A 72,089-nucleotide genomic window follows, 5' to 3' on the forward strand; every position below is an offset into this window, starting at 1 on the left:
TTTCTGTGTTTCATAGTCACTAAGAAGGTCAGAGGGATACAGTAAACCTGAAGTGAAGCATCGGAATCTAACTAGTGTCACAGGAATGGTTCAAAGCATAGACAGTAAGAAAGGTCAGTCTTCTTGTACTTCAGTCGGCATTGTGCCTTTTGTATTTAATTACGATGCAAATTCTGTGTTTCATCGTCAATAAGCAGAACCTAGGGATACAGTAAACCTGAAATGAAGCATCGGAATCTATAACAAGTGTCACAGGAATGGTTCAAAACATAGACAGTAGGAAGATTCATTCTACATGTACTTCAGTCGGCATCGTTCCTTTTGTATTTATTTCCGATGCAATTTCTGTGTTTCATCGTCAATACGAAGGTCAGAGGGATACAGTAAACCTGAAGTGAAGCATCGGAATCTATAACTAGTGTCACAGGAATGGTTCAAAACATAGTCAGTAAGAAGAGTCAGTCTTCTTGTACTTAAGTCGGCATTGTGCCTTTTACATTTAATTCCGATGCAGTTTCTGTGTTTCATCGTCAATAAGATGGTCCAAGAGATACAGTAAACCTGAAATGAAGCATCGGAATCTATAACTAAGGTCACAGGAATGTTTCAAATCATAGACAGTAGGATTAGTCAGTCTACATGTACTTAAGTCAGCATTGTGCCCTTTGTATTTAATTCCGATACAATTTCTGTGTTTCATAGACACTAAGAAGGTCCAAGGGATACAGTAAACCTGAATTGCAGCATCGGAATCTGTAACTAGTGTCACAGGAATGGTTAAAAGCATAGACAGTAAGAAGAGTCAGTCTTCTTGTCCTTAAGTCTGCATTGTGCCCTTTTCAATTTAATTCCGATGCAATTACTGTGTTTCATCGTCAATACGAAGGTCAGAGGGATACAGTAAACCTGAAGTGAAGCATCGGAATCTCTAACTAGTGTCACAGGAATGGTTCAATACATAGTCAGTAAGAAGAGTCAGTCTTCTTGTACTTAAGTTTGCATATTGCCTTTTGTATTTAATTCCGATACAATTTCTGTGTTTCGTAGTCAATAAGAAGGTCCAAGGGATACAGTAAACCTAGAGTGAGGCATCGGAATCTATAACTAGTGTCACAGGAATGGTTCAAAGCATTGACAGTAAAAAAGTCAGTCTTCTTGTACTTAAGTCGGCATTGTGACTTTTGTATTTAATTCCGATGCAATTTCTGTGTTTCATCGTCAAAAAGAAGGTCAGATGGATTCAGTAAACCTGAAGTGAGGCATCGGAATCTATAACAAGTGTCACAGGAATGGTTCAAAACATAGACAGTAGGAAGATTCATTCTACATGTACATAAGTCGTCATCGTGCTTTTGTATTTTTTTCCGATGCAATTTCTGTGTTTCATCGTCAATAAGAAGGTCAGAGGTATACAGTAAACCTGAAGTAAAGCATCGGAATCTATAACTAGTGTCACAGGAATGGTTCAAAACATAGTCAGTAAGAAGAGTCAGTCTTCTTGTACTTAAGTCGGCATTGTGCCTTTTACATTTAATTCCGATGCAGTTTCTGTGTTTCATCGTCAATAAGAAGGTCTAAGAGATACAGTAAACCTGAAATGAAGCATCGGAATCTATAACTAAGGTCACAGGAATGTTTCAAAACATAGACAGTAGGAAGAGACAGTCTACATGTACTTAAGTCAGCATTGTGCCTTTTGTATTTAATTCCGATACAATTTCTGTGTTTCATAGTCACTAAGAAGGTCCAAGGGATACAGTAATCCTGAAGTGCAGCATCGGAATATATAACTAGTGTCACAGGACTGGTTCAAAGCATAGACAGTATTAAGAGTCAGTCTACATGTACGTAAGTAGGCATTGTGCCTTTTGTATTTAATTCCGATGCAATTTCTGTGCTTCATCGTCAATAAGAAGGTCAGAGGGATACAGTAAACCTGAAGTGAAGCATCTGAATATATAACTAGTGTCACAGGAATGCTTCAAAACATAGTCAGTAAGAAGAGTCAGTCTTCTTGTACTTAAGTCGGCATTGTGCCTTTTCTATTTAATTCCGATGCAATTTCTGTGTTTCATCGTCAATAACAAGGTCAGAGGTAAACAGTAAACCTGTAGTTAAGCATCGGAATCTCTAACTAGCGTCACAGGAGTGGTTCAAAGCATAGATAGTAAGAAGAGTCTGTCTTCTTGTACTTAAGTCGGCATTGTGCCTTTTCTATTCATTTCCGATGCAATTTCTGTGTTTCATCGTCAATAAGAAGGTCAGAGGGATACAGTAAACCTGAAGTGAAGCATCGGAATCTATAACTAGTGTCACAGGAATGGTTCAAAACATAGTCAGTAAGAAGAGACAGTCTTCTTGTACTTAAGTCGGCATTGTTACTTTTCTATTTAATTCCGATGCAATACCTGTGTTTCATCGTGAATAAGAAGGTCAGAGGAATACAGTAAACCTGAAGTGAAGCATCGGAATCTGTAACTAGTGTCACAGGAATGCTTCAAAACATAGTCAGTAAGAAGAGTCAGTCTTCTTGTACTTAAGTCGGCATTGTGCCTTTTGTATTTAAATCCGATGCAATTTCTGTGTTTCATCGTCAATAAGAAGGTCCACGGGATACAGTAAATTTGAGGTGTAGCATTGGAATCTATAACAATTGTCACAGGAATGGTTCAAAACATTGACAGTAAAAAGAGTTTGTCTTCTTGTACTTAAGTCGGCATTGTGCCTTTTGTATTTAATTCCGATGCAATTTCTGTGTTTCATCGACAAAAAGAAGGTCAGATGGATTCAGTAAACCTGAAGTGAGGCATCGGAATCTATAACTAGTCTCACAGGAATGGTTCAAAACATAGACAGTAGGAAGAGTCAGTCTTCTTGTACTTAAGTCGGCATTGTGCCTTTTGTATTTAACTCCGATGCACTATCTGTGTTTCATCGGCAATAAGATGAAAATAGGGATACAGTAAACCTGAAATGAAGCATCGGAATCTATAACAAGTGTCACAGGAATGGTTCAAAACATAGACAGTAGGAAGATTCATTCTACATGTACTTCAGTCGGCATCGTGCCTTTTGTATTTATTTCCGATGCAATTTCTGTGTTTCATCGTCAATAAGAAGGTCAGAGGGATACAGTAAACGTGAAGTGAAGCATCGGAATCTGTAACTAGTGTCACAGGAATGGTTCAAAGAGTCAGTATGAAGAGTCAGTCTTCTTTTACTTCAGTCGGCATTGTGCCCTTTTCAATTTAATTCCGATGCAATTTCTGTGTTTCATCGTCAATAAGAAGGTCAGACGGATACAGTAAAACTGAAGTGTAGCATCGGGATCAATAACTAGTATCACAGGAATGGTTCAAAACTTAGACAGTTGGAAGAGTCAGTCTTCTTGTACTTAAGTCGGCATTCTGCCTTTTGTATTTAATTCCGACGCAATTTCTGTGTTTCATCGTCAATAAGAAGGTCCAAGGGGTACAGTAAACCTGAAATGAAGCATCGGAATCTATAACTAGTGTCACAGGAATGTTTCAAAGTATAGACAGTAGGAAGAGTCAGTCTACATGTACTTAAGTCGGCATTGTGCCTTTTGTATTTAATTCCGATGCAATTTCTGTGTTTCAACGTCACTAAGAAGGTCAGAGGGATACAGTAACCCTGAAGTGAAGCATCGGAATCTATAACTCGTGTCACAGGAAATGTTCAAAACCTTGTCAGTGAGAAGAGTCAGTCTTCTTGTACTTATGTCGGCATTGTGCCTTTTGTATTTAATTCCGATGCAATTTCTGTGTTTCAACGTCACTAAGAAGGTCCAAGGGAAACAGTAAACCTGAAGTCAAGCATCGGAATCTATAACTAGTGTCACAGGAATGGTTCAAAACATAGACAGTAAGAAGAGTCAGTCTTCTTGTACTTAAGTCGGCATTATGCCCTTTTCAATTTATTTCCGATGCAATTACTGTGTTTCATCGTCAATAAGAAAGTCAGAGGGATACAGTAAACCTGAAGTGAAAAATCGGAATCTGTAACAAACGTCACAGGAATGGTTCAAAACTTAGATAGTATGAAAAGTCAGTCTTCTGGTACTTAAGTCGGCATTGTGCCCTTTTCAATTTAATTCCGAAGCAATTACTGTGTTTCATCGTCAATACGAACGTCAGAGGGATACAGTAAGACTGAAGTGATGCATCGGAATCTATAACTAGTGTCACAAGAATGGTTCAAAACATAGTCAGTAATAAGAGTCAGTCTTCTTGTACTTAAGTCGGCATTGTGCCTTTTGTATTTAATTCCGATACAATTTCTGTGTTTCATAGTCAATACGAAGGTCCAAGGGATACAGTAAACCTAGAGTGAAGCATCGGAATCTATAACTAGTGTCACCGGAATAGTTCAAAACATAGACAGTAAGAATAGTCAGTCTTCTTGTACTTAAGTCGGCATTGTGCCCTTTCAATTAAATTCCGATGCAATTACTGTGTTTCATCGTCAATAAGAAGGTCAGAGGGATACAGTAAATCTGAAGTGAAGCTTCGGAATCTGTAACTAGCGTCACAGGAATGGTTCAAAACATAGACAGTAAGAAGAGTCTGTCATCTTGTACTTAAGTCGGCAATGTCCCATTTGTATTTCATTCCGATGCAATTTCTGTGTTTTATCGTCTATAAGAAGGACAGAGGGATACAGTAAACCTGAAGTGAAGCATCCGAATCTATAACTAGTGTCACAGGAATTTTTCAAAACAGTCAGTAAGAAGAGTCAGTCATCTTTTACTTAAGTCAGCATTGTGCCTTTTGTATTTAATTCCGATGCAATATCTGTGTTTCGTCGTCAATAAGAAGGTCCAAGGGATACAGTAAACCTGAAGTGAAGCACCGGAATCTATAACTAGTCTCACAGTAATAGATCAAACTTAGACAAAAAGAAGAGTCAGTCTTCCTGTACTTAAGTCGGCATTGTGCCTTTTGTATTTAATTCCGGTTCAATTTCTATGTTTCATAGTCACTAAGAAAGTCAGAGGGATACAGTAAACCTGAAGTGAAACATCGGAATCCAACTTGTGTCACAGGAATGGTTCAAAGCATAGACAGTAAGAAAGGTCAGTCTTCTTGTACTTAAGTCGGCATTGTGCCTTTTGTGTTTAATTACGATGCAAGTTCTGTGTTTCATCGTCAATAAGAAGGTCAGAGGGATACAGTAAACCTTAAGTGAAGCTTCGGAATCTATAACTAGGCTCACAGTAATGGTTCAAAACATAGACAGCAGGAAGAGTCTGTCTTCTTTTACTTAAGTCGGCATTGTGCCTTTTGTATTTAATTCCGATACAATTTCTGTGTTTCATAGTCACTAATAAGGTCCAAGGGATACAGTAAACCTGAAGTGCAGCATCGGAATCTGTACCTAGTGTCACAGGAATGGTTCAAAACATAGACAGTAAGAAGAGTCAGTCTTCTTGTATTTAAGTCGGCATTGTGCCTTTTGTATTTAATTACGATGCAAATTCTGTGTTTCATCGTCAATAAGACGGTCAGAGGGATACAGTAAACCTGAAGTAAAGCATCGGAATCTCTAACTAGTGTCACAGGAATGGTTCAAAACATAGTCAGTAAGAAGAGTCAGTCTTTTTGTACTTAAGTCGGCATTGTGCCCTTTTCAATTTAATTCCGATGCAATTACTGTGTTTCATCGTCAACAAGAAGGTCAGAGGGATACAGTAAACCAGAAGTGAAGCATCGGAATCTGTAACTAGCGTCACAGGAATGGTTCAAACATAGAAAGTAAGAAGGGTCAGTCTTCTTGTATTTAAGTCGGCATTGTGATTTTTCTATTTAATTCGATGCAATTACTGTGTTTCATCGTCAGTAAGAAGGTCAGAGGGATACAGTAAACCTGAAGTGAAGCATCGGAATCAATAACTAGTGTCACAGGAATGGTTCAAATCATAGACAGTAAGAAAGGTCAGTCTTCTTGTACTTAAGTCGGCATTGTGCCTTTTGTATTTAATTACGATGCAAATTCTCTGATTCATCGTCAATAAGAAGGTCAGAGGGATACAGTAAACCTGAAGTGAAGCATCGGAATCTATAACTAGTCTTACAGGAATGGTTCAAAACATAGACAGCAATAAGAGTCAGTCTCCTTGTACTTAAGACGGCATTGTGCCTTTTGTATATAACTCCGATGCACTATCTGTGTTTCATCGGCAATAAGAAGAACCAATGGATACAGTAAACCTGAAATGAAGCATCGGAATCTATAACAAGTGTCACAGGAATGGTTCAAAGCATTGACAGTAGGAAGATTCATTCTACATGTACTTAAGTCGGCATCGTGCCTCTTGTATTTATTTCCGATGCTATTTCTGTGTTTCATCGTCAATACGAAGGTCAGAGGGATACAGTAAACCTGAAGTGAAGCATCGGAATCTATAACTAGTGTCACAGGATTGGTTCAAACATAGTCAGTAAAAAGAGTCAGCCTTCTTGTACTTAAGTCAGCATTGTGCCTTTTATATTTAATTCCGATGCAGTTTCTGTGTTTTATCGTCATTAAGAATTTCCAAGAGATACAGTAAACTTGAAATGAAGCATCGGAATCTGTAACTAAGGTCACAGGAATGTTTCAAATCATAGACAGTAGGATGAGTCAGTCTACATGTACTTAAGTCAGCATTATGCCCTTTGTATTTTATTCCGATACAATTTCTGTGTTTCATAGTCACTAAGTAGGTCCAAGGGATACAGTAAACCTGAAGTGCAGCATCGGAATCTGTAACTAGTGTCACAGGAATGGTTAAAACATAGACAGTAAGAAGAGTCAGTCTTCTTGTACTTAAGTCGGCATTGTGCCCTATTCAATTTAATTCCGATGCAATTACTGTGTTTCATCGTCAATAAGAAGGTCAGAGGGATACAGTAAACCTGAAGTGAAGCATCGGAATCTCTAACTAGTGTCACAGGAATGGTTCAAAACATAGTCAGTAAGAAGAGTCAGTCTTCTTGTACTTAAGTCGGCATATTGCCTTTTGTATTTAATTCCGATACAATTTCTGTGTTTCATAGTCAATAAGAAGGTCCAAGGGATACAGTAAACCTAGAGTGAGGCATCGGAATCTATAACTAGTGTCACAGGAATGGTTTAAAACATATACAGTAGGAAGAGTCAGTCTTCTTGTCCTTAAGTCGGCATTGTGCCCTTATCAATTACATTCCGATGCAATTGCTGTGTTTCATCGTCAATAAGAAGGTCAGAGGGATACAGTATACCTGAAGTGAAGCATCGGAATCTCTAACTAGTGTCACAGGAATGGTTCAAAGCATAGTCTGTAAGATGAGTCAGTCTTCTTGTATTTAAGTCGGCATTGTGCCTTTTCTATTTAATTCCGATGCAATTACTGTGTTTCATCGTCAGTAAGAAGGTCAGAGGGATACAGTAAACCAGAAGTGAAGCATCGGGATCTGTGACTAGCGTCACAGGAATGGTTCAAAACATAGACAGAAAGAAGTGTCAGTCTTCTTTTACTTAAGTCGGCTTTGTGACTTTTCTATTTAATTCCGATGCAATTACTGTGTTTCATCGTCAGTAAGAAGGTCAGAGGGATACAGTAAACCTGAAGTGAAGCATCGGAATCTATAACTAGTGTCACAGGAATGGTTCAAAGCATAGACAGTAAGAAAGGTCAGTCTTCTTGTACTTAAGTCGGCATTGTGCCTTTTGTATTTAATTCCGATGCAAAATCTGTGTTTCATCGTCAATAAGAAGGTCAGAGGGATACAGTAAACCTAAAGTGAAGCATCGTAATCTAAAACTAGTGTCACAGGAATGGCTCAAAACATAGTCAGTAGGAAGCGTCAGTCTTCTTGTACTTAAGTCGGCATCGTGCATTTTCTATTTAATTCCGATGCAATTTTTGTGTTTCATCGTCAATAAGAAAGTCAGAGGGAAAAAAGTAAACCTGAAGTGAAGCATCGGAATCTGTAACTAGAATCACAGTAATGTTTCAAAACATAATCAGTAAGAAGAGTCAGTCTTCTTGTACTTAAGTCGGTATTGTGCCTTTTCTATTTAATTCCGATGCAATTTCTGTATTTCATCGTTAATAAGAAGGTCCAAGGGATACAGTAAACCTGAAGTGAAGCATCGGAATCTATAACTAGTGTCATAGGAATGGTTCAAAACATAGACAGTAAGAAGAGTCAGTCTTATTGTACTTAAGTCGGCATTGTGCCATTTGTATTTAATTTCGATGCAATTTCTGTGTTTCATCGTCAGTAAGAATGTCCAAGGGATACAGTAAACCTGAAGTGAAGCATCGGAATCTATAACTAGTGTCACAGGAATGGTTCAAAACAGTCAATATGAAGAGTCAGTCTTCTTTTACTTAAGTCGGCATTGTGCCATTTGTATTTCATTCCGATGCAATTTCTGTGTTTCATCGTCAATAAGAAGGTCAGAGGGATACAGTAAAACTGAAGTGTAGCATCGGAATCAATAACTAGTATCACAGGAATGGTTCAAAACTTAGACAGTTGGAAGAGTCAGCCTTCTTGTACTTAAGTCGGCATTGTGCCTTTTGTATTTAATTCCGATGAATTTTCTGTGTTTCATGCTCAATAAGAAGGTCCAAGGGGTACAGTAAAAGTGAAGTGAAGCATCGGAATCTATAACTAGTGTCACAGGATTAGTTCAAAGCATAGAGAGTAAGAAAGGTCAGTCTTTTTGTACTTATGTCGGCATTGAGCCTTTTGTATTTCATTCCGATGCAATTTCTGTGTTTCATCGTCAATAAGAAGGTCAGAGGGATACAGTAAACCTGAAGTGAAGCATCGGAATCTCTAACTAGTGTCACAGGAATGGTTCAAAACATAGTCAGTAAGAAGAGTCAGTCTTCTTGTACTTAAGTCGGCATATTGCCTTTTGTATTTAATTCCGATACAATTTCTGTGTTTCATAGTCAATAAGAAGGTCCAAGGCATACACTAAACCTAGAGTGAGGCATCGGAATCTATAACTAGTGTCACAGGAATGGTTTAAAACATAGACAGTAGGAAGAGTCAGTCTTCTTGTCCTTAAGTCGGCATTGTGCCCTTATCAATTAAATTCCGATGCAATTGCTGTGTTTCATCGTCAATAAGAAGGTCAGAGGGATACAGTATACCTGAAGTGAAGCATCGGAATCTCTAACTAGTGTCACAGGAATGGTTCAAAGCATAGTCTGTAAGATGAGTCAGTCTTCTTGTATTTAAGTCGGCATTGTGCCTTTTCTATTTAATTCCGATGCAATTACTGTGTTTCATCGTCAGTAAGAAGGTCAGAGGGATACAGTAAACCTGAAGTGAAGCATCGGGATCTGTGACTAGCGTCACAGGAATGGTTCAAAACATAGACAGTAAGAAGTGTCAGTCTTCTTTTACTTAAGTCGGCATTGTGACTTTTCTATTTAATTCCGATGCAATTACTGTGTTTCATCGTCAGTAAGAAGGTCAGAGGGATACAGTAAACCTGAAGTGAAGCATCGGAATCTGTAACAAACGTCACAGGAATGGTTCAAAACTTAGATAGTATGAAGAGTCAGTCTTGTGGTAATTAAGTCGGCATTGTGCCCTTTTCAATTTAATTCCGAAGCAATTTCTGTGTTTCATCGTCAATAAGAAGGTCAGAGGGATACAGTAAACCTGAAGTGATGCATCGGAATCTGTAACTAGAGTCACAGGAATGGTTCAAAACATAGTCAGTAAGAAGAGTCAGTCTTCTTGTACTTACGTCGGCATTGTGCCCTTTGTATTTCATTCCGAAGCCATATCTGTGTTCCATCGTCAATAAGAAGGTCCACGGGATACAGTAAACCTGAAGTGAAGCATCGGAATCTGTAACTAGCGTCACAGGAATGGTTCAAAATATAGACAGTAAGAAGAGTCAGTCTTCTTGTACTTAAGTCGGCATTGTGCCCTTTTCAATTTAATTCCGATGCAATGACTGTGTTTCATCGTCAATAAGAAGGTCAGAGGGATACAGTAAACCTGAAGTAAAGCATCGGAATCTCTAACTAGTGTCACAGGAATGGTTCAAAGCATAGTCAGTAAGAAGAGTCAGTCTACTTGTACTTAAGTCGGCATTGTGCCTTTGTATTTAATTGCGATACTATTTCTGTGTTTCATAGTCACTAAGAAGGTCCAAGGGATACAGTAAACCCAGAGTGAAGCATCGGAATCTATAACTAGTGTCACAGGATTGGTTCAATACATAGACAGTAAGAAGAGTCAGTCTTCTTGTACTTAAGTCGGCATTGTGCCCTTTTCAATTTAATTCCGATGCAATTACTGTGTTTCATCGTCAATAAGAAGGTCAGAGTTATGCAGTAAACCTGAAGTGAAGCATCGGAATCTGTAACTAGCGTCACAGAAATCGTTCAAAACATAGACAGTAAGAAGAGTCAGTGTTCTTGTATTTAAGTCGGCATTGTTCCTTTTCTATTTAATTCGATGCAATTACTGTGTTTCATCGTCAGTAAGAAGGTCAGAGGGATACAGTAAACCTGAAGTGAAGCATCGGAATCAATAACTAGTGTCACAGGAATGGTTCAAAGCATAGACAGTAAGAAAGGTCAGTCTTCTTGTACTTAAGTCGGGATTGTGCCTTTTGTATTTAATTACGATGCAAATTCTGTGTTTCATCGTCAATAAGAAGGTCAGAGGGATACAGTAAACCTGAAGTGAAGCATCGGAATCTATAACTAGTAGTACAGGAATGGTTCAAACATAGTCAGTAAAAAGAGTCAGTCTTCTTGTACTTAAGTCAGCATTGTGCCTTTTATATTTAATTCCGATGCAGTTTCTGTGTTCTATCGTCATTAAGAATTTCCAAGAGATACAGTAAACTTGAAATGAAGTATCGGAATCTGTAACTAAGGTCACAGGAATGTTTCAAATCATAGACAGTAGGATGAGTCAGTCAACATGTACTTAAGTCAGCATTATGCCCTTTGTATTTTATTCCGATACAATTTCTGTGTTTCATAGTCACTAAGTAGGTCCAAGGGATACAGTAAACCTGAAGTGCAGCATCGGAATCTGTAACTAGTGTCACAGGAATGGTTAAAAACATAGACAGTAAGAAGAGTCAGTCTTCTTGTACTTAAGTCGGCATTGTGCCCTATTCAATTTAATTCCGATGCAATTACTGTGTTTCATCGTCAATAAGAAGGTCAGAGGGATACAGTAAACCTGAAGTGAAGCATCGGAATCTGTAACTAGTGTCACAGGAATGGTTCAAAACATAGTCAGTAAGAAGAGTCAGTCTTCTTGTACTTAAGTCGGCATATTGCCTTTTGTATTTAATTCCGATACAATTTCTGTGTTTCATAGTCAATAAGAAGGTCCAAGGGATACAGTAAACCTAGAGTGAGGCATCGGAATCAATAACTGGTGTCACAGGAATGGTTTAAAACATAGACAGTAGGAAGAGTCAGTCTTCTTGTCCTTAAGTCGGCATTGTGCCCTTATCAATTAAATTCCGATGCAATTGCTGTGTTTCATCGTCAATAAGAAGGTCCGAGGGTTACAGTATACCTGAAGTGAAGCATCGGAATCTCTAACTAGTGTCACAGGAATGGTTCAAAGCATAGTCTGTAAGATGAGTCAGTCTTCTTGTATTTAAGTCGGCATTGTGCCTTTTCTATTTAATTCCGATGCAATTACTGTGTTTCATCGTCAGTAAGAAGGTCAGAGGGATACAGTAAACCTGAAGTGAAGCATCGGGATCTGTGACTAGCGTCACAGGAATGGTTCAAAACATAGACAGTAAGAAGTGTCAGTCTTCTTTTACTTAAGTCGGCATTGTGACTTTTCTATTTAATTCCGATGCAATTACTGTGTTTCATCGTCAGTAAGAAGGTCAGAGGGATACAGTGAACCTGAAGTGAAGCATCGGAATCTATAACTAGTGTCACAGGAATGGTTCAAAGCATAGACAGTAAGAAAGGTCAGTCTTCTTGTACTTAAGTCGGCATTGTGCCTTTTGTATTTAATTCCGATGCAAAATCTGTGTTTCATCGTCAATAAGAAGGTCAGAGGGATACAGTAAACCTAAAGTGAAGCATCGTAATCTAAAACTAGTGTCACAGGAATGGCTCAAAACATAGTCAGTAGGAAGCGTCAGTGTTCTTGTACTTAAGTCGGCGTCATGCATTTTCTATTTAATTCCGATGCAATTTCTGTGTTTCATCGTCAATAAGAAAGTCAGAGGGAAAAAAGTAAACCTGAAGTGAAGCATCGGAATCTGTAACTAGAATCACAGTAATGTTTCAAAACATAATCAGTAAGAAGAGTCAGTCTTCTTGTACTTAAGTCGGTATTGTGCCTTTTCTATTTAATTCCGATGCAATTTCTGTATTTCATCGTTAATAAGAAGGTCCAAGGGATACAGTAAACCTGAAGTGAAGCATCGGATTCTATAACTAGTGTCATCGGAATGGTTCAAAACATAGTCAGTAAGAAGAGTCAGTCTTATTGTACTTAAGTCGGCATTGTGCCATTTGTATTTAATTTCGATGCAATTTCTGTGTTTCATCGTCAGTAAGAATGTCCAAGGGATACAGTAAACCTGAAGTGAAGCATCGGAATCTATAACTAGTGTCACAGGAATGGTTCAAAACAGTCAGTATGAAGAGTCAGTCTTCTTTTACTTAAGTCGGCATTGTGCCATTTGTATTTCATTCCGATGCAATTTCTGTGTTTCATCGTCAATAAGAAGGTCAGAGGGATACAGTAAAACTGAAGTGTAGCATCGGAATCAATAACTAGTATCACAGGAATGGTTCAAAACTTAGACAGTTGGAAGAGTCAGCCTTCTTGTACTTAAGTCGGCATTGTGCCTTTTGTATTAAATTCCGATGAATTTTCTGTGTTTCATGCTCAATAAGAAGGTCGAAGGGGTACAGTAAAAGTGAAGTGAAGCATCGGAATCTATAACTAGTGTCACAGGATTAGTTCAAAGCATAGAGAGTAAGAAAGGTCAGTCTTCTTGTACTTATGTCGGCATTGAGCCTTTTGTAATTCATTCCGATGCAATTTCTGTGTTTCATCGTCAATAAGAAGGTCAGAGGGATACAGTAAACCAGAAGTGAAGCATCGGAATCTATAACTAGTGTCATAGGAATGGTTCAAAACATAGACAGTAAGAAGAGTCAGTCTTATTGTATTTAAGTCGGCATTATGCCCTTTTCAATTTATTTCCGATGCAATTACTGTGTTTCATCGTCAATAAGAAGGTCAGAATGATACAGTAAACCTGAAGTTAAGCATCGGAATCTGTAACAAACGTCACAGGAATGGTTCAAAACTTAGATAGTATGAAGAGTCAGTCTTGTGGTATTTAAGTCGGCATTGTGCCCTTTTCAATTTAATTCCGAAGCAATTACTGTGTTTCATCGTCAATAAGAAGGTCAGAGGGATACAGTAAACCTGAAGTGATGCATCGGAATCTCTAACTAGTGTCACAGGAATGGTTCAAATCATAGTCAGAAAGAAGAGTCAGTCTTCTTGGACTTGAGTCGGCATTGTGCCTTTTGTATTTAATTCCGATACAATTTCTGTGTTTCATAGTCAATAGGAAGGTCCAAGGGATACAGAAAACCTAGAGTGAAGCATCGGAATCTATAACTAGTGTGACAGGAATGGTTCAAAACATAGACAGTAAGAAGAGTCAGTCTTCTTGTACTTAAGTCGGCATTGTGCCTTTTCAATTAAATTCCGATGCAATTACTGTGTTTCATCGTCAATAAGAAGGTCAGAAGGATACAGTAAAATTGAAGTGAAGCATCGGAATCTGTAACTAGTGTCACAGGAATGGTTCAAAACACAGTCAGTAAGAAGAGTCAGTCTTCTTGTACTTACGTCGGCATTGTGCCTTTTGTATTTCATTCCGAAGCCATATCTGTGTTTCATCGTCAATAAGAAGGTCCACGGGATACAGTAAACCTGAAGTGAAGCATCGGAATCTGTAACTAGCGTCACAGGAATGGTTCAAAATATAGACAGTAAGAAGAGTCAGTCTTCTTGTACTTAAGTCGGCATTGTGCCCTTTTCAATTTAATTCCGATGCAATGACTGTGTTTCATCGTCAATAAGAAGGTCAGAGGGATACAGTAAACCTGAAGTAAAGCATCGGAATCTCTAACTAGTGTCACAGGAATGGTTCAAAGCATAGTCAGTAAGAAGAGTCAGTCTACTTGTACTTAAGTCGGCATTGTGCCTTTGTATTTAATTGCGATACTATTTCTGTGTTTCATAGTCACTAAGAAGGTCCAAGGGATACAGTAAACCCAGAGTGAAGCATCGGAATCTATAACTAGTGTCACAGGATTGGTTCAATACATAGACAGTAAGAAGAGTCAGTCTTCTTGTACTTAAGTCGGCATTGTGCCCTTTTCAATTTAATTCCGATGCAATTACTGTGTTTCATCGTCAATAAGAAGGTCAGAGGGATGCAGTAAACCTGAAGTGAAGCATCGGAATCTGTAACTAGCGTCACAGAAATCGTTCAAAACATAGACAGTAAGAAGAGTCAGTCTTCTTGTATTTAAGTCGGCATTGTGCCTTTTCTATTTAATTCGATGCAATTACTGTGTTTCATCGTCAGCAAGAAGGTCAGAGGGATACAGTAAACCTGAAGTGAAGCATCGGAATCAATAACTAGTGTCACAGGAATGGTTCAAAGCATAGACAGTAAGAAAGGTCAGTCTTCTTGTACTTAAGTCGGGATTGTGCCTTTTGTATTTAATTATGATGCAAATTCTGTGTTTCATCGTCAATAAGAAGGTCAGAGGGATACAGTAAACCTGAAGTGAAGCATCGGAATCTATAACTAGTCTCACAGGAATGGTTCAAAGCATAGACAGCAGGAAGAGTCAGTCTCCTTGTACTTAAGTCGGCATTGTGCCTTTTGTATTTAACTCCGATGTACTATCTGTGTTTCATCGGCAATAAGAAGAACCAAAGGATACAGTAAACCTGAAATGAAGCATCGGAATCTGTAACTAAGGTCACAGGAATGTTTCAAATCATAGACAGTAGGATGAGTCAGTCTACATGTACTTATGTCAGCATTGTGCCCTTTGTATTTAATTCCGATACAATTTCTGTGTTTCATAGTCACTAAGAAGGTCCAAGGGATACAGCAAACCTGAAGTGCAGCATCGGAATCTGTAACTAGTGTCACAGGAATGGTTAAAATCATAGACAGTAAGAAAAGTCAGTCTTCTTGTACTTAAGTCGGCATTGTGCCCTTTTCAATTTAATTCCGATGCAATTACTGTGTTTCATAGTCAATAAGAAGGTCAGAGGGATACAGTAAACCTGAATAGAAGCATCGGAATCTCTAACTAGTGTCACAGGAATGGTTCAAAACATAGTCACTAAGATGAGTCAGTCTTCTTGTACTTAAGTCGGCATATTGCCTTTTGTATTTAATTCCGATACAATTTCTGTGTTTCATAGTCAATAAGAAGGTCCAAGGGATACAGTAAACCTGAAGTGACGCATCGGAATCTGTAACTAGCGTCACAGGAATGGTTCAAAACATAGACAGTAAGAAGAGTCAGTCTTCTTGTACTTAAGTCGGCATTGTGCCTTTTCTATTTAATTCCGATGCAATTACTGTGTTTCATCGTCAGTAAGAAGGTCAGAGGGATACAGTAAACATGAAGTGAAGCAGCGGAATCTATAACTAGTGTCACAGGAATGGTTCAAAGCATAGTCAGTAAGAAGAGTCAGTCTTCTTGTACTTACGTCGGCATTGTGCCTTTTGTATTTAATTCCGAAGCCATATCTGTGTTTCATCGTCAATAAGAAGGTACACGGGATACAGTAAACCTGATGTGAAGCATCGGAATCTGTAACTAGCGTCACAGGAATGGTTCAAAGTATAGACAGTAAGAAGATTCAGTCTTCTTGTACTTAAGTCGGCATTGTGCCCTTTTCAATTTAATTCCGATGCAATTACTGTGTTTCATCGTCAATAAGAAGGTCAGAGGGATACAGTAAACCTGAAGTAAAGCATCGGAATCTCTAACTAGTGTCACAGGAATGGTTCAAAACATAGTCCGTAAGAAGAGTCAGTCTACTTGTACTTAAGTCGGCATTGTGCTTTTGTATTTAATTGCGATACTATCTCTGTGTTTCATAGTCACTAAGAAGGTCCAAGGGATACAGTAAACCCAGAGTGAAGCATCGGAATCTATAACTAGTGTCACAGGATTGCTTCAAAACATAGACAGTAAGAAGAGTCAGTCTTCTTGTACTTAAGTCGGCATTGTGCATTTTTCAATTTAATTCCGATGCAATTACTGTGTTTCATCGTCAATAAGAAGGTCAGAGGGATGCAGTAAACCTGAAGTGAAGCATCGGAATCTGTAACTAGCGTCACAGAAATCGTTCAAAACATAGACAGTAAGAAGAGTCAGTCTTCTTGTATTTAAGTCGGCATTGTGCCTTTTCTATTTAATTCGATGCAATTACTGTGTTTCATCGTCAGTAAGGAGGTCAGAGGGATACAGTAAACCTGAAGTGAAGCATCGGAATCTATAACTAGTCTCACAGGAATGGTTCAAAGCATATAGAGTAAGAAAGGTCAGTCTTCTTGTACTTATGTCGGCATTGAGAATTTTGTATTTCATTCCGATGCAATTTCTGTGTTTCATCGACAATAAGAAGGTCAGAGGGATACAGTAAACCTGAAGTGAAGCAGCGGAATCTATAACTAGTGTCACAGGAATGGTTCAAAGCATAGACAGTGAGAAAGGTCAGTCTTCTTGTACTTAAGTCGGCATTGTGCCTTTTGTATCTAATTCCGATGCAATTTCTGTGTTTCATTGTCAATAAGAAGGTCAGAGGGATACAGTAAACCTAAAGTGAAGAATCGGAATCTATAACTAGTGTCACAGGAATGTTTCAAAACATAGACAGTAAGGAGGGCCAGTCTTCTTGTACTTAAGTCGGCATTGTGCCCTATCTATTTAATTCCGATGCAGTTTCTGAGTTTCATCGTCAATAAGAAGGTCAGAGGGACACAGTAAACCTGAAGTGAAGCATCGGAATCTATAACTAGTGTCAAAGGAATGGTTCAAAACAGTCAATAAGAAGAGTCTGTCTTCTTGTACATAAGTCGGCAGTGTGCATTTTGTATTTAATTCCGATGCAATTTCTGTGTTTCATTGTCAATAAGAAGGTCCAAGGGATACAGTAAATCTGAGGTGAAGCATCGGAATCTTTAACTTGTGTCACAGGAATGGTTCAAATTATTGACAGTAAGAAGAGTCAGTCTTCTTTTACTTAAGTCGGCATTGTGCCTTTTGTATCTAATTCCGATGCAATTTCTGTGTTTCATCGTCAATAAGAAGGTCAGAGGGATACAGTAAACCAGAAGTGAAGCAGCGGAATCTATAACTAGTGTCACAGGAATGGTTCAAAACATAGAAAGTAGGAAGAGTCAGTCTTCTTGTACTTAAGTCAGCATTGTGCCTTCTCTATTTAATTCCGATGCACTTTCTGTGTTTCATCGTCATTAAGAAGGTCCAAGGGATACAGTAAACCTGAAATGAAGCATCGGAATCTATAACTAGTGTCACAGGAATGTTTCAAAGTATAGACAGTAGTAAGAGTCAGTCTACATGTACTTAAGTCGGCATTGTGCCTTTTGTATTTAATTCCGATGCAATTTCTGTGTTTCATCGTCACTAAGAAGGTCAAAGGGATACTGTTAACCTGAAGTGAAGAATCGGAATCTATAACTCGTGTCACAGGAATGGTTCAAAACATTGTCAGTAATAAGAGTCAGTCTTCTTGTACTTAAGTCGGCATTGTGCCTCTTGTATTTAATTCCGATGCAATTTCTGTGTTTCATCGTCAATAAGAAGGTCCAAGGGATACAGTAAACCTAAAGTGAAGCATCGGAATCTATAACTAGTGTCACAGGAATGGTTCAAAACATAGACAGTAAGAAGAGTCAGTCTTCTTGTACTTAAGTCGACATTATGCCCTTTTCAATTTATTTCCGATGCAATTACTGTGTTTCATCGTCAATAAGAGGGTCAGAGGGATACAGTAAACCTGAAATGAAGCATCGGAATCTGTAACAAACGTCACAGGAATGGTTCAAAACTTAGATAGTATGAAGAGTCAGTCTTCTGGTACTTAAGTCGGCATTGTGCCCTTTTCGATTTAATTCCGAAGCAATTACTGTGTTTCAACGTCAATGAGAAAGTCAGAGGGATACAGTAAACCTGGAGTGAAGCATCGGAATCTCTAACTAGTGTCACAGGAATGGTTCAAAACATAGTCAGTAAGAAGAGTCAGTCTTCGTGTACTTAAGTCGGCATTGTGCCTTTTGTATTTAATTCCGATACAATTTCTGTGTTTCATAGGCAATAAGCAGGTCCAAGGGATACAGTAAACCTAGAGTGAAGCATCGGAATCTATAACTAGTGTCACAGGAATGGTTCAAAACATAGTCAGTAAGAATAGTCAGTCTTCTTGTACTTACGTCGTCATTGGGCCTTTTGTATTTAATTCCGAAGCAATATCTGTGTTTCGTCGTCAATAAGAAGGTCAGAGGGATACAGTAAACCTGAAGTGATGCATCGGAATCTGTAACTAGCGTCACAGGAATGGTTCAAATCATAGACAGTAAGAGGAGTCAGTCATCTAGTACTTAAGTCGGCATTGTGCCATTTGTATTTAATTCCGATGCAATTTCTGTGTTTCATAGTCAATAAGAAGGTCCACGGGATACAGTAAACCTGAAGTGAAGCATCGGAATCTATAATTAGTGTCACAGGAATGGTTCAAAGCATAGACAGTAAGAAAGGTCAGTCTCTCTTGTACTTAAGTCAGCATTGTGCCTTTTCTATTTAATTCCGATGCACTTTCTGTGTTTCATCGTCAATAAGAAGGTCTAAGGGATACAGTAAAAATGAAATGAAGCATCGGAATCTATAACTAGTGTCACAGGAATGGTTCAAAACATAGACAGTAAAAAGAGTCAGTCTTCTTGTACTTAAGTCGGCATTATGCCCTTTTTAATTTAATTCCGATGCAACTACTGTGTTTCATCGTCAATAAGAAGGTCAGAGGGATACAGTAAACCTGAAATGAAGTATCGGAATCTGTAACAAACGTCACAGGAATGGTTCAAAACTTAGATAGTATGAAGAGTCAGTCTTCTGGTACTTAAGTCGGCATTGTGCCCTTTTCAATTTAATTCCGAAGCAATTACTGTGTTTCATCGCCAATAAGAAGGTCAGAGGGTTACAGCGAATTTAAAGTGAAGCATCGGAATCTCTAACTAGTGTCACAGGAATGGTTCAAAACATAGTCAGTAAGAAGAGTCAGTCTTCTTGTACTTACGTCGGCATTGTGCCTTTTGTATTTATTTCCGAAGCAATATCTGTGTTTCATCGTCAATAAGAAGGTCCACGGGATACAGTAAACCTGAAGTGAAGCATTGGAATCTGTAACTAGCGTCACAGGAATGGTTCAAAACATAAACAGTAAGAAGAGTCAGTCATCTTGTACTTAAGTCGGCATTGTGCCATTTGTATTTAATTCCGATGCAATTTCTGTGTTTCATCGTCAATAAGAAGGACAGAGGGATACAGTAAACCTGAAGTGAAGCATCCGAATCTATAACTAGTGTCACAGGAATGGTTCAAAACAGTCAGTAAGAAGAGTCAGTCTTCTTTTACTTAAGTCGGCATTGTGCCTTTTGTATTTCATTCCGATGCAATTTCTGTGTTTCATCGTCAATAAGTAGGTCAGAGGGATACAGTAAAACTGAAGTGTAGCATCGGAATCAATAACTAGTATCACAGGAATGGTTCAAAACTTAGACAGTTAAATGAGTCAGTCTTCTTGTACTTAAGTCGGATTGTGCCTTTTGTATTTACATTCCGATGCAATTTCTGTGTTTCATCGTCAATAAGAAAGTCCAAGGGATACAGTAAACCTGAAGTGAAGCATCGGAATCTATAACTAGTGTCACAGGAATGGTTCAAAGCATAGACAGTAAGAAAGGTCAGTCTTCTTGTACTTAAGTTGGCATTGTGCCTTTTGTATTTATTTCCGATGCAATTTCTGTGTTTCATCGTCATTAAGAAGGTCAGAGGGATACAGTGAACTTGAAGTGAAGCATCGGAATCTATAACTAGTGTCACAGGAATGTTTCAAAATATAGACAGTAGGAAGAGTCAGTCTACATGTACTTAAGTCGGCATTTTGCCTTTTGTATTTAATTCCGATGCAATTTCTGTGTTTCATCGTCAATAAGAAGGTCAGAGGGATACAGTAAACCTGCAGTGAAGCATCGGAGTCTCTAACTAGTGTCACAGGAATGGTTCAAAGCATAGTCAGTAAGAAGACTCAGTCTTCTTGTATTTAAGTCGGCTTTGTGCCTTTTGTATTTATTACCGATACAATATCTGTGTTTCATCGTCAATAAGAAGGTCCAAGGGATACAGTCACCCTGAAGTGAAGCATCGGAATCTGTAACTAACGGCACAGGAATGGTTCAAAATATAGATAGTAAGAAGTGTCAGTCTTCTGGTACTTAAATCGGCATTGTGCCTTTTCTATTAAATTCCGATGCAATTTCTGTGTTTCATCGTCAAAAAGAAGGACAAAGGGATACAGTAAACCTGGAGGGAAGCATCGGAATCTATAACTAGTGTCACAGGAATGGTTAAAACATAGACAGTAAGAAGAGTCAGTCTTCTTATACTTAAGTCGGCATTGTGCTTTTTCTAATTAATTCCGATGCGATTACTTTGTTTCATCGTCAATATGATGGTCAGAGGGATATAGTAAACCTGAAGTGAAGCATCGGAATCTATAACTAATGTCACAGGAATGGTTCCAAACATAGTCAGTAAGAAGAATCAGTCTTCTTGTACTTATGTCGGCATTGTGCCTTTTCCATTTAATTCCGATGCAATTTCTGTGTTTCATCGTCAATAAGAAGGTCCAAGGGGTACAGTACACCTGAAGTGAATCATCGGAATCAATAACTAGTGTCACAGGAATGGTTCAAGCATCTTCAGTACGAAGAGTCAGTCTGCTTGTACGTAAGTCGGCATTGTGCCTTTTGTATCTAATTCCGATGCAATTTCTGTGTTTCATCGTCAATAAGAAGGTCGGAGGGATACAGTAAACCTAAAGTGAAGAATCGGAATCTATAACTAGTGCCACAGGAATGTTTCAAAACATAGACAGTAAGAAGGGCCAGTCTTCTTGTACTTAAGTCGGCATTGTGCCTTATCTATTTAATTCCGATGCAATTTCTGAGTTTTATCGTCAATAAGAAGGTCAGAGGGATACAGTAAACCTGAAGTGAAGCATCGGAATCTATAACTGGTGTCACAGGAATGGTTCAAAACAGTCAATAAGATGAGTCAGTCTTCTTGTACATAAGTCGGCATTGTGCATTTTTTATTTAATTCCGATGCAATTTCTGTGTTTCATTGTCAATAAGAAGGTCCAAGGGATACAGTAAATCTGAGGTGAAGCATCGGAATCTATAACTTGTGTCACAGGAATGATTCAAAACATTGACAGTAAGAAGAGTCAGTCTTCTTTTACTAAAGTCGCCATTGTGCCTTTTGTATTTCATTCCGATGCAATTTCTGTGTTTCATCGTCAATAAGAAGGTCTGAGGGATACAGTAAATCTGAAGTGTAGCATCGGAATCAATAACTAGCATCACAGGTATGATTCAAATCTTAGACAGTTGGAACAGTCAGTCTTTTTGTGCTTAAGTCGGCATTGTGCCTTTTGTATTTAATTCCGATACAATTTCTGTGTTTCATCGTCAATAAGAAGGTCCAAGGCATACAGTAAACCTGAAGTGAAGCATCCGAATCTATAACTAGTGTCAGAGGAATGGTTCAAAGCATAGACAGTAAGAAAGGTCAGTCTTCTTGTACTTCAGTCGGCATTGTGCCTTTTTTATTTAATTACGATGCAATTTCTTTGTTTCGTCGTCAATAAGAGGGTCAGAGGGATAAAGTAAACCAGAAGTGAAGCATCGGAATCTATAACTAGTGTCACAGGAATGGTTCAAAACATAGAAAGTAGGAAGAGTCAGTGTTCTTGTGCTTAAGTCAGCACCGTGCCTTTTCTATATAATTCCGATGCATTTTCTGTGTTTCATCGTCAATAAGAAGGTCCAAGGGCTACAGTAAACGTGAAATGAAGCATCGGAATCTATAACTAGTGGCACAGGAATGTTTCAAAGTATAGACAGTAGGAAGAGTCAGTCTACATGTACTTAAGTCTGCATTGTGCCTTTTTTATTTATTTCCGATGCAATATCTGTGTTTCATCGTCAATACGAAGGTCTAAGGGATACAGTAACCCTGAAGTGAAGCATCGGAATCTGTAACTAGCGTCACAGGAATGGTTCAAAACTTAGACAGTATGAAGAGTCAGTCTTCTTGTACTTCTGTCGGCATTGTGCCATTTCTTTTTAATTCCGATGCAATTTCTGTGTTTCATCGTCAATAAGAACGTCCAAGGGATACAGTAAACCTGAAGTGAAGCATCGGAATCTATAACTAGTGTCACAGGAATGGATCAAAGCATAGACAGTAGGAAGAGTGAGTCTTCTTGTACTTAAGTCGGCAATGTGCCTTTTCTATTTAATTCCGATGCAATTTCAGTGTTTCATCGTCAATAACAAGGTCAGAGGTATACAGTAAACCTGAAGTGAAGCATCGGAATCTGTAACTAATGTCACAGGAATGGTTCAAAGCATAGATAGTAAGAAGAGACAGTCTTCTTGTACATAAGTCGGCATTGTGCCTTTTATTATAAATTGCGATGCAATTTCGTTGTTTCATCGTCAATGTGACGGTCAGAGTTATACAGTGAACCTGAAGCGAAGCATCGGAATCCATATCTAGTGTCACAGGAATGGTTCAAATCATAGTCAGTAGGAAGAATCAGTCTTCTTGTACTTAAGTCGGCATTGTGCCTTTTCTATTTAATTCCGATGCAATATCTGTGTTTCATCGTCAATCAGAAGGTCAGAGGGGTACAGTAAACCTGAAGTGAAGCATCGGAATCTATAACTAGTGTCACAGGAATAGTTCCAAACATAGTCAGTAAGAAGAGTCAGTCTTCTTGTACTTAAGTCAGCATTGTGCCTTTTCTATTTAATTCCGATTCAATTTCTGTGTTTCATCGTCAATAAGAAGGTCCAAGGGATACAGTACACCTGAAGTGAATCATCGGAAACAATAACTAGTGTCACAGGAATAGTTCAAAACATAGTCAGTACGAAGAGTCAGTCTGCTTGTACGTAAGTCGGCATTGTGCCTTTTGTAGCTAATTCCGATGCAATTTCTGTGTTTCATCGTCAATAAGAAGGTCAGAGGGATAGAGTAAACCTGAAGTGAAGAATCGGAATCTATAACTAGTGTGACAGGAATGGTTCAAAACATAGACAGTAAGAAGGGTCAGTCATCTTGTACTTAAGTCGGCATTGTGCCTTTTGTATTTAATTCCGATGCTATTTCTGAGTTTCATCGTCAATAAGAAGGTCCAAGGGATACAGAAACTCTGAAGTGAAGCATCGGAATCTGTAACTAGCGTCACAGGAATGGTTCAAAACTTAGCCAGTATGAAGAGTCAGTCTTCTTGTACTTCAGTCAGCGTTGTGCCATTTCTATTTAATTCCGATGCAATTTCTGTGATTCATCGTAAATAAGAAGGTCAGATGGATACAATAAACCTGAAGTGAAGCATCGGAATCAATATCTAGTGCCACAGGAATGGTTCAAATTATACTCAGTAAGAAGAGTCAGTCTTCTTGTACTTAAGTCGGCATTGTGCCTTTTCCATTAAATTCCGAAGCAATTTCTGTGTTTCATCGTAAAAAAGAAGGTGAATGGGATACAGTTACACTGGAGTGAAGCATCGGAATCTATAAGTAGTGTCACAGGAGTGGTTAAAACATAGACAGTAAGAAGAGTCAGACTTCTTGTACTTAAGTCGGCATTGTGCTTTTTGTATTTAACTCCGATGCACTATCTTTGTTTCATCGTCAACAAGAGGATCCATGTGATACAGTAAACCTGAAATGAAGCATCGGAATCTATAACAAGTGTCACAGAAATGGTTCAAAACATAGACAGTAGGAAGATTCATTCTACGTGTACTTAAGTCGGCATCGTGCCTTTTGTATTTATTTCCGATGTAATTTCTGTGTTTCATCGTCAATAAGAGGGTCAGAGGGATACAGTAAACCTGAAGTGAAGCATCGGAATCTCTAACTAGTGCCACAGGAATGGTTCAAAGCATAGTCAGTAAGAAGAGTCAGTCTTCTTGTACTTAAGTCGGCATTGTGCGTTTTGTATTTAATTCCGATGCAATTTCTGTGTTTCATCGTCAATAAGAAGGTCCAAGGGATACAGTAAACCTGAAGTGCAGCATCGGAATCTATAACTAATGTCGCAGGAATTGTTCAAAACATAGACAGTAGGAAGAGGCAGTCCTCTTGTACTTAAGTCGGCATTGTGCCTTTTGTATTTAATTCCGATGCTATTTCTGTCTTTCGTCGTCAATACGAAGGCCCAAGGGATACAGTAAAACTAAAGTGAAGCATCGGAATCTATAACTAGTGTCACAGGAATGGTTCAAAACATAGACAAAAAGAAGAGTCAGTCTTCTTGTACTTAAGTCGGCATTGTGCCTTTCCTATTTAATTCCGATGCAATTTCTGTGTTTCATCGTCAATAAGAAGTTCCAAGGGATACAGTACAAATGTAGTGAATCATCGGAATCCATAACTAGTATCACAGGAATGGTTCAAACATAGTTAGTACGAAGAGTCAGTCTTCTTGTACGTAAGTCGGCATTGTGCCTTTTGTATTTAATTCCGAAGCAATTTCTGAGTTTCATCGTCAATAAGAAGGTCAGAGGGATACAGTAAACCTGAGGTGAAGCATCGGAATCTATAACTAGTGTCACCGGAATGGTTCAAAACAGTCAGTAAGAAGAGTCAGTCTTCTTGTACTTAAGTCGGCATTGTGCCTTTTGTATTTAATTCCGATGCAATTTCTGTGTTTCATCGTCAATAAGAACGTCCAAGGGATACAGTAAACCTGAAGTGCAGCATGGGAATCTGTAACTAGTGTCACAGGAATGGTTCAAAACATAGACAGTAGGAAGAGTCAGTCTTCTTGTACTTAAGTCGACAATGTGCCTTTTCTATTTAATTCCGATGGAATTTCTGTGTTTCATCATCAATAAGAAGGTCAGAGGTATACAGTAAACCTGAAGTGAAGCATCGGAATCTGTAACTAACGTCACAGGAATGGTTCAAAATATAGATAGTAAGAAGAGTCGGTCTTCTGGTACTTAAGTCGGCATTGTGCCTTTTCTATTAAATTCCGATGCAATTTCTGTGTTTCATCGTCAAAAAAAGGTCAAAGGGATACAGTAAACCTGGGGTGAAGCATCGGAATCTATAACTAGGGTCACAGGAGTGGTTAAAACATAGACAGTAGGAAGAGTCAGTCTTCTTGTACTTAAGTCGGCATTGTGCCTTTTCTATTTAATTCCGATGCGATTTCTTTGTTTCATCGTCAATATGAAGGTCAGAGTGATACAGTGAACCTGAAGTGAAGCATCGGAATCTATATCTAGTGTCATAGGAATGGTTCAAAACATAGTCTGTAGGAAGAATCAGTCTTCTTGTACTTAAGTCGGCATTGTGCCTTTTCATTTAATTCCGATGCAATATCTGTGTTTCATCGTCAATAAGAAGGTCAGAGGGATACAGTACACCTGAAGTGAATCATCGGAATCCATAACTAGTGTCACAGGAATGGTTCAAACTTAGTCAGTACGAAGAGTCAGTCTTCTTGTACGTAAGTCGGCATTGTGCCTTTTGTATCTAATTCCGATGAAATTTCTGTGTTTCATCGTCAATAACAAAGTCAGAGGGATACAGTAAACCTGAAGTGAAGAATCGGAATCTATAACTAGTGTCACAGGCATGGTTCAAAACATAGACAGTAAGAAGTGTCAGTCTTCTTGTACTTAAGTCGGCATTGTGCTTTTTGTATTTAATTCCGATGCACATTCTGAGTTTCATCGTCAATAAGAAGGTCCAAGGGATACAGTAAATCTGAGGTGAAGCATCGGAATCTATAACTTGTGTCACAGGAATGGTTCAAAACATTTACTGTTAGAAGAGTCAGTCTTCTTTTACTTAAGTCGGCATTGTGCCTTTTGTATTTCATTCCGATGCAATTTCTGTGTTTCATCGTCAATAAGAAGGTCAGGGGGATACAGTAAATCTGAAGTGTAGAATCGGAATCAATAACTAGTATCACAGAAAATGTTCAAAACTTAGACAGTTGGAAGAGTCAGTCTTCTTGTACTTAAGTCGGCATTGTGCCTTTTGTATTTAATTCCGACGCAATTTCTGTGTTTCATCGTCAATAAGAAGGTCCAAGGGATACAGTAAACCTGAAATGAAGCATCGGATCTATAACTAGTGTCACAGGAATGTTTCAAAATATAAACAGTAGGAAGAGTCAGTCTACAAGTACTTAAGTCGGCATTGTGCCTTTTGTATTTAATTCCGATGCAATTTCTGTGTTTCATCGTCAATAAGAAGGTCAGAGGGATACAGTAAACCTGAAGTGAAACATCGGAATCTATAACTAGTGTTACAGGAATGGTTCAAATCATACACAGTAAGAAGGGTCAGTCTTCTTGTACTTAAGTCGACATTGAGCCTTTTGTATTTAACTCCGATGCACTATCTGTGTTTCATCGTCAATAAGAGGATCCATGTGATACAGTAAACCTGAAATGAAGCATCGGAATCTATAACAAGTGTCACAGGAATGGTTCAAAACATAGACCGTAGGAAGATTCATTCTACATGTACTTAAGTCGTCATCGTGTCTTTTGTATCTATTTCCGATGCATTTTCTGTATTTCGTCGTCAATAAGAAGGTCAGAGAGATACAGTAAACCTGAAGTGAAGCATCGGAATCTATAACTAGTGTCACAGGAATGGTTCAAACATAGTCAGTAAGAAGAGTAAGTCTTCTTGTACTTACGTCGGCATTGTGCCTTTTGTATTTAATTCCGAGCAATATCTGTGTTTCATCGTCAATAAGAAGGTCCAAGGGATACAGTAAACCAGAAGTGATGCATCGGAATCTGTAACTTTCGTCACAGGAATGCGTCAAAACATAGACAGTGAGAAGAGTCAGTCTTCTTGTACTTAAGTCGGCATTGTGCCTTTTCTATTTAATTCCGATGCAATTACAGTGTTTCGTCGTCAATAAGAATGCCCAAGGGATACAGTAAACATGAAGTGAAGCATCGGAATCTATAACTAGTGTCACAGGAATGGTTCAAAACATAGACAAAAAGAAGAGTCAGTCATCTTGTACTTAAGTCGGCATTGTGCCTTTCCTATTTAATTCCGATGCAATTTCTGTGTTTCATCGTCAATAAGAAGGTCCAAGGGATACAGTACACCTGAAGTGAATCATCGGAATCCATAACTAGTGTCATAGGAATGGTTCAAACATAGTCAGTACGAAGAGTAAGTCATCTTGTACGTAAGTCGGCATTGTGCTTTTTGTATCTAATTCCGATGCAATTTCTGTGTTTCATCGTCAATAAGAAGGTCAGAGGGATACAGTAAACCTGAAGTGCAGCATGGGAATCTGTAACTAGTGTCACAGGAATGGTTCAAAACATAGACAGTAGGAAGAGTCAGTCTTCTTGTACTTAAGTCGACAATGTGCCTTTTCTATTTAATTCCGATCAATTTCTGTGTTTCATCGTCAATAAGAAGATCAGAGGTATACAGTAAACCTGAAGTGAAGAATCGGAATCTGTAACTAACGTCACAGGAATTTTTCAAAATATAGATAGTAAGAAGAGTCAATCTTCTGGTACTAAGTCGGCATTGTGCCTTTTCTATTAAATTCCGATGCAATTTCTGTGTTTCATCGTCAAAAAGAAGGTCAAAGTGATAGAGTAAACCTGGAGTGAAGCATCGGAATCTATAACTAGGATCACAGGAGTGGTTAAAACATAGACAGTAAGAAGAGTCAGTCTTCTTGTGCATTGTGCCTTTTATATTTAATTCCGATGCGATTTCTTTGTTTCATCGTCAATATGAAGGTCAGCGTGATACAGTGAACCTGAAGTGAAGCATCGGAATCTATATCTAGTGTCATAGGAAGGGTTTAAAACACAGTCAGTAGGAAGAATCAGTCTTCTTGTACTTAAGTCGGCATTATGCCTTTTCTATTTAATTCCGATGCAATATCTGTGTTTCATCGTCAATAAGAAGGTCAGAGGGATACAGTACACCTGAAGTGAATCATCGGAATCCATAACTAGTGTCACAGGAATGGTTCAAACATAGTCAGTACGAAGAGTCAGTCTTCTTGTACGTAAGTCTGCATTGTGCCTTTTGTATCTAATTCCGATGCAATTTCTGTGTTTCATCGTCAATAAGACGGTCAGAGGGATACAGTAAACCTGAAGTGAAGAATCGGAATCTATAACTAGTGTCACAGGAATGGTTCAAAACATAAACAGTAATAAGGGTCAGTCTTCTTGTACTTAAGTCGGCATTGTGCCTTTTGTATTTAATTCCGATGCAATTTCTGAGTTTCATCGTCAATAAAAAGGTCAAAGGGATACAGTAAACCTGAGGTGAAGCGTCGGAATCCATAACTAGTTTCACCGAAATGGTTCAAAGCAGTCAGTAAGAAGAGTCAGTCTTCTTGTACTTAAGTCGGCATTGTGCCTTTTGTATTTAACTCCGATGCACTATCTGTGTTTCATCGTCAATAAGAAGATCCAAGGGATACAGTAAACCTGAAATGAAGTATCGGAATGTGTAACAAGTGTCACAGGAATGGTTCAAATCATAGACAGTGGGAAGATTCATTCTATATGTACTTAAGTCGGCATCGTGCCTCTTGTATTTATTTCCGATGCAATTTCTGTGTTTCATCGTCAATAAGATTGTCAGAGGGATACAGTAAACCTGATGTGAAGCATCGGAAACTATAACTAGTGGCACAGGAATGGTTCAAAACATAGTCAGTAAGTAGAGTCAAACTTCTTGTACTTAAGTCGGCGTTGTGCCTTTTGTATTTAATTCCGATGCAATTTCTGTGTTTCATCGTCAATAACAAGGTCCAAGGGATACAGTAAACCTGAAGTGAAGCATCGAAATCTATAACTAATGTTACAGGAATCGTTCAAAACATAGACAGTAGGAAGAGTCAGTCTTCTTGTACTTAAGTCGGTATTGTTCGTTTTGTATTTAGTTCCGATGCAATTTCTGTGTTTCATCGTCAATAAGAAGGTCCTAGTGATAGTGTAAACCTGAAGTGAAGCATCGGAATCTATAACTAGTGTCACAGGAATGGTTCAAAGCATAGTCAGTAAGAATAGTCAGTCTTCTTGCACTTAAGTCGGCATTGTGCCTTTTGTGTTTCATTCCGATACAATTTCTGTGTTTCATAGTTAATAAGAAAGTCCAAGAGATACCGTAAACCTGAAATGAAGTATCGGAATCTATAACTAAGGTCACAGGAATGTTTCAAAACATAGACAGTAGGAAGAGTCAGTCTTCTTGTACTTAAGTCGGCATTGTGCCCTTTTCAATTTAATTCTGATGCAATTACTGTGTTTCATCGTCAATAAGAAGGTCAGAGGGATACAGTAAACCTGAAGTGAAGCACCGGAATCTGTAACTAACGTCACAGAAATGGTTCAAAGTATAGATAGTAAGAATAGTCAGTCTTCTGGTACTTAAGTCGGCATTGTGCGTATTCTATTAAATTCCGATGCAATTTCTGTGTTTCATCGTCAAAAAGAAGGTCAAAGGGATACAGTAAACCTGGAGTGAAGCATCGGAATCTATAACTAGGGTCACAGGAGTGGTTAAAACATAGACAGTAAGAAGAGTCAGTCTTCTAGTACTTAAGTCGGCATTGTGCCTTTTCTATTTAATTCCGATGCGATTTCTTTGTTTCATCGTCAATATGAAGGTCAGAGTGATACAGTGAACCTGAAGTGAAGCATCGGAATCTATATCTAGTGTCATGTGAATGGTTCAAAACATAGTCAGTAGGAAGAATCAGTCTTCTTGTACTTAAGTCGGCATTGTGCCTTTTCTATTTAATTCCGATGCAATATCTGTGTTTCATCGTCAATAAGAAGGTCAGAGGGATACAGTACACCTGAAGTGAATCATCGGAATCCATAACTTGTGTCACAGGAATGGTTCAAACTTAGTCAGTACGAAGAGTCAGTCTTCTTGTACGTAAGTCGGCATTGTGCCATTTGTATCTAATTCCGATGCAATTTCTGAGTTTCATCGTCAATAAAAACGTCAGAGGGATACAGTAAACCTGAGGTGAAGCATCGGAATCCATAACTAGTGTCACCAGAATGGTTCAAAGCAGTCAGTGAGAAGAGTCTGTCTTTTTGTACTTAAGTCGGCATTGTGCCTTTTGTATTTAACTCCGATGCACTATCTGTGTTTCATCGTCAATAAGAAGATCCAAGGGATACAGTAAACCTGAAATGAAGCATCGGAATGTGTAACAAGTGTCACAGGAATGGTTCAAATCATGGACAGTACGAAGATTCATTCTACATGCACTTAAGTCGGCATCGTGCCTTTTGTATTTATTTCCGATGCAATTTCTGTGTTTCATCGTCAATAAGAATGTCAGAGGGATACAGTAAACCTGATGTGAAGCAACGGAAACTATAACTAGTGGCACAGGAATGGTTCAAATCATAGTCAGTAAGAAGAGTCAGACTTCTTTTTCTTAAGTCGGCATTGTGCCCTTTTCAATATAATTCCGATGGAATTACTGTGTTTCATCGTCAATAAGAAGGTCAGAGGGATACAGTAAACCTGAAGTGAAGCATCGGAATCTCTAACTAGTGTCACAGGAATGGTTCAAAACATAGTCAGTAAGAAGAGTCAGTATTCTTGTTTTTAAGTCAGCATTGTGCCTTTTGTATTTAATTCCGATACAATTTCTGTGTTTCATAGTCAATAAGAAGGTCCAAGGGATACAGTAAACCTAGAGTGAAGCATCGGAATCTCTAACTAGTGTCACAGGAATGGTTCAAAACATAGTCAAGTAAGAAGAGTCAGTCTTCTTGTACTTACGTCGGCATTGTGCCTTTTGTATTTAATTCGGAGCAATATCTGTGTTTCATCGTCAATAAGAAGGTCCAAGGGATACAGTAAACCAGAAGTGATGGATCGGAATCTGTAACTTTCGTCACAGGAATGCGTCAAAACATAGACAGTGAGAAGAGTCAGTCTTCTTGTACTTAAGTCGGCATTGTGCCTTTTCTATTTAATTCCGATGCAATTACAGTGATCCATCGTCAGCAAGAAGGTCAGAGGGATACAGTAAACCTGAAGTGAAGCATCGGAATCTATAACTAGTGTCACACAAATGGTTCAAAACAGTCAGTAAGAAGAGTCAGTCTTCTTTTACTTAAGTCGGCATTGTGCCTTTTGTATTTAATTCCGATGCAATTTCTGTGTATCATCGTCAATAAGAAGGTCAGAGAGATACAGTAAACCTGAAGTGAAGCATCGGAAACTATAACTCGTGTCACAGGAATGGTTCAAAGCATTGTCAGTAAGAAGAGTCAGTCTTCTTGTACTTAAGTCGGCATTGTGCCTTTTGTATTTAATTCCGTTGCAATTTCTGTGTTTCATCGTCAATAAGAAGGTCCAAGGGATACAGTAAACCTGAAGTGAAGCATCGGAATCTATAACTAGTGTCACAGGAATGGTTCAAAACATAGACAGTAAGAAGAGTCAGTCTTCTTGTACTTAAGTCGGCATTATGCCCTTTCCAATTTATTTCCGATGCAATTACTGTGTTTCATCGTCAATAAGAAGGTCAGAGGGATACATTAAACCTGAAGTGAAGCATCGGAATCTCTAACTAGTGTCACAGGCATGGTTCAAAACATAGTCAGTAAGAAGAGTCAGTCTTCGTGTATTTAAGTCGGCATTGTGCCTTTTCTATTTAATTCCGAAGCAACTTCTGTGTTTCATCGTCAATAAGAAGGTCCAAGGGTTACAGTACACCTGAAGTGAATCATCGGAATCAATAACTAGTGTCACAGGAATGGTTCAAAACATAATCAGTACGAAGAGTCAGCCTGCATGTACGTAAGTTGTCAATGTGCCTTTTGTATCTAATCCGATGCAATTTCTGTGTTTCATCGTCAATAAGAAGGTCAGAGGGATACAGTAATCCTGAAGTGAAGAATCGGAATCTATAACTAGTGTCACAGGAATGGTTCAAAGCATTGTCAGTAAGAAGAGTCAGTCTTCTTGTACTTAAGTCGGCATTGTGCCTTTTGTATTTAATTCCGTTGCAATTTCTGTGTTTCATCGTCAATAAGAAGGTCCAAGGGATACAGTAAACCTGAAGTGAAGCATCGGAATCTATAACTAGTGTCACAGGAATGTTTCAAAATATAGACAGCAGGAAGAGTCAGTCTACATGTACTTAAGTCGGCATTGTGCCTTTTGTATTTAATTCCGATGCAATTTCTGTGTTTCATCGTCAATAAGAAGATCAGAGGGAAACAGTAAACCTGAAGTGAAGCATCGGAATCTATAACTCGTGTCACAGGAATGGTTCAAAGCATTGTCAGTAAGAAGAGTCAGTCTTCTTGTACTTAAGAAGGCATTGTGCCTTTTGTATTTATTCCGATGCAATTTCTGTGTTTCATCGTCAATACGAAGGTCCAAGGGATACAGTAAACCAGAAGTGAAGCATCGGATTCTATAACTAGTGTCACAGGAATGGTTCCAAACATAGTCAGTAAGAAGAGTCAGTCTTCTTGTACTTAAGTCGGCATTGTGCCTTTTCTATTTAATTCCGATGCAATTTCTGTGTTTCATCGTCAATAAGAAGGTCCAAGGGATACAGTACACCTGAAGTGAATCATCGGAATCCATAATTAGTGTCACAGGAATGGTTCAAAGCATAGTCAGTACGAAGAGTCAGTCTTCTTGTACGTAAGTCGGCATTGTGCCTTTTGTATCTAATTCCAATGCAATTTATGTGTTTCATCGTCAAAAAGAAGGTCAGACGGATACAGTAAACCTGAAGTGATGCATCGGAATCTATAACTAGTCTCACAGGAATGGTTCAAAACATAGACAGTAAGAAGGGTCAGTCTTCCTGTACTTAAGTCGGCATTGTGCCTTTTGTATAAAATTCCGATGCAATTTCTGAGGTTTCATCGTCAATAAAAAGGTCAGAGGGATACAGTAAACCTGAAGTGATGCATCGGAATCTATAACTAGTCTCACAGGAATGGTTCAAACATAGACAGTACTAAGAGTCAGTCTTCTTGTACTTAAGTCGGCATTGTGCCTTTTGTATTTAACTCCGATGCACTATCTGTGATTCATCGTCAATAAGAAGATCCATGTGATACAGTAAACCTGAAATGAAGCATCGGAATCTATAACAAGTGCCACAGGAATGGTTCAAAACATAGACAGTAGGCAGATTCATTCTACATGTACTTAAGTCGGCATCGTGCCTTTTGTATTTATTTCCGATGTAATTTCTCTGTTTCATCGTCAATAAGAAGGTCCAAGGGATACAGTAAACCTGGAGTGAAGCATCGGAATCTAAAACAAGTGGTCACAGGAATGGTTCAAAACATAGACAGTAGGAAGATTCATTCTACATGTACTTAAGTCGGCATCGTGCTTTTGTATTTATTTCCGACGTAATTTCTCTGTTTCATCGTCAATAAGAAGGTCCAAGGGATACAGTAAACCTGGAGTGAAGCATCGGAATCTATAACTAGTGTCACAGGAATGGTTCAAAGCATAGTCACGTGAGAAGAGTCAGTCTTCTTGTACTTAAGTCGGCATTGTGCCTTTTGCATTTAATTCCAATGCAATTTCTGTGTTTCATCGTCAGTAAGAAGGTCCAAGGGATACAGTAAACCTGAAGTGAAGCATCGGAATCTATAACTAATGTCACAGGAATTGTTCAAGTACATAGACAGTAGGAAGAGGCAGTCCTCTTGTACTTAAGTCGGCATTGTGCCTTTTGTATTTAATTCCGATGCAATTTCTGTGTCTCGTCGTCAATAAGAAGGCCCCAAGGGATACAGTAAACCTGAAGTGAAGCATCGGAATCTATAACTAGTGTCACAGGAATGGTTCAAAACATAGACAGTAAGAAGGGTCAGTCTTCTTGTACTTAAGTCGGCAATGTGCCTTTTCTATTTAAATTCCGATGCAATTTCTGTGTTTCATCGTCAATAAGAACGTCCAAAGGATACAGTAAACCTGAAGTGCCGCATGGGAATCCTGTAACTAGTGTCACAGGATTGGTTCAAACATAGACAGTAGGAAGAGTCAGTCTTCTTGTACTTAAGTCGACAATGTGCTTTTTCTATTAATTTCCGATGCAATTTCTGTGTTTCATCGTCAATACGAAGGTCAGAGGTATAAAGTAAACCTGTAGTGAAGCATCGGAATCTGTAACTAACGTCACAGGAATGGTTCAAAGTATAGATAATAAGAAAAGTCAGTCTTCTGGTACTTAAGTCGGCATTGTGCCATTTCTATTAAATTCCGATGCAATTTCTGTGTTTCATCCTCAAAAAGAAGGTCAAAGGGATACAGTAAACCTGGAGTGAAGCATCGGAATCTATAACTAGGGTCACAGGAGAGGTTAAATCATAGACAGTAAGAAGAGTCAGTCTTCTTGTACTTAAGTCGGCATTGTGCCTTTTCTATTTAATTCTGATGCGATTTCTTTGTTTCATCGTCAATATGAAGGTCAGAGTGAAACAGTGAACCTGAAGTGAAGCATCGGAATCAATATCTAGTGTCATAGGAATGGTTCAAAACATAGTCATTAGGAAGAATCAGTCTTCTTGTACTTAAGTCGGCATTGTGCCTTTTCTATTTAATTCCGATGCAATATCTGTGTTTCATCGTCAATACGAAGGTCAGAGGGATACAGTACACCTGAAGTGAAACATCGGAATCCATAACTAGTGTCACAGGAATGGTTCAAATATAGTCAGTAGGAAGAGTCAGTCTTCTTGTACGTAAGTCGGCATTGTGCCTTTTGTATCTAATTCCGATGCAATTTCTGTGTTTCATCGTCAATAAGAAGGTCAGAGGGATACAGTAAACCTGAAGTGAAGAATCGGAATCTATAACTAGTGTCACAGGAATGGTTCAAAACATAGACAGTAAGAAGGGTCAGTCTTCCTGTACTTAAGTCGGCATTGTGCCTTTTGTATAAAATTCCGATGCAGTTTCTGAGTTTCATCGTCAATAAAAAGGTCAGAGGGATACAGTAAACCTGAGGTGAAGCATCGGAATCCATAACTAGTGTCACCGGAATGGTTCAAAGCAGTCAGTAAGAAGAGTCAGTCTTCTTGTACTTAAGTCGGCATTGTGCCTTTTGTATTTAACTCCGATGCACTATCTGTGTTTCATCGTCAATAAGAAGATCCAAGGGATACAGTAAACCTGAAATGATGCATCGGAATGTGTAACAAGTGTCACAGGAATGGTTCAAATCATAGACTGTGGGAAGATTCATTCTACATGTACTTGAGTCGGCATCGTGCCTTTTGTATTTATTTCCGATGCAATTTCTGTGTTTCATCGTCAATAAGATTGTCAGAGGGATACAGTAAACCTGATGTGAAGCATCGGAAGCTATAACTAGTGGCACAGGAATGGTTCAAAACATAGTCAGTAAGAAGAGTTAAACTTCTTGTGCTTAAGTCGGCATTGTGCCTTTTGTATTTAATTCGGATGCAATTTCTGTGTTTCATCGTCAATAACAATGTCCAAGGGATACAGTAAACCTGAAGTGAAGCATCGGAATCTATAACTAATGTTACAGGAATCGTTCAAAATATAGCCAGTAGGAATAGGCAGTCTTCTTGTACTTAAGTCGGCATTGTTCGTTTTGTATCTAGTTCCGATGCAATTTCTGTGTTTCATCGTCAATAACAAGGTCCTAGTGATAGAGCAAACCTGAACTGAAGCATCGGAATCTATAACTAGTGTCACAGGAATGGTTCAAAGCATAGTCAGTAAGAAGAGTCAGTCTTCTTGTACTTAAGTCGGCATTGTGCCTTTTGTATTTAATTCCGATACAATTTCTGTGTTTCATAGTCAATAAGAAGGTCCAAGGGATTCAGTAAACCTGAAGTGCAGCATCGGAATCTGTAACTAGTGTCAAAGGAATGGTTCAAATCATAGACAGTAAGAAGAGTCAGTCTTCTTGTACTTCAGTCGGCATTGTGCCATTTCTATTTAATTCCGATGCAATTTCTGTGTTTCATCGTCAATAAGAAGGTCAGATGGATACAGAAAACCTGAAGTGAGGCATCGGAATCAATATCTAGTGCCACAGGAATGGTTCAAAGCATAGTCAGTAAGAAGAGTCAGTCTTCTTGTACTTAAGTCGGCATTGAGCCTTTTCTATTTAATTCCGATGCAATTTCTGTGTTTCATCGTCAATAACAACGTCCAAGGGATACAGTAAACCTGAAGTGAGGCATCGGAATCTATAACTAGTGTCACAGGAATGGTTCAAAACATAGACAGTAGGAAGAGTCGGTCTTCTTGTACTTAAGTCGGCAATGTGCCTTTTGTATTTAATTCCGATGCAATTTCTGTGTTTCATCCTCAATAAGAAGGCCAGAGGAATACAGTAAACCTGAAGTAAAGCATCGGAATCTGTAACTAACGTCACAGGAATGGTTCAAAACATAGATAGTAAGAAGAGTCAGTCTTCTGGTACTTAAGTCGGCATTGTGCCTTTTCTATTAAATTCCGATGCAATTTCTGTGTTTCATCGTCAAAAGGAAGGTCAAAGGGATACAGTAAACCTGGAGTGAAGCAACGGAATCTATATCTAGTGTCACAGGAATGGTTCAAAACATAGTCAGTAGGAAGAATCAGTCTTCTTGTACTTAAGTCGGCATTGTGCCTTTTCTATTTAATTCCGATACAATTTCTGTGTTTCATAGTCAATAAGAAGGTCCAAGGGATTCAGTAAACCTGAAGTGCAGCATCGGAATCTGTAACTAGTGTCAAAGGAATGGTTCAAAGCATAGACAGTAAGAAGAGTCAGTCTTCTTGTACTTAAGTCGGCATTGTGCCATTTTCAATTTAATTCCGATGCAATTACTGTGTTTCATCGTCATTAAGAAGGTCAGAGGGATACAGTAAACCTGAAGTGAAGCATCGGAATCCCTAACTAGTGTCACTGGAATGGTTCAAAACATAGTCAGTAAGAAGAGTCAGTATTCTTGAACTTAAGTCAGCATTGTGCCTTTTGTATTTAATTCCGATACAATTTCTGTGTTTCATAGTCAATAAGAAGGTCCAAGGGATACAGTAAACCTAGAGTGAAGCATCGGAATTTCTAACTAGTGTCACAGGAATGGTTCAAACATAGTCAGTAAGAATAGTCAGTCTTCTTGTACTTACGTCGGCTTTGTGCCATTTGTATTTAATTCCAAGCAATATCTGTGTTTCATCGTCAAATTTGATGGTCCAAGGCATACAGTAAACCTGAAGTAAAGCATCGGAAACTGTAACTAGCGTCACAGGAATGGTTCAAAACATAGACAGTGAGAAGAGTCAGTCTTCTTGTACTTAAGTCGGCATTGTGCCTTTTGTATTTAATTCCGATGCAATTTCTGTGTTTCATCGTCAATAAGAAGGTCCAAGGGATACAGTAAGCCTGAAGTGAAGCACCGGAATCTATAACTAGTGTCACAGGAATGGTTCAAAGCATAGACAGTAAGAAGAGTCAGTCTTCTTGTACTTTAGTCGGCATTATGCCCTTTTCAATTTATTTCCGATGCAATTACTGTGTTTCAACGTCAATAAGAAGGTCAGAGGGATACAGTAAACCTGAAGTGATGCATCGGAATCTCTAACTAGTGTCACAGGAATGGTTCAAAACATAGTCAGTAAGAAGAGTCAGTCTTCGTGTATTTAAGTCGTCATTCTGCCTCTTGTATTTATTTCCGATGCAATATCTGTGTTTCATCGTCCATAAGAAGGTCCAAGGGATACAGTAACCCTGAAGTGAAGCATCGGAATCTGTAACTAGCGTCACAGGAATGGTTCAAAGCATAGACAGTAAGAAAGGTCAGTCTTCTTGTACTTAAGTCGGCATTGTGCCTTTTCTATTAAATTCCGATGCAATTTCTGTGTTTCATCGTCAAAAAGAAGGTCAAAGGGATACAGTAAACCTGGAGTGAAGCAACGGAATCTATATCTAGTGTCACAGGAATGGTTCAAAACATAGTCAGTAGGAAGAATCAGTCTTCTTGTACTTAAGTCGGCATTGTGCCTTTTCTATTTAATTCCGAAGCAACTTCTGTGTTTCATCGACAATAAGAAGGTCCAAGGGATACAGTACACCTAAAGTGAATCATCGGAATCAATAACTAGTGTCACAGGAATGGTTCAAAACATAGTCACTACGAAGAGTCAGTCTGCTTGTACGTAAGTTGTCATTGTGTCTTTTGTATCTAATTCCGATGCATTTCCTGTGTTTCATCGTCAATAAGAAGGTCAGAGGGATAGAGTTAACCTGAAGTGAAGAATTGGAATCTATAACTAGTGTCACAGGATTGGTTCTAAACATAGACAGTGAGAAGGGTCAGTCTTCTTGTACTTAAGTCGGCATTGTGCATTTTGTATTTAATTCCGATGCAATTTCTGTGTTTCATCGTCAATAAGAAGGTCAAAGGGATACAGTAAACCTGAAGTGAAGCATCGGAATCTATAACTAGTGTCACAGGAATGGTTCAAAGCATAGACAGTAAGAAAGGTCAGTCTTCTTGTACTTAAGTCGGCATTGTGATTTTTGTATTTAATTCCGATGGAATTTCTGTGTTTCATCGTCAATAAGAAGGTCAGAGGGATACAGTAAATCAGAAGTGAAGCATCGGAATCTATAACTAGTGTCACAGGAATGGTTCAAAACATAGAAAGTAGGAAGAGTCAGTCTTCTTGTACTTAAGTCAGCATTGTGCCATTTCTATTTAATTCCGATGCACTTTCTGTGTTTCATCGTCAATAACAAGGTCCAAGGGATACAGTAAACCTGAAATGAAGCATCGGTATCTATAACTAGTGTCACAGGAATGTTTCAAAATATAGACAGTAGGAAGAGTGAGTCTACATGTACTTAAGTCGGCATTGTGCCTTTTGTATTTAATTCCGATGCAATTTCTGAGTTTCATCGTCAATAAGAAGGTCAGAGGGAAACAGTAAACCTGAAGTGAACCATCGGAATCTATAACTCGTGTCACAGGAATGGTTCAAAACATTGTCAGTAAGAAGAGTCAGTCTTCTTGTGCTTAAGAAGGCATTGTGCCTTTTGTATTTATTCCGATGCAATTTCTGTGTTTCATCGTCAATACGAAGGTCCAAGTGATACAGTAAACCAGAAGTGAAGCATCGGAATCAATAACTAGTGTCACAGGAATGGTTCAAATCATAGACAGTATGAAGAGTCAGTCTTCTAGTACTTAAGTCGGCATTATGCCCTTTTCAATTTATTTCCGACGCAATTACAGTGTTTCATCGTCAATAAGGAGGTCAGAGGGATACAGTAAACCTGAAGTGAAGCATCGGAATCTCTAACTAGTGTCACAGGAATGGTTCAAAACATAGTCAGTAAGAAGAGTCAGTCCTCTTGTATTTAAGTCGGCATTGTGCCTTTTGTATTTATTTCCGATGCAATATCTGTGTTTCATCGTCAATAAGAAGGTCCAAGGGATACAGTAACCCAGAAGTGAAGCATCGGAATCTGTAACTAGCGTCACAGGAATGGTTCAAAACTTAGACAGTATGAAGAGTCAGTCTTCTTGTACTTCAGTCGGCATTGTGCCATTTCTACTTAATTCCGATGAAATTTCTGCGTTTCATCGTCAATAAGTAGGTCAGATGAATACAGTAAACCTGAAGTGAAGCATCGGAATCTGTAACTAACGTCACAGGAATGGTTCAAAGAATAGATAGTAAGAAGAGTCAGTCTTCTGGTACTTAAGTCGGCATTGTGCCCTTTCTAATAAATTCCGATGCAGTTTCTGTGTTTCATCGTCAAAAAGAAGGTCAAAGGGATACAGTAAACCTGGAGTGAAGCTTCGGAATTCATAACTAGTGTCCCAGGAGTGGTTAAAACATAGACAGTAAGAAGAGTCAGTCTTCTTGTACTTAAGTCGGCATTGTGCCTTTTCTATTTAATTCCGATGCGATTTCTTTGTTTCATCGTCAATATGAAGAACAGAGTTATACAGTGAACCTGAAGTGAAGCATCGGAATCTATATCTAGTGTCACAGGAATGGTTCAAAGCATAGTCAGTAGGAAGAATCAGTCTTCTTGTACTTAAGTGGGCATTGTGCCTTTTCTATTTAATTCCGATGCAATATCTGTGTTTCATCGTCAATAAGAAGGTCAGAGGGATACAGTAAACATGAAGTGAAGCATCGGAATCTATAACTAGTGTCACAGGAATGGTTCCAAACATAGTCAGTAAGAAGAGTCAGTCTTCTTGTACTTAAGTCGGCATTGTGCCTTTTCTATTTAATTCCGATGCAATTTCTGTGTTTCATCGTCAATAAGAAGGTCCAAGGGATACAGTACACCTGAAGTGAATCATCGGAATAAATAAGTAGTGTCACAGGAATGGTTCAAAACATAGTCAGTACGAAGAGTCAGTCTTCTTGTACGTAAGTCGGCATTGTGCCTTTTGTATCTAATTCCGATGCAATTTCTGTGTTTCATCGTCAATAAGAAGGTCAGAGGGTACAGTAAATCTGATTTGAAGCATCGGAATCTATAACTTGTGTCTCAGGAATGGTTCAAATCATTGACAGTAAGAGGAGTCAGTCTTCTTGTACTTAAGACGGAATTTTGCCTTTTCTATTTAATTCCGATGCAATTTCTGTGTTTCATCGTCAAAAAGAAGGTCAGACGCATACAGTAAACCTGAAGTGGTGCATCGGAAACTGTATCTAGTCTCACAGGAATGGTTCAAAACATAGACAGTAGGAAGAGTCAGTCTTCTTGTACTTAAGTCGGCATTGTGCCTTTTGTATTTAACTCCGATGCACTGTCTGTGATTCATCGTCAATAAGAAGATCCATGTGATACAGCAAACCTGAAATGAAGCATCGGAATCTATAACAAGTGTCACAGGAATGGTTCAAAGCATAGACAGTAGGAAGATTCATTCTACATGTACTTAAGTCGGCATCGTGCCTTTTGTATTTATTTCCGATGCAATTTCTGTGTTTCTTCGTCAATAAGAAGGCCCAAGGGATACAGTAAACCTGAAGTGAAGCATCGGAATCTATAACTAATGTCGCAGGAATCGTTCAAATCATAGACAAAAAGAAGAGTCAGTCTTCTTGTACTTAAGTAGGCATTGTGCCTTTTGTATTTAATTCCGATGCAAGTTCTGTGTTTCATCGTCAATAAGAAGGTCAGAGGGATACAGTAAACCAGAAGTTAAGCATCGGAATCTATAACTAGTGTCACAGGAATGGTTAAAAACATAGAAAGTAGGAAGAGTCAGTCCTCTTGTACTTAAGTCAGCAATGTGCCTTTTCTATTTAATTCCGATGCAATTTCTGTGTTTCATCGTCAATAAGAAGATCAGAGGGATACAGTAAACCAGAAGTGAAGCGTCGGAATCTATAACTAGTGTCACAGGAATGGTTCAAAACATAGAAAGTAGGAAGAGTCAGTCTTCTTGTACTTAAATCAGCAATGTGCCTTTTCTATTTAATTCCGATGCACGTTCTGTGTTTCATCGTCAATAAGAAGGTCCTAGTGATAGAGTAAATCTGAAGTGAAGCATCGGAATCTATAACTATTGCCACAGGAATGGTTCAAAACATAGTCAGTAAGAAGAGTCAGTCTTCTACTACTTATGTCGGCATTGTGCCGTTTGTATTTAATTCCGATGCAATTTCTGTGTTTCTTCGTCAATAAGAAGGTCAGAGGGAAACAGTAAACCTGAAGTGAAGCATCGGAATCTATAACTCGTGTCACAGGAATGGTTCAAAGCATTGTCAGTAAGAAGAGTCAGTCTTCTTGTACTTAAGAAGGCATTGTGCCTTTTGTATTTATTCCGATGCAATTTCTGTGTTTCATCGTCAATACGAAGGTCCAAGGGATACAGTAAACCAGAAGTGAAGCATCGGATTCTATAACTAGTGTCACAGGAATGGTTCCAAACATAGTCAGTAAGAAGAGTCAGTCTTCTTGTACTTAAGTCGGCATTGTGCCTTTTCTATTTAATTCCGATGCAATTTCTGTGTTTCATCGTCAATAAGAAGGTCCAAGGGATACAGTACACCTGAAGTGAATCATCGGAATCCATAATTAGTGTCACAGGAATGGTTCAAAGCATAGTCAGTACGAAGAGTCAGTCTTCTTGTACGTAAGTCGGCATTGTGCCTTTTGTATCTAATTCCGATGCAATTTATGTGTTTCATCGTCAAAAAGAAGGTCAGACGGATACAGTAAACCTGAAGTGATGCATCGGAATCATATAACTAGTCTCACAGGAATGGTTCAAAACATAGACAGTAAGAAGGGGTCAGTCTTCCTGTACTTAAGTCGGCATTGTGCCTTTTGTATAAAATTCCGATGCAATTTCTGAGTTTCATCGTCAATAAAAAGGTCAGAGGGATACAGTAAACCTGAAGTGATGCATCGGAATCTATAACTAGTCTCACAGGAATGGTTCAAAACATAGACAGTACTAAGAGTCAGTCTTCTTGTACTTAAGTCGGCATTGTGCCTTTTGTATTTAACTCCGATGCACTATCTGTGATTCATCGTCAATAAGAAGATCCAATGTGATACAGTAAACACTGAAATGAAGCATCGGAATCTATAACAAGTGCCACAGGAATGGTTCAAAACATAGACAGTAGGCAGATTCATTCTACATGTACTTAAGTCGGCATCGTGCCTTTTGTATTTATTTCCGATGTAATTTCTCTGTTTCATCGTCAATAAGAAGGTCCAAGGGATACAGTAAACCTGGAGTGAAGCATCGGAATCTATAACAAGTGTCACAGGAATGGTTCAAAACATAGACAGTAGGAAGATTCATTCTACATGTACTTAAGTCGGCATCGTGCCTTTTGTATTTATTTCCGATGTAATTTCTCTGTTTCATCGTCAATAAGAAGGTCCAAGGGATACAGTAAACCTGGAGTGAAGCATCGGAATCTATAACTAGTGTCACAGGAATGGTTCAAAGCATAGTCAGTGAGAAGAGTCAGTCTTCTTGTACTTAAGTCGGCATTGTGCCTTTTGCATTTAATTCCGATGCAATTTCTGTGTTTCATCGTCAATAAGAAGGTCAGAGGTAAAAAGTAAACCTGTAGTGAAGCATCGGAATCTGTAACTAACGTCACAGGAATGGTTCAAAGTATAGATAGTAAGAAAAGTCAGTCTTCTGGTACTTAAGTCGGCATTGTGCCATTTCTATTAAATTCCGATGCAATTTCTGTGTTTCATCCTCAAAAAGAAGGTCAAAGGGATACAGTAAACCTGGAGTGAAGCATCGGAAACTATAACTAGGGTCACAGGAGAGGTTAAAACATAGACAGTAAGAAGAGTCAGTCTTCTTGTACTTAAGTCGGCATTGTGCCTTTTCTATTTAATTCTGATGCGATTTCTTTGTTTCATCGTCAATATGAAGGTCAGAGTGAAACAGTGAACCTGAAGTGAAGCATCGGAATCAATATCTAGTGTCATAGGACTGGTTCCAAACATAGTCAGTAGGAAGAATCAGTCTTCTTGTACTTAAGTCGGCATTGTGCCTTTTCTATTTAATTCCGATGCAATATCTGTGTTTCATCGTCAATACGAAGGTCAGAGGGATTCAGTACACCTGAAGTGAAACAACGGAATCCATAACTAGTGTCACAGGAATGGTTCAAATATAGTCAGTAGGAAGAGTCAGTCTTCTTGTACGTAAGTCGGCATTGTGCCTTTTGTATCTAATTCCGATGCAATTTCTGTGTTTCATCGTCAATAAGAAGGTCAGAGGGATACAGTAAACCTGAAGTGAAGAATCGGAATCTATAACAAGTGTCACAGGAATGGTTCAAAACATAGACAGTAAGAAGGGTCAGTCTTCCTGTACTTAAGTCGGCATTGTGCCTTTTGTATAAAATTCCGATGCAATTTCTGAGTTTCATCGTCAATAAAATGGTCAGAGGGATACAGTAAACCTGAGGTGAAGCATCGGAATCCATAACTAGTGTCACCAGAATGGTTCAAAGCAGTCAGTAAGAAGAGTCAGTCTTCTTGTACTTAAGTCGGCATTGTGCCTTTTGTATTTAACTCCGATGCACTATCTGTGTTTCATCGTCAATAAGAAGATCCAAGGGATACAGTAAACCTGAAATGAAGCATCGGAATGTGTAACAAGTGTCACAGGAATGGTTCAAATCATAGACTGTGGGAAGATTCATTCTACATGTACTTGAGTCGGCATCGTGCCTTTTGTATTTATTTCCGATGCAATTTCTGTGTTTCATCGTCAATAAGATTGTCAGAGGGATACAGTAAACCTGATGTGAAGCATCGGAAGCTATAACTAGTGGCACAGGAATGGTTCAAAACATAGTCAGTAAGAAGAGTTAAACTTCTTGTACTTAAGTCGGCATTGTGCCTTTTGTATTTAATTCGGATGCAATTTCTGTGTTTCATCGTCAATAACAATGTCCAAGGGATACAGTAAACCTGAAGTGAAGCATCGGAATCTATAACTAATGTTACAGGAATCGTTCAAAATATAGCCAGTTGGAATAGGCAGTCTTCTTGTACTTAAGTCGGCATTGTTCGTTTTGTATTTAGTTCCGATGCAATTTCTGTGTTTCATCGTCAATAACAAGGTCCTAGTGATAGAGCAAACCTGAACTGAAGCATCGGAATCTATAACTAGTGTCACAGGATTGGTTCAAAGCATAGTCAGTAAGAAGAGTCAGTCTTCTTGTACTTAAGTCGGCATTGTGCCTTTTGTATTTAATTCCGATACAATTTCTGTGTTTCATAGTCAATAAGAAGGTCCAAGGGATTCAGTAAACCTGAAGTGCAGCATCGGAATCTGTAACTAGTGTCAAAGGAATGGTTCAAATCATAGACAGTAAGAAGAGTCAGTCTTCTTGTACTTCAGTCGGCATTGTGCCATTTCTATTTAATTCCGATGCAATTTCTGTGTTTCATCGTCAATAAGAAGGTCAGATGGATACAGAAAACCTGAAGTGAGGCATCGGAATCAATATCTGGTGCCACAGGAATGGTTCAAAGCATAGTCAGTAAGAAGAGTCAGTCTTCTTGTACTTAAGTCGGCATTGAGCCTTTTCTATTTAATTCCGATGCAATTTCTGTGTTTCATCGTCAATAACAACGTCCAAGGGATACAGTAAACCTGAAGTGAGGCATCGGAATCTATAACTAGTGTCACAGGAATGGTTCAAAACATAGACAGTGGGAAGAGTCGGTCTTCTTGTACTTAAGTCGGCAATGTGCCTTTTGTATTTAATTCCGATGCAATTTCTGTGTTTCATCCTCAATAAGAAGGCCAGAGGAATACAGTAAACCTGAAGTAAAGCATCGGAATCTGTAACTAACGTCACAGGAATGGTTCAAAACATAGATAGTAAGAAGAGTCAGTCTTCTGGTACTTAAGTCGGCATTGTGCCTTTTCTATTAAATTCCGATGCAATTTCTGTGTTTCATCGTCAAAAGGAAGGTCAAAGGGATACAGTAAATCTGGAGTGAAGCAACGGAATCTATATCTAGTGTCACAGGAATGGTTCAAAACATAGTCAGTAGGAAGAATCAGTCTTCTTGTACTTAAGTCGGCATTGTGCCTTTTCTATTTAATTCCGATACAATTTCTGTGTTTCATAGTCAATAAGAAGGTCCAAGGGATTCAGTAAACCTGAAGTGCAGCATCGGAATCTGTAACTAGTGTCAAAGGAATGGTTCAAAGCATAGACAGTAAGAAGAGTCAGTCTTCTTGTACTTAAGTCGGCATTGTGCCATTTTCAATTTAATTCCGATGCAATTACTGTGTTTCATCGACAATAAGAAGGTCAGAGGGATACAGTAAACCTGAAGTGAAGCATCGGAATCTCTAACTAGTGTCACTGGAATGGTTCAAAACATAGTCAGTAAGAAGAGTCAGTATTCTTGAACTTAAGTCAGCATTGTGCCTTTTGTATTTAATTCCGATACAATTTCTGTGTTTCATAGTCAATAAGAAGGTCCAAGGGATACAGTAAACCTAGAGTGAAGCATCGGAATTTCTAACTAGTGTCACAGGAATGGTTCAAACATAGTCAGTAAGAATAGTCAGTCTTCTTGTACTTACGTCGGCTTTGTGCCATTTGTATTTAATTCCAAGCAATATCTGTGTTTCATCGTCAATATGATGGTCCAAGGCATACAGTAAACCTGAAGTAAAGCATCGGAAACTGTAACTAGCGTCACAGGAATGGTTCAAAACATAGACAGTGAGAAGAGTCAGTCTTCTTGTACTTGAGTCGGCATTGTGCCTTTTGTATTTAATTCCGATGCAATTTCTGTGTTTCATCGTCAATAAGAAGGTCCAAGGGATACAGTAAACCTGAAGTGAAGCACCGGAATCTATAACTAGTGTCACAGGAATGGTTCAAAACATAGACAGTAAGAAGAGTCAGTCTTCTTGTACTTTAGTCGGCATTATGCCCTTTTCAATTTATTTCCGATGCAATTACTGTGTTTCAACGTCAATAAGAAGGTCAGAGGGATACAGTAAACCTGAAGTCATGCATCGGAATCTCTAACTAGTGTCACAGGAATGGTTCAAAACATAGTCAGTAAGAAGAGTCAGTCTTCGTGTATTTAAGTCGTCATTCTGCCTCTTGTATTTATTTCCGATGCAATATCTGTGTTTCATCGTCCATAAGAAGGTCCAAGGGATACAGTAACCCTGAAGTGAAGCATCGGAATCTGTAACTAGCGTCACAGGAATGGCTCAAGCATAGACAGTAAGAAAGGTCAGACTTCTTGTACTTAAGTCGGCATTGTGCGTTTTCTATTAAATTCCGATGCAATTTCTGTGTTTCATCGTCAAAAAGAAGGTCAAAGGGATACAGTAAACCTGGAGTGAAGCAACGGAATCTATATCTAGTGTCACAGGAATGGTTCAAAACTTAGTCAGTAGGAAGAATCAGTCTTCTTGTACTTAAGTCGGCATTGTGCCTTTTCTATTTAATTCCGAAGCAACTTCTGTGTTTCATCGACAATAAGAAGGTCCAAGGGATACAGTAAACCTGAAGTGAAGCATCGGAATCTATAACTAGTGTCACAGGAATGGTTCAAATCATAGACAGTATGAAGAGTCAGTCTTCTTGTACTTAAGTCGGCATTATGCCCTTTTCAATTTATTTCCGACGCAATTACAGTGTTTCATCGTCAATAAGGAGGTCAGAGGGATACAGTAAACCTGAAGTGAAGCATCGGAATCTCTAACTAGTGTCACAGGAATGGTTCAAAACATAGTCAGTAAGAAGAGTCAGTCCTCTTGTATTTAAGTCGGCATTGTGCCTTTTGTATTTATTTCCGATGCAATATCTGTGGTTCATCGTCAATAAGAAGGTCCAAGGGATACAGTAACCCAGAAGTGAAGCATCGGAATCTGTAACTAGCGTCACAGGAATGGTTCAAAACTTAGACAGTATGAAGAGTCAGTCTTCTTGTACTTCAGTCGGCATTGTGCCATTTCTACTTAATTCCGATGCAATTTCTGTGTTTCATCGTCAATAAGTAGGTCAGATGAATACAGTAAACCTGAAGTGAAGCATCGGAATCTGTAACTAACGTCACAGGAATGGTTCAAAGCATAGATAGTAAGAAGAGTCAGTCTTCTGGTACTTAAGTCGGCATTGTGCCCTTTCTAATAAATTCCGATGCAGTTTCTGTGTTTCATCGTCAAAAAGAAGGTCAAAGGGATACAGTAAACCTGGAGTGAAGCTTCGGAATTCATAACTAGTGTCCCAGGAGTGGTTAAAACATTGACAGTAAGAAGAGTCAGTCTTCTTGTACTTAAGTCGGCATTGTGCCTTTTCTATTTAATTCCGATGCGATTTCTTTGTTTCATCGTCAATATGAAGAACAGAGTTATACAGTGAACCTGAAGTGAAGCATCGGAATCTATATCTAGTGTCACAGGAATGGTTCAAAGCATAGTCAGTAGGAAGAATCAGTCTTCTTGTACTTAAGTCGGCATTGTGCCTTTTCTATTTAATTCCGATGCAATATCTGTGTTTCATCGTCAATAAGAAGGTCAGAGGGATACAGTAAACATGAAGTGAAGCATCGGAATCTATAACTAGTGTCACAGGAATGGTTCCAAACATAGTCAGTAAGAAGAGTCAGTCTTCTTGTACTTAAGTCGGCATTGTGCCTCTTCTATTTAATTCCGATGCAATTTCTGTGTTTCATCGTCAATAAGAAGGTCCAAGGGATACAGTACACCTGAAGTGAATCATCGGAATCCATAAGTAGTGTCACAGGAATGGTTCAAAACATAGTCAGTACGAAGAGTCAGTCTTCTTGTACGTAAGTCGGCATTGTGCCTTTTGTATCTAATTCCGATGCAATTTCTGTGTTTCATCGTCAATAAGAAGGTCAGAGGGTACAGTAAATCTGATTTGAAGCATCGGAATCTATAACTTGTGTCTCAGGAATGGTTCAAATCATTGACAGTAAGAGGAGTCAGTCTTCTTGTACTTAAGTCGGAATTTTGCCTTTTCTATTTAATTCCGATGCAATTTCTGTGTTTCATCGTCAAAAAGGAGGTCAGACGCAAACAGTAAACCTGAAGTGGTGCACGGAAACTGTATCTAGTCTCACAGGAATGGTTCAAAACATAGACAGTAGGAAGAGTCAGTCTTCTTGTACTTAAGTCGGCATTGTGCCTTTTGTATTTAACTCCGATGCACTGTCTGTGATTCATCGTCAATAAGAAGATCCATGTGATACAGCAAACCTGAAATGAAGCATCGGAATCTATAACAAGTGTCACAGGAATGGTTCAAGGCATAGACAGTAGGAAGATTCATTCTACATGTACTTAAGTCGGCATCGTGCCTTTTGTATTTATTTACGATGCAATTTCTGTGTTTCTTCGTCAATAAGAAGGCCCAAGGGATACAGTAAACCTGAAGTGAAGCATCGGAATCTATAACTAATGTCGCAGGAATCGTTCAAAACATAGACAAAAAGAAGAGTCAGTCTTCTTGTACTTAAGTCGGCATTGTGCCTTTTGTATTTAATTCCGATGCAAGTTCTGTGTTTCATCGTCAATAAGAAGGTCAGAGGGATACAGTAAACCAGAAGTTAAGCATCGGAATCTATAACTAGTGTCACAGGAATGGTTAAAAACATAGAAAGTAGGAAGAGTCAGTCCTCTTCTACTTAAGTCAGCAATGTGCCTTTTCTATTTAATTCCGATGCAATTTCTGTGTTTCATCGTCAATAAGAAGATCAGAGGGATACAGTAAACCAGAAGTGAAGCGTCGGAATCTATAACTAGTGTCACAGGAATGGTTCAAAACATAGAAAGTAGGAAGAGTCAGTCTTCTTGTACTTAAATCAGCAATGTGCATTTTCTATTTAATTCCGATGCACGTTCTGTGTTTCATCGTCAATAAGAAGGTCCTAGTGATAGAGTAAATCTGAAGTGAAGCATCGGAATCTATAACTATTGCCACAGGAATGGTTCAAAACATAGTCAGTAAGAAGAGTCAGTCTTCTAGCACTTATGTCGGCATTGTGCCGTTTGTATTTAATTCCGATGCAATTTCTGTGATTCTTCGTCAATAAGAAGGTCCAAGGGATACAGTAAACCTGAAGTGAAGCATCGGAATCTATAACTAATGTCACAGGAATCGTTCAAAACATAGACCGTAAGAAGAGTCAGTCTTCTAGTACTTAAGTCGGCATTGAGCCTTTTCTATTTAATGCCGATGCAATATCTGTGTTTCATCGTCTATAAGAAGGTCAGAGGGATACAGTAAACCTGAAGTGAAGCATCGGAATCTATAACTAGTGTCACAGGAATGATTCCAAACATAGTCAGTAAGAAGAGTCAGTCTTCTTGTACTTAAGTCGGCATTGTGCCTAACTATTTAATTCCGAAGCAATTTCTGTGTTTCATCGTCAATAAGAAGGTCCTAGGGATACAGTACACCTGAAGTGAATCATCGAAATCTATAACTAGTGTCACTGGAGTAGTTCAAAACATAGTCAGTACGAAGAGTCAGTCTTCTTGTACTTAAGTCGGCATTGTGCGTTTTGTATTTAATTCCGATGCAATTTCTGTGTTTCATCGTCAATAAGAACGTCCAAGGGATACAGTAATCCTGAAGTGAAGCATCGGAATCTATAACTAGTGTCACAGGAATGGTTCAAAACATAGACAGTAGGAAGAGTCAGTCTTCTTGTCCTTAAGTCGCCATCGTGCCTCTTCTATTTAATTCCGATGCAATTCCTGTGTCTCATCGTCAATAAGAAGGTCAGAGGTATACAGTAAACCTGACGTGAAGCATCGCAATCTGTAACTTGCGTCACAGGAATGGTTCAAAACATAGATAGTAAGAAGAGTCAGTCTTCTTGTACATAAGACGGCATTGTGCCTTTTCTATTTACTCCCGATGCAATTTCTGTGTTTCATCGTCAAAAAGAGTGTCAAAGGGATACAGTAAACCTGAAATGAAGCATCGGAATCTATAACTAGTTTCACAGGTATGGTTCAAACATAGACAGTAAGAAGAGTCAGTCTTCTGGTACATAAGTCGGCATTGTGCCTTTTCAATTTAATTCCGATGCAATTTCTCTGTTTCATTGTCAATAAGAAGGTCAAGGGTACAGTAAACCTGAAGTGAAGCATCGGAGTCTATAACTAGTGTCACAGGAATGCTTCAAAGCAGTCAGTAAGAAGAGTCAGTCATCTTGTACTTAAGACGGCATTGTGCCTTTTGTATTTAATTCCGATGCACTATCTGCGTTTCATCGTCAATACGAAGATCCATGTGATACAGTAAACCTGAAATGAAGCATCGGAATCTATAACAAGTGTCACAGGAATGGTTCAAAACATAGACAGTAGGAAGATTAATTCTACATGTACGTAAGTCGGCATCGTGTTTTTTGTATTTGTTTCCGATGCAATTTCTGTGTTTCAGCGTCAATAAGAAGGTCCAAGGGATACAGTGAACCTGGAGTGAAGCGTCGGAATCTATAACTAATGTCACAGGAATCGTTCAAAACATAGACAGTAGGACGAGTCAGTCTTCTTTTACTTAAGTCGGCATTGTGCCTTTTGTATTTATTTCCGATGCAATTTCTGTGTTTCATCGTCAATAAGATGGCCCAAGGGATACAGTAAACCTGAAGTGAAGCATCGGAGTCTATAACTAGTGTCACAGGAATGGTTCAAAACATAGACAAAAAGAAGAGTCAGTCTTCTTGTACTTAAGTCGGCATAGTGCCTTTTGTATTTCAATCCGATGCAATTATGAGTTTCATCATCAATAAGAAGGTCAGAGGGATACAGTAAAACTGAAGTGAAGCATCGGTATCCATAACTAGTGTCACAGTAATAGTTCAAATCATAGACAGTAAGAAAGGTCAGTCCTCTTGTACTTAAGTCGGCATTGTGCCTTTTGTATTTAATTCGGATGCAATATCTGTGTTTCATCGTCAATAAGAAGGTCAGAGGGATACAGTAAACGAGAAGTGAAGCATCTGAATATATAACTAGTGTCACAGGAATGGTTCCAAACATAGAAAGTAGGAAGAGTCAGTCTTCTTGTACTTAAGTCAGCAATGTGCCTTTTCTATTTAATTCCGATGCACGTTCTGTGTTTCATCGTCAATAAGAAGGTCCTAGTGATAGAGTAAATCTGAAGTGAAGCATCGGAATCTATAACTAGAGTCACAGGAATGGTTCAAAGCATAGTCAGTAAGAAGAGTCAGTCTTCTAGTACTTAAGTCGGCATTGTGCCGTTTGTGTTTAATTCCGATGCAATTTCTGTGTTTCTTCGTCAATAAGAAGGGCCAAGGGATACAGTAAACTTGAAGGGAAGCATCGGAATATATAACTAATGTCACAGGAATCGTTCAAAACATAGACAGTAAGAAGAGTCAGTCTTCTTGTAGTTAAGTCGGCATTGAGCCTTTTCTATTTAATTCCGATGCAATATCTGTGTTTCATCGTCAATAAAAAGGTCTGAGGAATACAGTGAACCTGAAGTGAAGCATCGGAATCAATATGTAGTGCCACAGGAATGGTTCAAATCATAGTCAGTAAGAAGAGTCAGTCTTCTTGTACATAAGTAGGCATTGTGCCTTTTCAATTTAATTACGATGCAATTTCTCTGTTTAATCGTCAATAAGAAGGTCAGAGGGATACCGTAAACCTGAAGTGAAGCATCGGAATCAATAACTAGCGTCACAGGAATGGTTCAAAGTATAGTCAGTAAGAAGAGTCAGTCTTCTTGTACTTAAGTCGGCATTGTGCCTTTTCTATTTAATTCTGCTGCAATATCTGTGTTTCATCGTCAATAAGAACGTCAGAGGGATACAGTAAACCTGAAGTGAAGCATCGGAATCTATAACTAGTGTCACAGGATAGGTTCCAAACATAGTCAGTAACAAGAGTCTGTCTTCTTGTACTTAAGTCGGCATTGTGCCTTTTGTATCTAATTCCGATGCAATTTCTGTGTTTCATCGTCAATAAGAAGGTCGGAGGGATACAGTAAACCTGAAGTGAAGCATCGGAATCTATAACTAGTGTCACAGGAATGGTTAAAACCAGTCAGTAAGAAGAGACAGTCTTCTTGTACCTAAGTTGGCATTGTGCCTTTTGTATTTAATTCCGATGCAATTTCTGTGTTTCATCGTCAATAAGAAGGTCCAAGTGATACAGTAAATCTGAGGTGAAGCATCGGAATCTATATCTAGTGTCACAGGAATGGTTCAAATCATTGACAGTAGGAAGAGTCAGTCTTCTTGTACTTAAGTCGGCATTATGGATTTTCTATTTAATTCCGATGCAATTTCTGTGTTTCATCGTCAAAAAGAAGGTCAGATGGATACAGTAAACCTGAAGTGAAGCATCGGAATCTATAACTAGTCCCACAGGAATGGTTCAAAACATAGACAGTTCTAAGAGTCAATCTTCTTGTACTTAAGTCGGCATTGTGCCTTTTGTATTTAACTCCGATGCACTATCTGTGTTTCATCGTCAATAAGAAGATCCAAGGGATACAGTAAACCTGAAATGAAGCATCGGAATCTGTAACAAGTGTCACAGGAATGGTTCAAAACATAGACAGTAGGAAGAGACAGACTTCTTGTACTTAAGTCGGCATTGTGCCTATTGTATTTACTTCCGATGCAATTTCTGAGTTTCATCGTCAATAAGAAGGTCAGAGGGATACAGTAAACCTGAAGTGAAGCATCGGAATCTATTACTAGTGTCACTGGAATGGTTCAAATCATTGGATTTTCTATTTTATTCCGATGCAATATCTGTGATTCATCTTCAATAGGAGGGACAGACGGATACAGTAAACCTGAAGTGAAGCATCGGAATCTGTATCTAGTGTCACAGGAATGGTTCAAAACATAGTCAGTACGAAGAGCCAGTCTTCTTGTACTTACGTCGCCATTGTGCATTTTGTATCTAATTCCGATGCAATATCTGTGTTTCATCGTCAATAAGAAGGTCACAAGGATACAGTAAACCTGAAGTGAAGCATCGGAATCTATAACTAGTGTCACAGGAATGGTTCAAAACATAGACGATAAGAAGGGTCAGTCTTCTTGTACTTAAGTCGGCATTGTGCTTTTTTGTGTTTAATTCCGATGCAATTTCTGTGTTTCGTCGTCAATAAGAAGGTCCAAGGGATACAGTAAACCTGAATTAAAGCATCGGAATCTATAACTAGAGTCACAGGAATGGTTAAAACATAGACAAAAAGAAGAATCAGTCTTCTTGTACTTAAGTCAGCATTGTGCCTTTTGTATTTAATTCCGATGCAATTTCTGAGTTTCATCGTCAATAAGAAGGTCAGAGGGATACAGCAAACCTGAAGTGAAGCATCGGAATCTATAACTAGTGTCCCAGGGATGGTTCAAAACAGTCAGTAAGAAGAGTCAGTCTTCTTGTACTTAGGTCGGCATTGTGCCTTTTGTATTTAACTCCGATGCACTATCTGTGTTTCATCGTCAATAAGAAGATCCAAGGGTTACAGTAAACCTGAAATGAAGCATCTGAATCTATAACAAGTGTCACAGGAATGGTTCAAAACATAGACAGTAGGAAGATTCATTCTACATGTACTTAAGTCGGCATCGTGCCTTTTGTATTTATTTCCGATGCAATTTCTGTGTTTCATCGTCAATAAGTAGGTCAGAGGGATACAGTTAACCTGAAGTGAAGCATCGGAATCTATAACTAGTGTCACAGGAATGGTTCAAAATATAGTCAGTAAGAAGAGTCAGTCTTCTAGTACTTAAGTCGGCATTGTGCCTTTTGTATTTAATTGCGATGCAATTTCTGTGTTTCGTCGTCAATAAGAAGGTCCAAGGGATACAGTAAACCTGAAGTGAAGCATCGGAATCTATAACGAGTGTCACAGGAATGGTTCAACACATAGACAAAAAGAAGAGTCAGTCTTCTTGTACTTAAGTCGGCGTTGTGCCTTTTGTATTTAATTCCGATGCAATTTCTGAGTTTCATCGTCAATAAGAAGGTCAGAGGGATACAGTAAACCTGAAGTAAAGCATCGGAATCTATAACTAGTGTCACAGGAATGGTTCAACCATAGACAAAAAGAAGAGTCAGTCTTCTTGTACTTAAGTCGGCGTTGTGCCTTTTGTATTTAATTCCGATGCAATTTCTGTGTTTCATCGTCAATACGAAGGTCCAACGGATACAGTAAACCTGAAGTGAAGCATCGGAATCTATAACTAGTGTCACAGGAATGGTTCAAAACATAGACACTAAGAAGAGTCAGTTTTCTTGTACTTAAGTCGGCATTGTGCCTTTTCAATTTAATTCCGATGCAAATTCTGTGTTTCGTTGTCAATAAGAAGGTCAGAGGGATACAGTAAACCCGAAGTGAAGCATCGGAATCTATAACTACTGTCACAGGAATGGTTCAAAGCATAGACCGTAGGAAGAGTCAGTCTTCTTGTACTCAAGTCGGCATTGTGCCTTTTGTATTAAATTCCGATGCAATTTCTGTGTTTCATCGTCAGTACGAAGGTCCAACGGATACAGTAAACCTCAAGTGAAGCATCGGAATCTATAACTAGTGCCACAGGAATGGTTCAAAACATAGTCAGTAAGAAGAGACAGTCCTCTTGTACTTATGTTGGCATTGTGCCTTTTGTATTTATTTCCGATGCAATTTATGTGTTTCATCGTCAATAAGAAGGTCCAAGGGATACAGTACACCTGATGTGAATCATCGGAATCCATAAGTAGTGTCACAGGAATGGTTCAAAACATAGTCAGTACGAAGAGTCAGTCTTCTTGTACGTAAGTCCGCATTGTGCCTTTTGTATCTAATTCCGATGGAATTTCTGTGTTTCACCGTCAATAAGAAGGTCAGAGGGTACAGTAAACCTGAAGTGAAGCATCGGAATCTATAACTAGTGTCACAGGAATGGTTCAAAGCAGTCAGTAAGAAGAGACAGTCTTCTTGTACTTAAGTCGGCATTGTGCCTTTTCTATTTAATTCCGATGCAATTTCTGTGTTTCATCGTCAAATAGAAGGTCAGACGGATACAGTGAACCTGAAGTGATGCATCGGAATCTATAACTAGTCTCACAGGAATGGTTCAAAACATAGACACTAGGAAGAGTCAGTCTTCTTGTACTTAAGTCGGCATTGTGCCTTTTGTATTTAACTCCGATGCACTATCTGTGTTTCATCGTCAATAAGAAGATCCATGTGATACAGTAATCCTGAAGTGAAGCATCGGAATCTATAACAAGTGTCACAGGAATGGTTCAAAACAAAGACAGTAGGAAGATTCATTCTACATGTACTATAGTCGGCATCGTGCCTTTTGTATTTGTTTCCGATGCAATTTCTGTGTTTCATCGTCAATAAGAAGGTCCAAGGGATACAGTGAACCTGGAGTGCAGCGTCGGAATCTATAACTAATGTCACAGGAATCGTTCAAAACATAGACAGTAGGACGAGTCAGTCTTCTTGCACTTAAGTCGGCATTGTGCCTTTTGTATTTATTTCCGATGCAATTTCTGTGTTTCGTCGTCAATAAGATGGCCCAAGAGATTCAGTAAACCTGAAGTGAAGCATCGGAGACTATAACTAGTGTCACAGGAATGGTTCAAAACATAGACAAAAAGAAGAGTCAGTCTTCTTGTACTTAAGTCGGCATTGTGCCTTTTGTATTTAATTCCGATGCAATTTCTGAGTTTCATCATCAATAAGAAGGTCAGAGGGATACAGTAAACCTGAAGTGAAGCATCGGAATCTATAACTAGTGCCTCAGGATTGGTTCAAAGCATAGACAGTAAGAAAGGTCAGTCTTCTTGTACTTAAGTCGGCATTGTGCCTTTTGTATTTAACTCCGATGCACTATCTGTGTTTCATCGTCAATAAGAAGATCCAAGGGTTACAGTAAACTTGAAATGAAGCATCGGAATCTATAACAAGTGTCACAGGAATGGTTCAAAACATAGACAGTAGGAAGATTCATTCTACATGTACTTAGGTCGGCATCGTGCCTTTTGTATTTATTTCCGATGCAATTTCTGTGTTTCATCGTCAATAAGTAGGTCAGAGGGATACAGTTAACCTGAAGTGAAGCATCGGAATCTATAACTAGTTTCACAGGAATGGTTCAAAACATAGTCAGTAAGAAGAGTCAGTCTTCTAGTACTTAAGTCAGCATTGTGCCTTTTGTATTTAATTGCGATGCAATTTCTGTGTTTCGTCGTCAATAAGAAGGTCCAAGGGATACAGTAAACCTGAAGTGAAGCATCGGAATCTATAACGAGTGTCACAGGAATGGTTCAACACATAGACAAAAAGAAGAGTCAGTCTTCTTGTACTTAAGTCGGCGTTGTGCCTTTTGTATTTAATTCCGATGCAATTTCTGAGTTTCATCGTCAATAAGAAGGTCAGAGGGATACAGTAAACCTGAAGTAAAGCATCGGAATCTATAACTAGTGTCACAGGAATGGTTCAACCATAGACAAAAAGAAGAGTCAGTCTTCTTGTACTTAAGTCGGCGTTGTGCCTTTTGTATTTAATTCCGATGCAATTTCTGTGTTTCATCGTCAATACGAAGGTCCAACGGATACAGTAAACCTGAAGTGAAGCATCGGAATCTATAACTAGTGTCACAGGAATGGTTCAAAACATAGACACTAAGAAGAGTCAGTTTTCTTGTACTTAAGTCGGCATTGTGCCTTTTCAATTTAATTCCGATGCAAATTCTGTGTTTCGTTGTCAATAAGAAGGTCAGAGGGATACAGTAAACCCGAAGTGAAGCATCGGAATCTATAACTACTGTCACAGGAATGGTTCAAAGCATAGACCGTAGGAAGAGTCAGTCTTCTTGTACTCAAGTCGGCATTGTGCCTTTTGTATTAAATTCCGATGCAATTTCTGTGTTTCATCGTCAGTACGAAGGTCCAACGGATACAGTAAACCCGAAGTGAAGCATCGGAATCTATAACTAGTGCCTCAGGAATGGTTCAAAGCATAGACAGTAAGAAAGGTCAGTCTTCTTGTACTTAAGTCGGCATTGTGCCTTTTGTATTTAATTCGGATGCAATTTCTGTGTTTCATCGTCAATAAGAAGGTCAGAGGGATTCAGTAAACGAGAAGTGAAGCATCTGAATCTATAACTAGTGTCACAGGAATGGTTCAAAACATAGAAAGTAGGAAGAGTCAGTCTTCTTGTACTTAAGTCAGCAATGTGCCTTTTCTATTTAATTCCGATGCACGTTCTGTGTTTCATCGTCAATAAGAAGGTCCTAGTGATAGAGTAAATCTGAAGTGAAGCATCGGAATCTATAACTAGTGTCACAGGAGTGGTTCAAAACATAGTCAGTAAGAAGAGTCAGTCTTCTAGTACTTAAGTCGGCATTGTGCCGTTTGTATTTAATTCCGATGCAATTTATGTGTTTCTTCGTCAATAAGAAGGTCCAAGGGATACAGTAAACCTGAAGTGAAGCATCGGAATCTATAACTAAAGTCACAGGAATCGTTCAAAACATAGACAGTAAGAAGAATCAGTCTTCTTGTACTTAAGTCGGCATTGAGCCTTTTCTATTTAATTCCGATGCAATATCTGTGTTTCATCGTCAATAAGAAGGTCAGAGGGATACAGTGAACCTGAAGTGAATCATCGGAATCAATATGTAGTGTCACAGGAATGGTTCAAACATAGTCAGTAAGAAGAGTCAGTCTTCTAGTACTTAAGTCGGCATTGTGCCGTTTGTATTTAATTCCGATGCAATTTCTGTGTTTCAACGTCAATAAGAACGGCCAAGGGATACAGTAAACCTGAAGTGAAGCATCGGAATCTATAACTAATGTCACAGGAATCGTTCAAAACATAGACAGTAAGAAGAATCAGTCTTCTTGTACTTAAGTCGGCATTGAGCCTTTTCTATTTAATTCCGATGCAATTTCTGTGTTTCATCGTCAATAAGAAGGTCAGAGGGATACAGTAAACGAGAAGTGAAGCATCTGAATCTATAACTAGTGTCACAGGAATGGTTCAAAACATAGAAAGTAGGAAGAGTCAGTCTTCTTGTACTTAAGTCAGCAATGTGCCTTTTCTATTTAATTCCGATGCACGTTCTGTGTTTCATCGTCAATAAGAAGGTCCTAGTGATAGAGTAAATCTGATGTGAAGCATCGGAATCTATAACTAGTGTCACAGGAATGGTTCAAAACATAGTCAGTAAGAAGAGTCAGTCTTCTAGTACTTAAGTCGGCATTGTGCCGTTTGTATTTAATTCCGATGCAATTTCTGTGTTTCTTCGTCAATAAGAAGGTCCAAGGGATACAGTAAACCTGAAGTGAAGCATCGGAATCTATAACTAATGTCACAGGAATCGTTCAAAACATAGACAGTAAGAAGAATCAGTCTTCTTGTACTTAAGTCGGCATTGTGCCTTTTCTATTTAATTCCGATGAAATTTCTGTGTTTCATCGTAAATAAGAAGGTCCTAGGGATACAGTACACCTGAAGTGAATCATCGGAATCTATAACTAGTGTCACAGGAATAGGTCAAAACATAGTCAGTACGAAGAGTCAGTCTTCTTGTACTTAAGTCGGCATTGTGCGTTTTGAATTTAATTCCGATGCAATTTCTGTGTTTCATCGTCAATAAGAACGCCCAAGGGATACAGTAAACCTGAAGTGAAGCATCGGAATCTATAACTAGTGTCATAGGAATGGTTCAAAACATAGACAGTGGGAAGAGTCAGTCTTATTGTACTTAAGTCGGCATTCTGCCTCTTCTATTTAATTCCGATGCAATTTCTGTGTTTCATCGTCAATAAGAAGGTCAGAGGTATACAGTAAACCTGACGTGAAGCATCGGAATCTGTAACTAATGTCACAGGAATGGTTGAAAACATTGACAGTAAGAAGGGTCAGTCTTCTTGTACATAAGTCGGCATTGAGCCTTTTCTATTTAATTCCGATGCAATATCTGTGTTTCATCGTCAATAAGAAGGTCAGAGGGATACAGTAAACCTGAAGTGAAGCATCGGAATCTATAACTAGTGATACAGGATAGGTTCCAAACATAGTCAGTAAGAAGAGTCTGTCTTCTTGTACTTAAGTCGGCATTGTGCCTTTTCTATTTAATTCCGATGAAATTTCTGTGTTTCATCGTAAATAAGAAGGTCCTAGGGATACAGTACACCTGAAGTGAATCATCGGAATCTATAACTAGTGTCACAGGAATAGGTCAAAACATAGTCAGTACGAAGAGTCAGTCTTCTTGTACTTAAGTCGGCATTGTGCGTTTTGAATTTAATTCCGATGCAATTTCTGTGTTTCATCGTCAATAAGAACGCCCAAGGGATACAGTAAACCTGAAGTGAAGCATCGGCATCTATAACTAGTGTCATAGGAATGGTTCAAAACATAGACAGTGGGAAGAGTCAGTCTAATTGTACTTAAGTCGGCATTCTGCCTCTTCTATTTAATTCCGATGCAATTTCTGTGTTTCATCGTCAATAAGAAGGTCAGAGGTATACAGTAAACCTGACGTGAAGCATCGGAATCTGTAACTAATGTCACAGGAATGGTTCAAAACATTGACAGTAAGAAGGGTCAGTCTTCTTGTACATAAGTCGGCATTGTGCCAATTCAATTTAATTCCGATGCAATTTCTCTGTTTCATCGTCAATAAGAAGGTCAGAGGGTTACAGTAAATCTGAAGTGAAACATCGGAATCAATAACTAGTGTCACAGGAATGGTTCAAAACATAGTCAGTAAGAAGAGTCAGTCTTCTTGTACTTAAGTCGGCATTGTGCCTTTTCTATTTAATTCCGATGCCATTTCTGTGTTTCATCGTCAATAAGAAGGTCCTAGGGATACAGTACACTTGAAGTGAATCGTCGGAATCTATAACTAGTGTCACAGGAATAGTTCAAAGCATAGTCAGTACGAAGGGTCAGTCTTCTTGTACTTAAGTCGGCATTGTGCCTTTTGTATCTAATTCCGATGCAATTTCTGTGTTTCATCGTCAATAAGAAGGTCCGAGGGATACAGTAATCCTCAAGTGAATCATCGGAATCTGTAACTAATGTCACAGGATTGGTTCAAAACATTGGCAGTAAGAAGGGTCAGTCTTCTTGTACTTTAGTCGACATTGTGCCTTTTGTATTTAATTCCGATGCAATTTCTGTGTTTCGTCTTCAATAAGAAGGTCAGAGGGATACAGTAAACCTGAAGTGAAGCATCGAAATCTATAACTAGTGTCACATTAATGATTAAAAACAGTCAGTAAGAAGAGTCAGTCTTCTTGTACCTAAGTTGGCATTGTGCCTTTTGAATTTAATTCCGATGCAATTTCTGTGTTTCATCGTCAACAAGAAGGTCCAAGTGATACAGTAAATCTGAGGTGAAGCATCGGAATCTATAACTAGTGTCACAGGAATGGTTCAAAACATTGACAGTAGGAAGAGTCAGTCTTCTTGTACTTAAGTCGGCATTATGGATTTTCTATTTAATTCCGATGCAATTTCTGTGTTTCATCGTCAAAAAGAAGGTCAGAGGGACACAGTAAACCTGAAGTGAAGCATCGGAATCTGTAACTAGTCTCACAGGAATGGTTCAAAACATAGACAGTAGGATGAGTCAGTCTTCTTGTACTTAAGTCGGCATTGTGCCTCTTGTATTTGCTTCCGATGCAATTTCTGTGTTTCGTCGACAATAAGAAGGTCCAAGGGATACAGTAAACCTGAAGTGAAGCAACGGAATCTATAACTAGTGTCACAGGAATGGTTCAACACATAGACAAAAAGAAGAGTCTGTCTTCTTGTACTTAAGTCGGCGTTGTGCCTTTTGTATTTAATTCCGATGCAATTTCTGAGTTTCATCGTCAATAAGAAGGTCAGAGGGATACAGTAAACCAGAAGTGAAGCATCGGAATCTATAACTAGTGTCACAGGAATGGTTCAACACATAGACAAAAAGAAGAGTCAGTCTTCTTGTACATAAGTCCTCGTTGTGCCTTTTGTATTTAATTCCGATGCAATTTCTGTGTTTCATCGTCAATACGAAGGTCCAACGGATACAGTAAACCTGAAGTGAATCATCGGAATCTATAAATAGTGTCACAACAGTGGTTCAAAGCATAGTCAGTAAGTAGAGACAGAACTCTTGTACTTATGTTGGCATTGTGCCTATTGTATTTAATTCCGATGCAATTTCTGTGTTTCATCGTCAATAAGAAGGTCAGAGGGATACAGTGATCCTGAAATGAAGCATCGGTATCTATAACTAGTGTCACAGGACTGGTTCAAAACAGTCAGTAAGAAGAGTCAGCCTTCTTGTACTTAAGTCAGCATTGTGCATTTTGTATTTAATTCAGATGCCATTTCTGTGTTTCATTGTCAATAAAAAGGTCCAAGGGATACAGTAAACCTGAAGTGAAGCATCGGAATCTATAACTAGTGTCACAGGAATGGTTCAAAACATAGACAGTAAAAAGAGTCAGTTTTCTTGTACTTAAGTCGGAATTGTGCCTTTTCAATTTAATTCCGATGCAAATTCTGTGTTTCGTTGTCAATAAGAAGGTCAGAGGGATACAGTAAACCCGAAGTGAAGCATCGGAATCTATAACTACTGTCACAGGAATGGTTCAAAGCATAGACCGTAGGAAGAGTCAGTCTTCTTGTACTTAAGTCGGCATTGTGCCTTTTGTATTAAATTCCGATGCAATTTCTGTGTTTCATCGTCAGTACGAAGGTCCAACGGATACAGTAAACCTCAAGTGAAGCATTGGAATCTATAACTAGTGTCACAGGAATGGTTCAAAACATAGTCAGTAAGAAGAGACAGTCCTCTTGTACATATGTTGGCATTGTGCCTTTTGTATTTAATTCCGATGCAATTTCTGTGTTTCTTCGTCAATAAGAAGGTCCAAGGGATACAGTACACCTGAAGTGAATCATCGGAATCCATAAGTAGTGTCACAGGAATGGTTCAAAACATAGTCAGTACGAAGAGTCAGTCTTCTTGTACGTAAGTCCGCATTGTGCCTTTTGTATCTAATTCCGATGGAATTTCTGTGTTTCACCGTCAATAAGAAGGTCAGAGGGTACAGTAAACCTGAAGTGAAGCATCGGAATCTATAACTAGTGTCACAGGAATGGTTCAAAGCAGTCAGTAAGAAGAGACAGTCTTCTTGTACTTAAGTCGGCATTGTGCCTTTTCTATTTAATTCCGATGCAATTTCTGTGTTTCATCGTCAAATAGAAGGTCAGACGGATACAGTGAAACTGAAGTGATGCATCGGAATCTATAACTAGTCTCACAGGAATGGTTCAAAACATAGACAGTAGGAAGAAACAGTCTTCTTGTACTTAAGTCGGCATTGTGCCTTTTGTATTAAACTCCGATGCACTATCTGTGTTTCATCGTCAATAAGAAGATCGATGTGATACAGTAACCCAGAAATGAAGCATCGGAATCTATAACAAGTGTCACAGGAATGGTTCAAAACATAGACAGTAGGAAGATTCATTCTACATGTACTGAAGTCGGCATCGTGCCTTTTGTATTTGTTTCCGATGCAATTTCTGTGTTTCATCGTCAATAAGAAGACCCAAGGGATACAGTGAACCTGGAGTGCAGCGTCGGAATCTATAACTAATGTCACAGGAATCTTTCAAAACGTAGACAGTAGGACGAGTCAGTCTTCTAGTACTTAAGTCGGCATTGTGCCTTTTGTATTTATTTCCGATGCAATTTCTGTGTTTCATCGTCAATAAGATGGCCCAAGGGATACAGTAAACCTGAAGTGAAGCATCGGAGTCTATAACTAGTGTCACAGGAATGGTTCAAAACATAGACAAAAAGAAGAGTCAGTCTTCTTGTACTTAAGTCGGCATTGCGCCTTTTGTATTTAATTCCGATGCAATTTCTGAGTTTCATCATCAATAAGAAGGTCAGAGGGATACAGTAAACCTGAAGTGAAGCATCGGAATCTATAACTAGTGTCACAGGTGTGGTTCAAAGCATAGACAGTAAGAAAGGTCAGTCTTCTTGTACTTAAGTCGGCATTGTGCCTTTTGTATTTAATTCGGATGCAATTTCTGTGTTTCATCGTCAATAGGAAGGTCAGAGGGATACAGTAAACGAGAAGTGAAGCATCTGAATCTATAACTAGTGTCACAGGAATGGTTCAAAACATAGAAAGTAGGAAGAGTCAGTCTTCTTGTACTTAAGTCAGCAATGTGCCTTTTCTATTTAATTCCGATGCACGTTCTGTGTTTCATCGTCAATAACAAGGTCCTAGTGATAGAGTAAATCTGAAGTGAAACATCGGAATCTATAACTAGTGTCACAGGAATGGTTCAAAACATAGTCAGTAAGAAGAGTCAGTCTTCTAGTACTTAAGTCGGCATTGTGCCGTTTGTATTTAATTCCGATGCAATTTCTGTGTTTCTTCGTCAATAAGAAGGTCCAAGGGATACAGTAAACCTGAAGTGAAGCATCGGAATCTATAACTAATGTCACAGGAATCGTTCAAAACATAGACATTAAGAAGAATCAGTCTTCTTGTACTTAAATCGGCATTGAGCCTTTTCTATTTAATTCCGATGCAATATCTGTGTTTCATCGTCAATAAGAAGGTCAGAGGGATACAGTGAACCTGAAGTGAAGAATCGGAATCAATATGTAGTGTCACAGGAATGGTTCAAAACATAGTCAGTAAAAAGAGTCAGTCTTCTAGTACTTAAGTCGGCATTGTGCCGTTTGTATTTAATTCCGATGCAATTTCTGTGTTTCTTCGTCAATAAGAAGGTCCAAGGGATACAGTAAACCTGAAGTGAAGCATCGGAATCTATAACTAATGTCACAGGAATCGTTCAAAACATAGACAGTAAGAAGAATCAGTCTTCTTGCACTTAAGTCGGCATTGAGCTTTTTCTATTTAATTCCGATGCAATTTCTGTGTTTCATCGTCAATAAGAAGGTCAGAGGGATACAGTAAACGAGAAGTGAAGCATCTGAATTTATAACTAGTGTCACAGGAATGGTTCAAAACATAGAAAGTAGGAAGAGTCAGTCTTCTTGTACTTAAGTTGCATTGTGCCTTTTCTATTTAATTCCGATGAAATTTCTGTGTTTCATCGTAAATAAGAAGGTCCTAGGGATACAGTACACCTGAAGTGAATCATCGGAATCTATAACTAATGTCACAGGAATCGTTCAAAACATAGACAGTAAGAAGAATCAGTCTTCTTGTACTTAAGTCGGCATTGAGCCTTTTCTATTTAATTCCGATGCAATATCTGTGTTTCATCGTCAATAAGAAGGTTAGAGGGATACAGTAAACCTGAAGTGAAGCATCGGAATCTATAACTAGTGATACAGGATAGGTTCCAAACATAGTCAGTAAGAAGAGTCTGTCTTCTTGTACTTAAGTTGCATTGTGCCTTTTCTATTTAATTCCGATGAAATTTCTGTGTTTCATCGTAAATAAGAAGGTCCTAGGGATACAGTACACCTGAAGTGAATCATCGGAATCTATAACTAGTGCCACAGGAATATGTCAAAACATAGTCAGTACGAAGAGTCAGTCTTCTTGTACTTAAGTCGGCATTGTGCGTTTTGTATTTAATTCCGATGCAATTTCTGTGTTTCATCGTCAATAAGAAGGTCAGAGGTATACAGTACACCTGACGTGAAGCATCGGAATCTGTAACTAATGTCACAGGAATGGTTCAAAACATTGACAGTAAGAAGGGTCAGTCTTCTTGTACATAAGTCGGCATTGTGCCTTTTCAATTTAATTCCGAAGCAATTTCTCTGTTTCATCGTCAATAAGAAGGTCAGAGGGTTACAGTAAATCTGAAGTGAAACATCGGAATCAATAACTAGTGTCACAGGAATGGTTCAAAGCATAGTCAGTAAGAAGAGTCAGTCTTCTTGTACTTAAGTCGGCATTGTGCCTTTTCTATTTAATTCCGATGCAATGTCTGTGTTTCATCGTCAATAAGAAGGTCAGAGGGATACAGTAAACCTGAAGTGAAGCATCGGAATCTGTAACTAGTGTCACAGGAATGGTTCCAAACATAGTCAGTAAGTAGAGTCAGTCTTCTTGTACTTATGTCGGCATTGTGCCTTTTCTATTTAATTCCGATGCCATTTCTGTGTTTCATCGTCAATAAGAAGGTCCTAGAGATACAGTACACCTGAAGTGAATCGTCGGAATCTATAACTAGTGTCGCAGGAATAGTTCAAAGCATAGTCAGTACGAAGAGTCAGTCATCTTGTACTTAAGTCGGCATTGTGCCTTTTGTATCTAATTCCGATGCAATTTCTGTGTTTCATCGCCAATAAGAAGGTCAGAGGGATACAGTAATCCTCAAGTGAATCATCGGAATCTGTAACTGATGTCACAGGAATGGTTCAAAACATTGGCAGTAAGAAGGGTCAGTCTTCTTGTACTTTAGTCGACATTGTGCCTTTTGTATTTAATTTCGATGCAATTTCTGTGTTTCGTCGTCAATAAGAAGGTCAGAGGGATACAGTAAACCTGAAGTGAAGCATCGAAATCTATAACTAGTGTCACATTAATGATTAAAAACAGTCAGTAAGAAGATTCAGTCTTCTTGTACCTAAGTTGGCATTGTGCCTTTTGAATTCAATTCCGATGCAATTTCTGTGTTTCATCGTCAATAAGAAGGTCCAAGTGATACAGTAAATCTGAGGTGAAGCATCGGAATCTATAACTAGTGTCACAGGAATGGTTCAAAACATTGACAGTAGGAAGAGTCAGTCTTCTTGTACTTAAGTCGGCATTATGGATTTTCTATTTAATTCCGATGCAATTTCTGTGTTTCATCGTCAAAAAGAAGGTCAGAAGGACACAGTAAACCTGAAGTGAAGCATCGGAATCTATAACTAGTCTCACAGGAATGGTTCAAAACATAGACAGTAGGAAGAGTCAATCTTCATGTACTTAAGTTGGCATTGTGCCTTTTGTATTTAACTCCGACGCACTATTTGTGTTTCATCGTCAATAAGAAGATCCAAGGGATACAGTAAACCTGAAATGAAGCATCAGAATCTGTAACAAGTGTCACAGGAATGGTTCAAAACATAGACAGTAGGAAGAGTCAGTTTTCTTGTACTTAAGTCGGCATTGTGCCTCTTGTATTTACTTCCGATGCAATTTCTGTGTTTCGTCGTCAATAAGAAGGTCCAAGGGATACAGTAAACCTGAAGTGAAGCATCGGAATCTATAACTAGTGTCACAGGAATCGTTCAAAACATAGACAAAAAGAAGAGTCATTCTTCTTGTACTTAAGTCGGCATTGTGCCTTTTGTATTTACTTCCGATTCAATTTCTGAGTTTCATCGTCAATAAGAAGGTCAGAGGGATACAGTAAACCTGAAGTGAAGCATCGGAATCTATAACTAGTGTCACAGGAATGGTTCAAAACATTGCCTTTTCTATTTAATTCCGATGCAATATCTGTGTTTCATCGTCAACTAGAAGGACAGAGGGATACAGTATACCTGAAGTGAAGCATCGGAATCTATAACTAGTGTCACAGGAATGGTTCCAAACATAGTCAGTAAGAAGAGTCAGTCTTCTTGTACTTAAGTCGGCATTGTGCCTTTTCTATTTAATTCCGATGCAATTTCTGTGTTTCATCGTCAATAAGAAAGTCCAAGGGATACAGTACACCTGAAGTGAATCATCGGAATCTATAACTAGTGTCACAGGAATGATTCAAAACATAGTCAGTACGAAGAGCCAGTCTTCTTGTACTTAAGTCGGCATTGTGCCTTTTGTATCTAATTCCGGTGCAATATCTGTGTTTCATCGTCAATAAGAAGGTCAGAGGGATACAGTAAACCTGAAGTGAAGCATCGGAATCTATAACTAGTGTCACAGGAATGGTTCAAAACATAGACGGTAAGAGGGGTCAGTCTTCTTGTACTTAAGTCCTCATTGTGCATTTTGTATTTAATTCCGATGCAATTTCTGTTTTTCGTCGTCAATAAGAAGCTCCAAGGGATACAGTAAACCAGAAGTCAAGCATCGGAATCTATAACTAGAGTCACAGGAATGGTTCAAAACATAGACAAAAAGAAGAATCAGTCTTCTTGTACTTAAATCGGCATTGTGCCTTTTGTGTTTATTTGCAATGCAATTTCTGAGTTTCATCGTCAATAAGAAGTTCAGAGGAATACAGCAAACCTGAAGTGAAGCATCGGAATCTCTAACTAGTGTCACAGGAATGGTTCAAAACAGTCAGTAAGAAGAGTCAGTCTTCTTGTACATAAGTCGGCATAGTGCCTTTTGTATTTAACTCCGATGCACTACCTGTGTTTCATCGTCAATAAGAAGATCCAAGGGTTACAGTAAACCTGAAATGAAGCATCGCAATCTATAACAAGTGTCACAGGAATGGTTCAAAACATAGACAGTAGGAAGATTCATTCTACATGTACTTAAGTAGGCATCGTGCCTTTTATATTTATTTCCGATGCAATTTCCGTGTTTCATCGTCAATAAGAAGGTCCAAGGGATACAGTAAACCTGAAGTGAAGCATCGGAATCTATAACTAATGTCACAGGAATCGTTCAAAGCATAGACAGTAGGAAGAGTCAGTCTTCTTGTACTTAAGTCGGCATTGTGCATCTTGTATTTACTTCCGATGCAATTTCTGTGTTTCGTCGTCAATAAGAAGGTCCAAGGGATACAGTAAACCTGAAGTAAAGCATCGGAATCTATAACTAGAGTCACAGAAATGGTTCAAAACATAGACAAAAAGAAGAATCAGTCTTCTTGTACTTAAATCGGCATTGTGCCTTTTGTTTTTAATTCCGATGCAATTTCTGAGTTTCATCGTCAATAAGAAGGTCAGAGGAATACAGCAACCCTGAAGTGAAGCATCGGAATCTCTAACTAGTGTCACAGGAATGGTTCAAAACAGTCAGTAAGAAGAGTCAGTCTTCTTGTATTAAGTCGGCATTGTGCCTTTTATATTTAACTCCGATGCACTATCTGTGTTTCATCGTCAATAAGAAGATCCAAGGGTTACAGTAAACCTGAAATGAAGCATCGGAATCTATAACAAGTGTCACAGGAATGGTTCAAAACATAGACAGTAGGAAGATTCATTCTACATGTACTTAAGTCGGCATCGTGCCTTTTGTATTTATTTCCGATGCAATTTCTGTGTTTCTTCGTCAATAAGAAGGTCAGAGGGATACAGTAAACCCGAAAGAAGCATCGGAATCTATAACTAGTGTCACAGGAATGGTTCAAAACATAGACCGTAGGAAGAGTCAGTCTTCTTGTACTTAAGTCGGCATTGTGCCTTTTCTATTTAATGCCGATGCAATTTCTGTGTTTCATCGTCAAAAATAAGGTCAGAGGGATACAGTAAATCTGAAGTTAAGCATCGGAATCTATACCTAGTGTCAGAGGAATGGTTCAAAACATAGACAGTAGGAAGAGTCAGTCTTCTTGTACTTAAGTCGGCATTGTGCCTTTTCTATTTAATTACGATGCAATTTCTGTCTTTCATCGTCAATAAGAAGGTCCATGGGATACAGTAAACCTGAAGTGAAGCATCGGAATCTGTAACTAGCTTCACAGGAATGGTTCAAAACATAGACAGTAAGAAGAGTCAGTCTTCTTGTACTTATGTCGGCATTGTGCCTTTTCTATTTAATTCCGATGGAATTTCTGCGTTTCATCGTCAATAAGAGGGTCCAAGGGATACAGTAGACCTGGAGTGAACCATCGGAATCTATAACTAGTGACACAGGAGAGGTTCAAAACATAGACAGTAAGAAGAGGCAGTCTTCTTGTACTTAAGTCGGCTTTGTGCCTTTACTATTCAATTCCGATGCAATTTCTGTGTATCATCGTCAATAAGAAAGTCCAAGGGATACAGTACACCTAAAGTGAATCATATAAATCTATAACTAGTGTCACAGGAATAGTTCAAAACATAGTCAGTAAGAAGAGTCAGTCCTCATGTACTTAAGTCGGCATTGTGCCTTTTCTATTTAATTCCGATGCAATTTGTGTGTTTCATCGTCAATAAGAAGGTCAGAGGGATACAGTAAACCTGAAGTGAAGCATCGGAATATATAACTAATGTCACAGGAATGATTCAAAACAGTGACAGTAAGAAGGGTCAGTCTTCTTGTACTTTAGTCGACATTGTGCCTTTTGTATTTAATTCCGATGCAATTTCTGTGTTTCTTCGTCAATAAGAAGGTCAGAGGGATACAGAAAACCTGAAGTGAAGCGCGGAATCTATAACTAGTGTCACAGGAATGGTTCAAAACAGTCAGTAAGAAGAGTCAGTCTTCTTGTACCTAAGTCGGCATTGTGCCTTTTGTATTTAATTCCGATGCAATTTCTGTGTTTCATCGTCAATAATAATGTCCAAGGGATACAGTAAACCTGAAATGAAGCATCGGAATCTATAACTAGTGTCAGAGGAATGGTTCCAAACATAGTCAGTAAGAAGAGTCAGTCCTCATGTACTTAAGTCGGCATTGTGCCTTTTCTATTTAATTCCGATGCAATTTGTGTGTTTCATCGTCAATAAGAAGGTCAGAGGGATACAGTAAACCTGAAGTGAAACATCGGAATTTATAACTAGTGTCACTGGAATGGTTCAAACATAGTCAGTAAGAAGAGTCAGTCTTCTTGACCTTAAGTCGGCATTGCGCCATTTCTATTTAATTACGATGCAATATCTGTGTTTCATCGTCAGTAAGAAACTCAGAGGGATACAGTAAACCTGAAGTGAAGCATCGGAAAACTGTAACTAGCGTCACAGGAATGGTTCAAAACATAGACAGTAAGAAGAGACAGTCTTCTAGTACTTAAGTCGGCATTGTGCATTTTCTATTTAATTCCGATGCAATTTCTGTGTTTCATCGTCAAGAAGATGGTCCAAGGGATACAGTAAACCTGAAATGAAGCATCGGAATCTATAACTAGTGTCAGAGGAATGGTTCCAAACATAGTCAGTAAGAAGAGTCAGTCCTCATGTACTAAAGTCGGCATTGTGCCTTTTCTATTTAATTCCGATCCAATTTGTGTGTTTCATCGTCAATAAGAAGGTCAGAGGGATACAGTAAACCTGAAGTGAAGCATCGGAATCTATAACTAGTGTCACTGGAATGGTTCAAACATAGTCAGTAAGAAGAGTCAGTCTTCTTGTACTTCAGTCGGCATTGTTCGTTTTCAATTTAATTGCGATGCAATTTCTGTGTTTCATCGTCAATAAGAAGGTCAGCGGGATACAGTAAACCTGAAGTGAAACATCAGAATCTATAACTAGTGTCACAGGAAGAGTTCAAACACAGTCAGCAAGGAGAGTCAGTCTTCTTGTGCTTAAGTCGGCATTGTGCCTTTTCTATTTCATTCCGATGCAATATCTGTGTTTCATCGTCAATAAGAAGGTCAGAGGGATACACAAAACCTGAAGTGAAGCATCGGAATCTATAACTAGTATCACAGGAATGGTTCCAAACATAGTCTGCAAGAAGAGTCAGTCTACATGTACTTAAGCCGGCATTGTGCCTTTTCTATTTAATTTCGATGCAATTTCTGTGTTTCTTCGTCAATAAGAAGGTCCAAGGCATACAGTAAATCTGACGTGAATCATCGGAATCTATAACTAGTGTCACAGGAATGGTTCAAAACATAGTCAGTACGAAGAGTCAGTCTTCTTGTGCTTAAGTCGGCATTGTGCCTTTTGTATTTAATTACGATGCAGTTTCTGTGTTTTATCGTCAATAAGAAGGTCCAAGGGATACAGTAAACCTGAAGTGCAGCATCGGAATCTGTAACTAGTGTCACAGGAATGGTTAAAAACATAGACAGTAAGAAGAGTCAGTCTTCTTGTACTTAAGTCGGCATATTGCATTTTGTATTTAATTCCGGTACAATTTCTGTGTTTCATAGTCAATAAGAAGGTCCAAGGGATACAGTAAACCTAGAGTGAGGCATCGGAATCTATAACTAGTGTCACAGGAATGGTTCAAAACATAGACAGCTAAAAGAGTCAGTCTTCTTGTACTTAAGTCGGCATTGTGCCCTTATCAATTAAATTCCGATACAATTACTGTTTTTCATCGTCAAT

This window comes from Schistocerca piceifrons, unplaced genomic scaffold (assembly GCF_021461385.2).
Source record: "Schistocerca piceifrons isolate TAMUIC-IGC-003096 unplaced genomic scaffold, iqSchPice1.1 HiC_scaffold_1960, whole genome shotgun sequence".
In the NCBI taxonomy this organism is placed as follows: domain Eukaryota; kingdom Metazoa; phylum Arthropoda; class Insecta; order Orthoptera; family Acrididae; genus Schistocerca; species Schistocerca piceifrons.